Source organism: Biomphalaria glabrata, chromosome 4 (genome assembly GCF_947242115.1).
Source record: "Biomphalaria glabrata chromosome 4, xgBioGlab47.1, whole genome shotgun sequence".
Lineage (NCBI taxonomy): Eukaryota > Metazoa > Mollusca > Gastropoda > Planorbidae > Biomphalaria > Biomphalaria glabrata.
The window spans coordinates 46,580,238-46,640,134 of record NC_074714.1 but is presented as its reverse complement, the minus strand read 5'-3'; the positions used below and the strand labels follow the sequence as shown (position 1 = coordinate 46,640,134).

At 36.7% G+C, this 59,897-nt stretch overlaps 3 protein-coding genes across 12 annotated transcripts in view; 1 reads left to right on the top strand and 2 right to left on the bottom strand.

The window, feature by feature from the left end:
• The window catches only part of LOC129925865 (uncharacterized), a 78,474-nt gene extending 76,302 nt beyond the window's left edge, over window positions 1-2,172 (bottom strand). The window contains exon 1 of one of the 5 annotated variants that reach the window (XM_056027125.1): window positions 2,050-2,172. The gene's annotated coding sequence lies outside the window, so the exon portion shown is untranslated. Of the gene's footprint in view, window positions 1-1,849 lie in introns of all 5 variants that reach the window. The other 4 variants (XM_056027127.1, XM_056027123.1, XM_056027124.1 and 1 more) reach the window with 4 other exon arrangements.
• A 13,134-nt stretch (window positions 2,173-15,306) lies between these two features.
• Window positions 15,307-36,911, top strand: LOC106076251 (GLIPR1-like protein 1). Of its 6 annotated transcripts, none has more exons than XR_008777601.1 (7): window positions 15,307-15,473; window positions 16,645-16,806; window positions 17,792-17,936; window positions 22,300-22,427; window positions 23,258-23,861; window positions 26,622-30,185; window positions 31,818-31,961. XR_008777601.1 is itself a non-coding variant. In XM_056027122.1 (4 exons), exons 2-4 carry the CDS (start codon window positions 31,825-31,827, stop codon window positions 35,507-35,509), a joined length of 843 nt encoding a protein of 280 aa, XP_055883097.1. In that variant the 5' UTR covers window positions 29,365-30,185; window positions 31,821-31,824; the 3' UTR covers window positions 35,510-36,911. The 6 variants fall into 6 exon arrangements, 2 of the variants coding, with proteins under 2 accessions (XP_055883097.1, XP_055883095.1); XR_008777600.1 differs by having other exon boundaries at window positions 23,258-25,625; window positions 30,014-30,185; XR_008777602.1 differs by having other exon boundaries at window positions 23,258-30,185; window positions 31,821-31,961.
• Window positions 36,912-40,164: 3,253 nt separating this feature from the next.
• Window positions 40,165-49,198, bottom strand: LOC106055028 (cysteine-rich venom protein TEL1-like). The gene is made up of 4 exons (XM_013211148.2): window positions 49,091-49,198; window positions 44,653-44,816; window positions 43,615-43,826; window positions 40,165-41,599 (listed from the first exon to the last, which is right to left on the bottom strand). Exons 2-4 carry the CDS (start codon window positions 44,810-44,812, stop codon window positions 41,129-41,131), a joined length of 843 nt encoding a protein of 280 aa, XP_013066602.2. The 5' UTR covers window positions 44,813-44,816; window positions 49,091-49,198; the 3' UTR covers window positions 40,165-41,128.
• Between the last annotated feature and the right edge of the window lie 10,699 nt (window positions 49,199-59,897).

Below are 59,897 nucleotides of genomic sequence, written 5' to 3'. Positions count from 1 at the left end.
TGTTGAACAAGTCCAATATGGTATGCTAAGGTGACCTTAGCCTTGGGGAAAATGTAAGGGGGAAAAAGTATTACAATAGAATCTTATATGTAAAGAAAGAGAAAAAAAAAGAGAGGGTGATAGAGAGGAACAGAGGAGAAGCAAAAAGAACGAGAGGGAGAGAGAGAGAGGTAAGTAAAAAACAATATCGAACTTGTTGTATATTCCACCAAAACATTTACTATGTTCTTCATGCAGTGACTGATTTCCTCATTGTAACCTTTCACCTCTGCACCATACCAGACTGTCACACAGACCCCTATCATTTCCAGTGGGAAAAACATCCGCCCGATCTAATGAGACTATTAAGGACGCCAATGTACACTCCCCTCCCCACCCGATGGTCTCCTAGCTCACCCTCCCACTAGTCCTGTATGTCCAGTCTCCGTACTGGCACACAGCATCTTGATTTAGTGGATTAGATGTAGTGTTTAGCGCAAACACATAGCATCTTGACTTAGTGGCTTAGATGTAGTGTTTAGCGCTAACTTATAGCATCTTGATTTAGTGGCTTAGATCTAGTGTTTAGCGCTAACACATAGCATCTTGACTTAGTGGCTTAGATCTAGTGTTTAGCGCTAACACATAGCATCTTGACTTAGTGGCTTAGATCTAGTGTTTAGCGCTAACACATAGCATCTTGATTTAGTGGCTTAGATCTAGCTTTTAGCGTCTTTAAAAACTGAAAAACAAAGCGGAACAATGAAGAGATGAACAGAGAGAGAGAGAGAGAGAGAGAGAGAGAGAGAGAGAGAGAGAGAGGGCGCCTTCTCTAGAAACATCAAAGCGCTGCCATTTAAAAACTCTGCTATCGAGCCGACCCCCCCCCCACCCAAAGCCCCGCCCTAGGGGAACAAAGACTTAGGCCTACCTCACACTCGAGTGAGTACTATTGTATAGACGTCAGCCAGCACTACTAAACATTAGACCTAGCTGTGTGTCACACGTGCGAGAGACATCTATGTAGCAGAAACAGAAACAGCTCTCACACACATCCACGTCCGATCGGGGATTTTCATTCTTGACTCATAATAAATAGTAATCACTTTCTGGTGCATCCGGTGTATAGAAATATTTATAACCTAGGAAATATTAAGCTACCTATGTGTTTTTAAAGGTGAACTGTATGTGTGTGTTTGTGTGTGTGTGTGTGTTTGTGTACTTTTTTAAAGTCCTAAAAGGAGATTTCTAAGTTCGTTAGGTAGTACATCAAAATAATAGCATTTAGTTGACCACAGTGAACTTTTAGTTTAGCGTTCTTGAGATTGTTTGGAATCGAAAGTATATTGTGAACATTCCCAGATGAACCAACATTGAAACTTATATAATTTTCTTCAACTATTTTCAAACGAAAACACACACACACACACACACTTTAAAAAAAAATCTCTTTGCTTAAAAACAGACACATTAAAGGCAGATTCCTTGTTCCATATGCTAGGACAAATTTGTACAAACACCTCTTCTTCCCTGGTGCTATAAGCATGGAATGGATTACCTGAGTCAGCCAGGAAAACCAATGACTTGGCAGTGTTTAAGTCAATGATTAACAAGCGTGACTAGATGGACCTAGGGACACGCGTAGGACGTAATCATCATTCTTTTTTTAAGTAACTTCTTGTATTTTCTGAGATAAGATAAGAGAAAACCAAACAGACCGTTCACAATATAAATTAAATAAAAAAAGGAGAATGTTCTAGATCTAGATCTACAATGGAAGACTTCAACCAGCGCTCAATATAGATCAAGAATCGGTACATTGATACTGGTAAATGTGAAAAAGATTCTAACAGTATTAAAGCGACTATACCTTTTGCTTTCAAGTTCTAGATCAATCTAGATATATCAAATTAACAACAACAGCAAAAAGACATACATACGTCTGGCGTAAACAGCAACATCCAAAATGAATTCTCACCAACCGCAAGATTTTAATCTCACACAAAAAAAACGAATACGGGTTTGAACCAAAGAACAGCAGCGCGATAATAACAATGAAAACGTACTCACGAAGTCAGGCGGGATAACTCTAGTACCAAAAAAAAAACTGCAAGTGTGTAGCGGCAGTTCTCTCCCCCAGCACGCGTTAGAAACAGCGGCAAGATACGGTCTCGCGACAATGCGTGGATATTGTTTTTTTTTTTTTAATTCGTGCTCGCCCATTGGTTGGCTTAGCGCGCGACCCGACGTGAGGGGAGACGCATGCGCCGTGATGCACTGTTTATAAAATGCGTCAACGTCAACATTTCTACGCCGCCCTAACCCCCCACAACCCCGCCACCCGTTTAAAGGAAAACAAAACATTCATAAAAATAGTTCCCCCAGAATGAAAAGAAGCAGAATAGGTTTCCCACACTGATACAAAAATAGAAAGCTTAGATGCAGATATAGAAATTTTCCATCGTTTAGGGGCCGGGTGGGGGACTCTTTGGGGGCACTGCATTTTGCGTAATATTTAATTTTTAATGCGAAAAACTAATTTTACCCCCCCCCCCCCTTTCAAGTGGGGGCATGGGGGGGATTTTTAAATTCTCCCCACTCCACACCCACAATATCCGCGCCACTGATCTTACAGATTAAAGGCGTACCTTCAAAACTGTAGATAAACAAGTCCTAAGCATATTGACGTGTTAATCAAGTAGTGCTAGTTAATTAGAGACTTTTCTAAGCCACTGGTTTTCCTGTATGGTTCATGACACCCGCTTCATACTATAATGGCGTTAGGGAAGCAGCCATTGTACGTATTCGTCATTGCATATTGAATAAGAAATGTATTTTTACAAAGCCGGCCCAAACAATTGCGGGACCCTATGCGAAAAATATTGATTTAAACAGTCTATTATAAGGTTAAGATTATTGGCTATGAATCAGTTCCACGGACTCAACGAAAGAGTTTTACATGCTCAATGGCGTAGGGGAGATAACTTGCACGCCACTTTATTGTCTCTGTATATAATGTCATACCAAAGAGAAACTCAAAACTAAACGTCGTCCTAGCAAAAGTCATGGTAGAAAACAAAATTGTGACATATGTGGCCCATTAGTCATTCACTAGGCACTGTTAGCTGTGCTACAGTAACACACTGAAAGCTGGTGAATTGTGTACCTTTGAGTTATCATTCGTAAGGCTTTATTGGAGAGTCCCACGATAAACTAAGCAATGTCAAGGTCGCTCAAGTAGACTATAAACTATAATTTTAACAATTGAAAGTTGATCTTCGGCTTTAATCTTCTTTTTCCTCTAGTTGTATTTTTTTAAACAAGTAAAACAAACAACAAAAAATAAATAAAATTAAAAAAAAAGAGAAAAACAAGGTTTATACTATGTGTAATTGTATTTATTAGTTTGGATTAGCCATGTAATTAAATTTGTAATAGATCGAGACCAATTATAAATCAGGGATATTTTTACCCATTGTTTTTTTTTTGTTTGTTTTTGTTTAGTGTTACATCATACTTTTAGCGTTCTCACTACGCTGTGATCCTACTCTATTACCTATCTGGACCAGTTGGCAAAAAGGAGGGTGGGGAGGGGGATAAGCTTTCTAAAAAATACATTTTAAGTCCTAGAAAGAAAGTCTAATGCTTCCCACAGAAGGAAATTACTTTGTGCTATAAAAGGAAGTGCTGGTGACGGCCGTAGACTTGTAGCACTAAACTGCTGGTACCATTCCAGGTGTATTGTTCTTCACTTGAAATAACTTAAGAGCTTCTTGGTGAATACTAGACTACTAGATATAGCTTTTATTACAAAGCAGACAAAATCAACTTGAGAGGATTTGAACCCGGGACCATCGATAAATTCGAACTACAGTCCAACGCGCAAACCACACGACCAGAAAGTCATCTCATCTCTAAAGTAGGTCAGTATCATTGTATAAATGTAAATAAGGTCTATGTCAATGTACAAACGTATAGAAGATATCTATCATTGTAATCGCGGTTTTCAATGAAAACACAATAAAAATCTGCTTTTTTTTATTACTGATTTAATGTTTCACACTTGAATTTTTAAAATTCATTTCTGCTCTTTAAGCAACAAGGAAAGCAATATGAAGAAATGTGGTGACTGATCTAAAGAAAAACGTAAGAAAATGAAAAGAGGAAGACTTGGAAAAATGTAAAAATATATAAACGAAAAAAAACAACAGCAAGAACAACAAACCATTGTTAAGAAAACCATACCAAGAGATCTAATTTGGCAACTGGATTAAAAAAAATATATTTCTACTCAAAGTAAAAGCAAACTCAGTATATATTTACCATATACTCTGGCTCACTCATCGATCAAGTTCAAATTATACCAAACACATCTGTCAAGTAAGTTATTTACCAAAAGTTAATTAATCAATTGGTTAATTTTTAAATTGATTCTTGTGTTATCTGGTAAAAGAAATAATGGACTTCATTCACCAATTGTAAACAAACAACATTTAGCCACGTAATTCTTTATCTCTTCTATACAAATTACGATCAAATTTTTATGCACAATGGCTATCACGTGACAGTTTTTTTCCGTTGTTTTATCAATATTATCACGTGACTAACTGTTGTTTGTTAACGATTGGTGAATGAGGCCCATTGTGCAAAATTTCAGCTTAATTCGAGATTGGGCGCGTGAGAAATAACGTGTACAAACTTTTTACCAAACAGACAGACAGACACTCCGAGATTAGACGCTAGAGAAATAACGTGTACAAACTTTTTATTATACAGACAGACAGACAGAAAGACAGAGTGAGTTGACATATACTTTGCAAATATAATAAAGCAAGAGGGGGGGGGGGGGGTTCCGGCCACTATAAGGTCTGGGAAAAATATCAACGTTCATAGCCTGTGTGTACTGCTAGTAACCTTATAATTGTAACCCTAAAGTGTTTATGTGCTGCATGTGCTGTGTTATAGTCTTTCAGTACTTACATAAGTTTATATTTTGTAATTGTTCTCCATGTATGAAAAGCTCGAAAAGTAAAACACATTTTTTAAAAGAAGAAATGTAAATATATATTTCCTTCTTGATTTCGATACTTGTCAAGCTTTCTATTTATTTCAATAACTTTACCACAAATAATAATGGCATTAGACTTAGGAAATTTTTCCTGTTGGGGGGGGGGGGGGGGTTTGAGTGGAACATCAAAAACAATACTTGTGAAAATGCGCACCCTTGAACCAAGCTTCAGACTATTGGAATTTTTCTTATCATCGATGTGATTGTCGTAAAATCCTTACTGGACTTATTCTTGACACATAATAACGTACTAGTAATACTTCTTTCAATAATTCAAGAGACCCCAGAGATGACTTAACAACAAAAATATAGCTTTACTAAAAGTAATCAGGGTATCTGTAGCTAAAGACAACGCATCAAACGTTAACTAAATCAATATATACATAATAATAAAAACTGACTTCCATATTACTCTTATCGTACGACTAGGCTCCATAACTCAGGCCTCTAACAACAACAATAACAAAACTCAAGCGCCGTCACTCTGTCCCAACCAATGGACCAATGAAAAAATAGTAAAGATTATAAATAAACATAGAATTCCATGAATCTTATAACCCAGGTTGTATTAACTGCTGTTTACAATCCTATATACAAACATAATCACCACATAAGCTATTAACATAATTTATTAATAGCATTAAGAAAGGGTGCGAAAAAAATACACAGATCCACTCTGCCCTCCATAGTATTGAATTGGAAAGAGAAAAAAAAAGGTAGAATCACACAGAATTTACAAGTAAACATCTCTACATTTCCCAATGAACTCTCCTTGTTCACAATTTCAACCAATTTCTTTACAACATCAAGAATTAACTAGTATTGGAGAAAAGAAAATCACCAACTATACATCATCGGTTTAAACTAATCAAAAACTGGTCATCAAGTACTCATGTACAATACCAATAGGAGACTTGCTTCACTACATTGTGATTATGTTTAAAAGGAAATACATCTCAACTGATCAGCATTTATATTAGGTGTTTGGTAATGCGGGCCTTGGTCACTCATCTGGTCAACATTGTGATTGTAAGTTGAAAACTATCTGTCAAACTGTGCACATAGAATGGAGTCAAATGGGTTGTCGACATATAATAAGATAAGAATAGGAATAAGATAAAATGTCCTGAGGATTGGGGGGGGGGGGTAAACACTAGGTATGGAGCTATAATTAGTCATACATCCTAAGAATGTAGGCCGTAAAACGCCATGAATGGAGTCAATTGTTCTGAGGGTGTTTTGCTGGAAAGCTGCCCCACCAAAAGACTTGTACTGTCAGACGTCACCTTGTTTCACTATTCACTTGTTACACATAGTCTCATACGCCGAAGTTTCAAAACGTTCTTCCTACACCAAGAAGATTAAAGGTAGTGGTGTAAAGATATGTTGACAACGCTCTGCAGTTTGATCAAATGTGGTGGAGTCACATTGCTGGGGGTGGAGAGAGGAACTGCTCTGTTGCAGTGATTGCAGGGGGTGGAGAGAGGAACTGCTCTGTTGCAGTGATTACTGGAGGTGGAGAGGATCTGATCTGTTGCTGTTTTCAAACTTGGTGCACCGTATACTTTTGCGGCCATCTCATGGACGTAGCTTTGTTCTTATACTTTAGGACAAGAGTTTTAGTCCCTGAGTTAATGAATTTTCCAGCTCTTTATTTCATTATATTTCAATGAGTACCAGACAGTTGAAACTTGACTGTTCTGTTTTGGGTTTTTGATGTTTTTCATTCACACAGAATTTGTGGAACTTTGACTTAACTTTGCTATCCTCTCTAACTTGTTCTGTGTACAGAAACATGACTCAAATACAGCGGTCAGCGATAACTTGTTGATAACGTAGTGGGGGGGGGGGGGGGAGAGATGAACAAGCGTCCTCAAATACACCGTCGAAATAAACGCAGGGCGATGGCCGATTAAGTCCCATATGACCAACTGACCCTTGATCTGTCATCTGAGGTCGAGTATTGAGACTGAGTGTTCCTTAATTAGGACAAAAGTGATTAGCTTTTGTAAAATGTATGTAAATACTTCGAAGCCTCTCCCGTCTATTTTGAAACACACACTTACAAAATGTAAACTTCTCTTATAAAAACATCGCAGTTACATTACACTAAAGTCATGATCAAAAGTCGTTAACATAACGATGTTCGACAATTCGGAGAAATTCGACCATTTTGAGAAACTTTGCTCTTAAGTTAAAATAAATGCATAAAAGCTAGAATAAAATCACATTTCATAGAATAATTTAATAAAATAATGTTCAGAAAAATTGTGCACACCGTTTTACAAATCTAGATCTAAAGACCTATCATTGTAAATTTATAAAGTGTAGTAGAACTATAGTATACTATACTTTCAATTAACCAGGATTCTTTCTCGGAGATAAAAATAAAAGGGTGGGGATTGGAATGGGTCAGGGTAAAAAATGTTCCATTGTTTTTTAGTCTTTCTTTAGTTTTTAAGAGAAAAACAATCGCCCAATAAGTTGTAGGCCTATAATGGAGATGTCCTTTTTTTAAATGTGAAAATTTTTTTTTTCTTGTTTGTATTTCGCTTGTTAAATATCTGACCTATATTATTTAATCTCGAATAGAAATTCGAAGCTACTAGAAGACAATGTGTGAAAGATTGTGCCTTACGTAAGTATACAACAAATGAATAGATATTAACAAAATAAAAACAGTGACGAATGAACAACAATATTTCATAATGCCAAAAGTTTCTTGCATTCTTTGAAAAGTAAAGCACTACAAAGATGGGAGAAAACCACATAATTCTATTTTTTTTTCTTATGGTCCAACATCCGTTTCGGAGATTGCAGGTCGAGGTCTGGACAAGTCGTTAAAATGTAAAGCGCTGCTGCGCCTGAGTGTGAAGTGTCTGCTGGGTTAGTTTTATGTCAAAGTAAGTTGTTGGCGCTCAAAAACTAGACCTACAGCATGTCTAGCAGACGATATCTTTCTACTATCACCAAAGCTAGAACGGTTCTAATCTTGTTAGTGCTGAACGGCCTCCCCCTCCCAACCTTTCCTTCATTTTGTTTTCGTTTTTCCCCTTCAACAACAACAACGACAACAACACACAGACTCACACAAATATATGTAGAAAAACACATACACCCAATTTTATTTTATTTAGAAGAAGGGTGTGTTTTTGAATCGCAAATATTTTGCCGAGAAGGCGAACCCCAATTTAAGAACCGCTGATAAATAGCATCTACATGTAATTTTATTTTCATTTTCAAGAGGACTGCAATTTTTGAACGCTCACATTTGGCCGAGGATGCGAACTCAGGTTCAAGAAACCTTGAGAAATAGAATTGGACACAGGGCTTCTTATGTCAACCTTCATGAAATGGTGTGTGTGTGTGTGTGTGAGTATGTGACCTACATATTTTCCACAACTACTGCTGATAAAGCCGTGGTCCGCCAGAGAATCTAATTAAGTTTTTGTTTTGTCGTCCGAAGCTGTCTTCGGCAATGGTTTTCCTGTGGGCCTAAAATGAGTGTCCTTTGTCCTTTTTTAGAGGTCATCTTCTGCTAAGCTGCGTTTCTCAAAGACAGTTAGGTCACTGCGACTGTCTTTACAGATGAAGCAGAACGGAAGAATTCATTTCTTTTTATAACGTCCTCCTTTAAAATCGCCAAATAGAATGGCCATTGTCCTGCGGTCTTCACCCATACGGGTTGGGTGTCCGGACCAGTGCAGCTGTCGAATCATTAGTAGTGCTTTTATGGTATCTACACTGTCCACACCAGCTCTACAGTACAACATAGTCACTTGTAGACTAATAAAGACGAGCTTGTTTCAGTGATTCAGTCAGTTCATTGAATCTTTTAAGTATCAAGCTTCATGTTAAGTCTGCTACTGTGAATTTATTACTGAAAATTGTATTGTATTGTATGTTACTGCACGAAATACACTACGCGTTTCCTCGTTGTAATTACATTTTGTAAATTAAATTATTTTATTTTGTACAATGCTGCTCGACTAGTGTTCCTTACGAGTAGGCAGAAATTTCCTTTATGAATAATTTTGAGCAGCACCTAGGTAGCTTTAAAATAATAGTTTTAAGAAAACTTCACTTGTATTTGGAAAAAAAAAACACAATAGTTGTAAAATGTTGATCTAAGAGGCTCAGGTGATATTTTAAAAGTCTTTTTAATTTGGAATTCAATGCAAATACTCGAAAACGTATAAAGTAATAAAGGCAAAGCTACAAAAGTCTACAAAGTAAGATGCGCGAGGTGAGAGTACTTTCCCTTTCACATCTTAAATAACACTGAAGTATCTCTATGATGTACATGTTGGAAACTAATTAGTATTAAGATATTAACACCTAGCAAGCACATCTTTCAATGATCTGGATTAAGAGAAAAAAAAAAATCATAATATTTTCTAAAGCGGTAGATTCTTTAAGTATGGTGCTTATATTATAGGGCAGTGCTTCCCAAACTTTTTGAATTATACGTACCCTTTTAGAATTTTCGAAACCCTGAACACCCATCGATCCCCCCCCCCCCCCAATAAATAAATAAATAAAATATATTAATAAAATAATAAAATCCATTTTTTTTTGTAGGCCTACATACACAAATTCATTAATCTATCACAATTAAATTATTCAATTCATGAGTTTATTTTTTGAATGCTTCACATCAAATACACAGTTTTTACATAGAAAAAGTGGGCGTGTCGACGGAAGTTGTAACATCCAATCCATTGTCTGATCTTTGTAGAAATAAGTCTTAAAATGTAAATTCGCACGTATATGAGTTTGTAAAAACTTAAAATAACTGATAAAAAGGATTTAAAACGTATGGTATTTTATTCTAATTTAAAAACAATAAAAAAAAATCATCATAGCTAACTATGTACAACTCGTATCCTCTACAAACTCTTTCCGTACCCCTGGGGGTACGCGTAACCCACTTTGAGCAACACTGTTATAGGGTTATACATCTGGACCATTTGATAGGCCGAATTTGGAGGAAGTTACATAGTTATCAGTGGCGTAGCATCCATGGCGCGAAAGGATTCAATGAACCCGGCCCACGACCATTAGGGGCCCACAGCCGGAGGAGTAGCAACAAAGGAGTTCATTGCACTTGGGCCCATGACTCTTGACAAGTTGGGGCCCACTTGAGAACTTTCGGATCACACTAAATCCTGATAATCACGAATTAAAATTTCGACAGCTGCTAATTATTCAATTTTGTCAAAGCTTAATCAGTTTCTTCATTTTTCTGTATTTAAAATGTGTCAAATTAATTCTTTGTCGTGTGGAACAACAATATGGAAGGTTTCAATTAAGTATGAAATTTGACTTTACTTTATAGCTTTGTTAAATAAGAAACACAGTGTCTTAATAGTTGTGATTCTTTAACTTTTGTATCCTAGACTTGCCTAGACCAGGGGTCGGCAACCTTTTGAGTCGGAAGAGCCAAAAATTACAATTAACAAAATTTTAAAGTTTTTAAAGAGCCACAAATATTTTTTTCTTGCGAACAATAATCAGTACTTACATAATTATTTCAAAAAAAAAAAAGAATCTATGTATTCATAAGAAAAAATAGTAGCATAACTTGTTTTTAGTTTAGTAGTGAAACGCTAACCCAAACGACTCTAAATGTTCATGCATCACAATGTCCATCACATTACTTTTAATTGCTCACATGAACAAGTCGATTCGAAGATAGTCATCACTCCAAATGTTAACTTCTTCACCTCACTGTAGCAATCTGGAAGATTATTGCATGCGCCGAATCAGCTCGAGGCATTTCTTTTAAAGCTGTCCACTTTTGTTGCGTTACGTACTTACATTTCTGGACTTCCAACACTTCCAACTTGCTTTTCAACTCTGTAAATTTTCCACTTCACAAAGCCTTACTTTTTACATCGAATTGCATTTCTAGAGATCTAGTATCAGTTCCAAATGGATCAACGTGGATTTCGTTACTATTTGTGCTGAGAGGATTTACTAGCAATGCTAGAATGGTTTTGTTGGTTTTTGAATTGCTCAAATATGTTAACAAACTCATCTTTCATTTTTTGTTTATAAATTATAACCGTGCTGAAGTAATTCATGTCAAAGGTTGCACTGGTTTTAGTACGATACTGCTTTAGAAATTAAAAGGAAGTAACTTGCCGCTCTAAATGTCTTCTGCAAAAAAAAAAAATTATCTTCAAAACAAACCAAATCTTCTACCAAAACATCGGCTTGGTTTCACCTTCCTTGCAGTTTTAGATTCGGCTCATTTAGTTTGATTGTTTTATACACCAAAAACATTTTTGCAACCAATTGTCGTTCTTTCATTCATGGTGATTAACTCTTTCACTCCTAACTGACGCTACCAACGTTGATTTGACCCCATTAAATTTAATTAATTTTTGGTTTTATAAACTTTAATTTGTGTTATATAAAAAGAGCATGCATTCTTCTATAATTATATACCTTATACAACATTTCTTGATTACATTTAAAAAAGTTATTGAAGTTCAATCATAACAGGGTAGTGAAACACAAATGAGCAAAATGAATAATTCCATAGGAATGTGGAAAATAATTACGGAGAAAGAGTTAATGCCTTTTTCATTTAGGAATGTATTTCTTTCTTTCAAGAACAAGGCATAACGTTTCAACACCTTACCTTCGGTAAGCTATTGCACTTTAAAAGGTAGAAGGACTTCGGAATACTGAGTATCCATTTGCTTTAACAAATCTTTAAATTGACGATGGTAGAGTGCTTTTGACAAGATGCTGCTAACAATTTTGATTACCAAATTCATGACCTTAACTATTTCAGCCGGATATGTTTGGCCACAAAGCGCTTCTTGGTGTATTTTGCAGTGAAATGAAATAATTTCGCGGTTTATTTTGCTCCGAAAAATCGTTGTTGCATTTTTATGTTTTCAGTCATACGTCTGGCTCCATTAGTTGCTGTTGAAACGATTTTATTTTAGTCGATCTTAATGTATTCAAGGTATGTTTGCATGGCATACGCTCTACCTTCCCTTCTAGTTTGTCCAGAGAACGCTAGCAATCCTAGAAGTTCTTCCTTTGGACCTTGGGAAGACATATACCTGACAAAAAGAGCAACTTTTGCCGTGTCTTTATGTCACAAGACTTATCTATAGCAATTGATAAGACAGAAGAAAGTTGAATATCTTCCATCTGCAAATATGTTACATTTGAAGACATTTTAGCAAAAGCGAGTACAATCGGCTGAGAGACAGAATCAGTGCATAATCCTCGTTAAATGATTCAGAAGTATTTGAATTTTTTTTTCGATAAAATAAATTATATTTGCCTATGGAACTAAAGAGCCACAGCTTCACTTCCAAAGAGCCGCATGTGGCTCGCGAGCCGCAGGTTGCCGACCCAGGACCTAGACCAGTGGTTCCCAAACTTTTTTGTCTCGTAGACCCCTTGCCATGTTTTCTGGTTTACGTAGACCCCCTGCTTAACTTATACCGGTACTGCATTTTTGTAAAGTTTCTCTTTAAGACCCTGCGAAGACTAGCGCCTTACCACTCAGCCACCGCGCCTTTGCATTTTTTTTGTACTTTCCAAAATACTTTTACACGCTGAAGGGAAGCAACCGAATATTTTCATATGTATTACCGTAGCTACGTCCCTTTATTTTACATTTTAAAATTTGTAATTTTTTATTTTTACGATACATTTTTCTCCCTAAAAATGTAAAATTTTATTTTAGCAAGTGAAACTTAACGTTTTTATTTTCTTTTGTCCAAGTTTTTAAATAATTGAATTACATTTCCGCTTCGCGATAATAGAATCTGTGTTTTTTTTTTTAAATCTATTATATACAATATAAGGTGCGTCCCTAGATAACGACTATTAAGTCACACTTAACTCTTTCTCTCCGAAATTAATTTTCTAACGGAATATATCATTCCGCTCATTACCATTTCACTACACTGTTATAATTAAGCTTCAATAACTTCTTCGTTTGCAAACAGAAAATGTTTTAGTTGGTATAGAATAAAAGTGTAATGCAGGCTCTTTTTTTTTTGTAACACAAAGTCAAGTTTATAAAATTAAACATTAATTTATTTTCATATGGTCAAATCAACGAGGGCATCGTCTTTTAGGAGAAAAAGTGTTAAAGTGTGGACTACAATGGCGAATTGAAGGTATTGGAGGCAAACGTTCGTAGTTGGGGATGACGCCTTTCTATTGTAGGATGTCAAAAAAGTATACGATGTCATTATAATGCTGAATAATAATAATAATAGTAATAATACTAATAGTAATAATAATAATACTAATAATAATTATTATGATAAAGATTCAGCTCAAACTAACCAGAAATGGGTTATCATTATGCGCTTTTGGAATTCAAGGGCAGACGTTCCATTGGCAGATAGAATAACCAAAAAAAGTGTGCTGTTGTATAGAGGCGTTTCATTGAAAAAGTGTGTGCCTGTGTATGGCGTTATAACAGAGGCAGACCATAAGGCAACAATTGATGGGCCTAAGAAGGGTTTGTGAATACTCTTTATTAGGACGTTGCGGGCTGTTCAATCGAAGGATAAAAGAGACGCAACAGATAAAAAAGAGGGACTTATAGAATTTGAGGGCTAGAAAATTGTGTCGGGGTTGGGGAACCACATTCCTCGTCCCATATGCTAGGACAAATTTGTACAAATACTCCTTCTTCCCTAGTGCTATTAGGGCATGGAATGGATTGCCTGAGCTAGCCAGGAAAACCAGTGACTCTGCAGAATTTAAGTCATTGGTTAATATGCATGACTAAATGCATGACGCGTAGGACGTAATCATCTGCTTTTTTGAAGTAACGTCTGTATTATATAAGATAAGATAAGAAGAATGCGGGTTTTTTATTCATAGATAAAAAAGTGTTCATAAGAATACACATGCACCAACTATTTGAAACGTAACGTAGCGTAGCGTAGCATGGGCATCAGCTACTCTATTATTAGACTCTACTGTGGACTTCATGTCCATATCTCGACGGGTCAGCAACTTTACGTTTTATTTCTACATTGTTTGTTTTTCACATTCGTACCAACAATACTTTACAAGTACTCTTTTTCTTTTATAATATTGCATGCTTTTAGGTATTAATAGTTTTTCTATTAAAAATAAAATTAATACTTAATAATATTATACCTTTCGAAAAAGGGGCCTTCACAAAAATTCTGCTCGAGGCCTCCACATGCCTTAATCCGACCCTGCGTATAATTAACGGATGTGTATGTTTATATATGTATATTACATATATTATATATATATATATATATATAATATATATATTAATGTATGTGTTTGCAATTCATAGTGTGCGATGTGTTTCACCATACGTTGTTGTACGTTCTTAGCTCGCCCTTAACTTCCGGAACCTGACATTCATTCATCAACCTTTCATCACAGGCATCAACAGAAAGGTCACTTTAAATCTGCCACGCCTCCAAATTAAACAAAAAAAAATCTCGTCCATTCGTCACGGATAATCCTCTTGATCCGTTCGCATAGTACAACCTGTTTGTCTGGAGAGGTCAACCCTTCGTCACGGTCAACTTGTTGATCGTCCAAATAGCCCATTGACGCACATTTCGTCCTTTCGTCCCAGCCGAGCAATGACGCAAACATAGAATAGTTCCCGCCCGAATGACACAACAAGATAAAGATAGAAATAGCTTTAATTCCCTGGCAAAGTAAGTGTTTTTATACTATTTATGTTTCAGTACCCTGCCCTTAGTCTTGACCTCCCTCCTCGTTTCCCCAGCTGGTGCATGCATTTGTAGTCTGGTCTAGTTCTTGAGGAAAACAAAATGATTTACATTATAAAAATGTTATGATTGTTATAGTAAGTTGATACTTCGCTTAACTTGCTATTTGAACTCGGGTTAATCTATCTATCTATTTGTCTATCTATCTATCTATCTATCTATCTATCTATCTATCTATCTATCTATCTATCTATCTATAGAGAGAGAGAGAGAGAAATAAAGAGAGAGAGAGAGAGAGAGACAGAGAGAGAGAAAGCTTGACCTTTAATTACAATCAACGAATGATTGCATTCTGTATATAGGACATATTAGCTAGCGAAAAGTAAAAACTTATAATCTTTTTAAAATCCGACATAATTAGATGTCTAACTAGATACACAATTAGATACAATGGTAGACGATACTGAAAGTACCTGGCGGTTAATTTACCCTCATTATGTATGGTCACATCCTTAAAGCTCGACTGTAGGGACTTCTATGTCAAGTGCAGGTGAAGGGGATGGTAGTAACTTCCCCGCTCTGTATGTTAATTAAAGAATTTGAATGTTGTGCCAATGTGTCATCATCGAACAGTTTCAGACGTGTGCTAATCCATGGTCAGATCTTGACTTGTTCTACTTGACAGTGGATTAAACATTCAATGTGCCAATGTAAGTTTGGATATGAAAATGGCTCTACTTTAACTTAGATCGATATTTAAACTAAGACACTGAGAAGTCCATGAACTTCCTGTTCTTTTGTTGACATTAGTTACAATCACGTCCATTGCTGTATGAGTTTTTTTTTGTTTTTTTCTAGTTGAAATATATAATTATTCTTAGTTTAATTAATTGTAATTAATTGTCGTAATATTCAATTCTTGACAAACTCAGTTTTGATGGGCACATTTGAATAATTGGAAAAGTCTTTGCCTAATTAAGGGTGAGGTGTGTGCTATACAACTTTATTGATTACTACTTCGTAGAATGAAATGTACGTTATCCTATCATCTGTTTTTTTCCCTATCATCTAATGTTTTTTTTTAATTGCGTATACGGTGGTACCCCAGGAGTCTAATTTTTACTTACTCATAATATTAATTTTTGTAAATGATATAGATTCTAGTTTAATTATTCCATAATATATAAAAAAGAATTAAACAAAAACAAAAACATACATGATTTTATTTTAAAGTGAATTTTCACATTGTTTACAATTGTGAATATATTTTTAAAAATTATTATCATTATTGTTTTATTAAAAATCTTATCGTGTTAGAATTTAATAAAACGCCGTTCAGACAATTTAAAAGTTACCTACCCTTAATAGATTTCATTTTATAGTAAAACGGATCAATTATTTTGCTAGGACACCAGAAACATAAGAAAAAAAAACAACACACAATGATATAAGAAAACAAATCTTAATGTATTCATTTGAAACATTTAAATTCTTATAGTCAACACATTTTCCCCTACAAGAGCCAGTTTGGGCCCCTAATGGTAGTGGGCCCGGGCTCAAAGTGGTTGCTACGCTACTGTTCATAGAAACAAGTAGCCTAAAGAAAGGAATTTTTTTTTTTTTTGAGTTCTCGTTATCTACAATGCCGGGATACAAAAAATTATAGGATAATGTCTTATCTAAGAGATCTACAACAGCTTGGGGTTAGGGCGTGGAAACGAAAGGCCTAGGAGAGATTTGAATGGAGGAATGTGTTAAAGCAGGCAAGAGCCCTCCAAGAGCTATAGCGCCACTGGGAAAGAAAAAGAACTCCGCACTATGGCTATTATAACAAATATTACCTCATCACTTGAAGCTAACAATGTGTTGTCTCTATTGTAGGTTTTGTTACACAATAATTACAGACTTACTTGATGTGCTGATGGCTGCTATGGGAACTTAAGTTGGGTTTTGTAGCAGGACGATGGTGGAGCTATAACATGAAGTGGAGAGGAGCTCTCTTACGCCTAATCTGTTTCTTCGTGTTCTATGACCGTCATGTTGGTAAGTATCAAACACAATTCTGCATGCATTGTATGGCCATAAGTATTAGGAACAATTCACAATGCGGCATGAATTATTGTATATCCATAAGTATTAGGCCCAATACACTATGGGGCATAAACTGTCTGTAAGCGTTAGACAAATTACAATAACTTTTTTACAATATCTCTATTAAAGTCAGAACCTCATGGAGGAGGAAAACATGGTCGCTGATCTAAAAATCGGCTCCAACAATTTTTCTAGAAATTGAACAGTTGATGTATACAGCTGAGACAAGAATTACTAGCTCGTCGGCCACATTGGGGAAAACTCTAGTTCGATCGTTATCATTTTTCAAATTACAAAATGAAAGAAAATTAAGCTTTGGCTAGAGATCTAGACATAGATCTAGATCTAACATCGGTTTTTGAAAGGACTGCCGCGTTCTTGAAATGACTATCGCTTTCGGGAATTTCCGAATGCAAGGCTTTTTTGACTGAAGAGTGAAGACTTAAATAAATTAATGTTCAGGAAAATTGTGCGCATCGTCTTCTGTCTAGATCTAAATACTAATCATTGGAATATTATAAAGTGTACTCGTTTTATTCATTCACTTAACCAGGATCCTTTCTCAGGGGAGAAGGGGCTGGGTAAAAATTAGTTAGAGTCCTCCTTTGCAACTTCTCATGTAATAAAAGAGTTGAAGGACGAAGGGGATGGGAGCGGGCAGGGTTTGATAAATCCAAACGACAGTCCAGCGCCCAAACCACACGACCAGGCAGCCATCCGCAGTGACCGGGAAATACGTGTTCTCCCCCCTCCCCCTTCTTGTCTTTTCGTGGGGTGACTATCCGCAGAAATAAGAGAGTGATCTTTCCTTTACTTCTTCTTCTCGTCCAAACTCTTGAGCGACGAAGAGTATTATATATATAGATAATTAAACTCAATATAAGCTATGTTTAAAATTTTTTTTTTTATTTTTCTTGCTTTATGTATATCCACATAGCGGCGCAAGTCTGGTGTCCAGTTCCATTAAGTGTAAGTGTTGGAAACAAGACGTCCAGTGGAGGCCGTGAAGGAACACCGTACAGTGTTGAGTGTAGCAGAGGCTGCTGTCATGGTACCAGTGATGGCTGCTGTTATCGGACTACGTCAGTACTCTTACTTTGCACCAACAATACAATTAATTCTTAAAGCAGTGTTTTCAAAACTGTGTTCCGTGGAACCCTACTATTCCGCGAGGCCTGAATAGGTCTTTCACGAACTGCAGGAATAATAAACATTGGGCCTCCACGTGAATTAATCTCTCTAAAAATAAGAAAGTGTTCCATTGTATACCCAGAATGTGCGAAGTGTTCCTTGAAGTAAAAAGTTTTGGAAACACTTGCTTAAGGCATTCATAAACTGGTTACGTACAAAGAGGCTGCTTCAAGAACACTCAAACTGCGTATATATATATATTGCTTCAAGCAAAACAAACTGCTCATATACACTAGCTAAAGGAGACATAAACTGCTAACAATCACAGATATTGCTTCGAGGACACATACACATCTATTGCTTAGCTTACACGTGGGATGGCTTCAAACAAACATTGATTGATCACATATAGTCAGCATATTTTTACTGATATGTATTATCGTTGACTTCTCTGTATTAACTCTTTATAACATTTCTCCAGTTCCCATACATCTCATGCATTAAACCAGTGATGACCAAAATCCAGATCCGGCCTGCAACTTGCTTCCATCCGGCCCGCCGAAAAGTCGGCACAAAATATAGAAAATTCCCCCTCACCCCCCCCCCCCCAAAGCAAAATGTTCAAAATGTATCTTTACCTACGTTAGGACCCTCACTATTTTCTAATGGATTATTACCAAGGCATTTAACATTTGTGCATTCATGAAATAGGACTATAGAATCTACTAGGAAAAGTGAACGGATCTTTAGTTTTTGTAGAACGTGATACCATTGCTGGCCAACATGTTTGTTTTTAAAAAGAAAGTTTGGATGTTTTAAAAAAAAAAAACGAGAACAACGAAATATAAACAGAACTTGCGTCATTTTTTGAAGTGTAAGGAGTACATTCAACTCTCCCAATACTTAATGCAATGTACTAGATCCTCGGGTTTGAAATAATATAGGTTCAGGTCAATTTGATTAAGTTTTTGTATCTTTTCCATCATGTGGCCCGCGACACTAGTGTTGGAAATTTAAATGGCCCGCAGATTGAATTAGGTTGAGCATCACTGCTTTAAACTATTAAAAGACTCTTTACTTTTATTTGTTATGAAATTGGTTTAGAAATTGACATAATTATCTATAGTTATTTATAAGTCAAGGTGGCACGTTGGCTGAGTGGTTAAGCTAAGTGCTTGGCTTCCGAACCTGGGGTCCAGGGTTCGACTCTTGGTGAAGACTGGTATTTTGAATTTCGTTTTTTTTTTTTGGGCTCCCCTGAGACCACTCAACTGTAATTAGTATCAGGCTTTATTTGGGGAAAGTAAATGCGGTTGGTCGTTGTTCTGGCCACATGACACCCTGGTCGTTAACTGTTAGCCATAGAAACAGATGCCCTTAACATCATGTGCCCAATAGATATTAAGGACTGAAAGGGAAACTAACAATCTCTTTAACTCCGCTGTATAGTGCTTTTCTGTTATTATGTCCACTGCTTACCCTTCACTCTTAAAACGACTCTTAGGTCACTTTTATTTGTTATGAAATTAGTTTTAAAAATCACATAGATCTATTATCTAAATGAAGTTAAATAAAATGTGATGATTTATTGCTTTCTATGGCACTAATAAGCACTACAGGGACTGGGGAGGGGTGGATCCAAGTCCACACAAGTGATCTTAGTAAGCGTTGTCTAGCAAACAAACAATAGTCACGAGACACAGTCGTGCTTAGTGATGAAGGCACTGGCGGATCCAGGGGGGGGGGGGGCGGTAGGGGCGATCGCCCCCCCCCACTCGGCCGACCCCCCACCCCCGAAGGGGGGGGGGCGGACGAATTTTAGTATAGAACTCACACAATTTGTATACAAATTTATTACTTATGTTAATAATATATACTAATTATTTATATTTCAAACTATTTTTAGATTATTTCGCCCCCCCCTCTAGTATGTTGGCCGATTTGGTGGGGTCGGGAGGAGGCGATAGCATCAATCCGCCCCCCCCCCCCCAACCATAATATTTTGAGTGGGGGGGGCGGTCCAATTTATTTGTAGAAATCACAGCTTGCTAAAAGAATCAATTAAATATCTATATGATTAAAACTTGTCATTGATATTTTAACCGATCTCTATATTATGTCGTTCCCCTGTTGTCCGATTGGTGGGGGGAAGCGAAACCTCTACTGCCCTTCCCACCTAAACCCTTTGAGTGGGGGGGGGCGGTCCTACTTTTATGGAGAAATCATAGTTTGTGAGCAAGATTAGTTGAATTGATATATAAATTTGATATTATGTCGCTCCCCTTCTGGTATCGGTGGGGTAAGGGGGGGGGCGATTGCATGTACTGCCCTTCCCGCTCTAGCCATCTGAGTGGGGAGTGGTCCTATTTTTATGGAGGAATCATAGTTTGTGAACAAAAATAGTTGAATATCTATATAATTGATATGTGAAACCATTTGTATATTATGTCGCACCACACTCTAATCTCAAATTTTATGATTAGTAAATATAAAAGGAAAAAGGTGGGAGGGGCGATACATACCATCTCCTTTCCCTTATCGAACAAAGCAATAATTTTTCTTTTTGTATTATAGTTAAGAAATTACGAAATGTAAAAAAAAAATGAAAATGCAAGAAAACGCTTTTAGCGTCGGGGCTTCGCCCCCGAAAATCACTGATAAATAGTGAGCTGTAGTTGTCAGAAGCAGGCATTTCTGCAGTGAAAAATGCAAAAAAACGCTTTTGGCGTCGGGGCTTCGCCCCGAACTCCAATGATGGATACAGAGCTGTAGATGTCAGGAGAATGCGTTTCTGCAGTGAAGAATGCAAGAAAACGCTTTTGGCGTCGGGGCTACGCCCCGAACTCCACTGATTAATAATGAGCTGTAGATGTCAGGAGAATGCGTTTCTTCAGTGAAAAATGCATGAAAACGCTTTAAGCGTCGGGGCTTCGGCCCGAAACTCACTGATGAATAGTGAGCTGTAGATGTCAGGAGCAGGCGTTTCTGCAGTGAAAAATGCAACAAAACGCTTTTTGGCGTCGGGGCTTCGCCCCGAACTCCACTGATTAATAATGAGCTGTAGATGTCAGGAGAATGCGTTTCTTCAGTGAAAAATGCAGGAAAACGCTTTAATCGTCGCCTCGAAACTAACTGATGAATAGTGAGCTGTAGATGTCAGGAGCAGGCGTTTCTGCAGTGAAAAATGCAATAAAACGCTTTTGGGCGTCGGGGCTTCGCTCCGAACTCCACTGATGTATAAAGTGCTGTAGATGTCAGGAGAATGAGTTTCTGCAGTGAAGAATGCAAGAAAATACTGAGAAATACTGCTTATTATATATATATATATATATATATATATATATATATATATATATATATATATATATATATATATATATATATATATATATATATGCTGTACGTACTTTTATGTATAGGGTTAGGGTTTACTGGGCGTTAGGGTTAGGGTTTGGAAAAAAATCGCCCCCCCCACTCCAAAGTTCTGGATCCGCTAGTGGATGAAGGTCGGGTTTTGGAGGGCCATGCGGGAATACAAAACTCCTTTCTCGATGGTAATTATCAGCCGGATTTAGTAATTGGGGGCATTGAATACATTTTGGTGGAGGTTAACAATAGAATACATCTAAAAGCATGTCACATTTGCGAAGAAAGAAATACAGTATTAAATTAAATTCCATTTTTCTTTTTACAAAGCTTATACCAACTCACTCCGTCTGGCTGTCTGTCTGTCTTATACTAATTTTGTACACGTTATTTCCCCCACTTCCAATTCTCGAATCAAGTTGAAACCCTGCACAATTATTCATTGTCCTTACAAAACATGAATAAATAAAAAAAAATAGTTTCACATTGAAAAAGGGAAATAACTCTTCTAGTATTAAGGGACATGGCTGTAACTGTACAGTTCTTTTCCGTTTATAAGCTTTTTTATTATAAAGTATGCTTTGCTTGTTTCTTATAGTTTTTGCGAGCTCTGATGCTCTCAATATAGTTCTGTATAGACTTAATTTGCGTTTTTAGACATTGGTCAGACGGTCATCATGAGGTCCCATCGCCATTGTATTTCTGTACATTGGTCAGACGGTCTTCATGAGATCCCATCGCCATTGTATTTCTGTACATTGGTCAGACGGTCATCATGAGGTCCCATCGCCATTGTATTCCTGCTTCTTGTCTCCGCGTGTTAGTAATCAGGTGTCTGTATGTTATACCCAGAATCCTTTTGTGACATCTCAATTCCATGACTAGGTCTTTCATTTCTTCCATTTCCAGCTTGTATATTAATGTATTTATTGTTCTGATGTCCTGTAGGGAGGATGTCATCGTTTACACCGTCCCGGTGTGTGTCTGCCTAATCATCATCATTATCATCCTGATCTGTATCTTCAAAAGACTCAGAGACAAAAGAAGGCGTGAACAGCAGGAGGAAAATAAACATGGTAACTTGGTCGTTTCAAATTCTGCAATAGTTGGAACAGAATGAATAATGTAACTTGTTTCTAACCCTGTTTCAGCTAAGACCTATTGAACAAGGTTTATTGTTTTCAATTCCGTAACAGCTGAAGCAGATATAATAAACTAGGTAGCTTGTTTCAAATCCTGTAATTTATATTGACACCTTGTATGCTTGTGACCAGCAGACCATGGCCAGACACAGGCATAGGCAAACTAGGTAGTCGCCTTATGCCTCAAAATACTTTTTTTGGTGAAGGTTTAGCGAAACTTGGGCCCAGCGTTAGGGTTGGAATCGTTAGGTTTTAAACAAATTGCGTAATTTTATTTTTCGCTGTTTATTTTTAATTTTCTATTTCATTTGAGGCCACCAGATTCACTTTGTCTAGGGCCTCCACTTAACTAAGATCGGCCCTGCTATGACATTTCATTATGTCTTATTCTTATGTACGATACCGTTTTCTTTTCCTTACTGCGGATATCGTTTGAGTTTCATGGACCTTTAAGACTCCAGTGTTATCAACAATTGAGGTTGTTATTTGATGCTTCGTCATAGACTTAATGCACTTTAGATCTAACTAAGCTAGCCGTATGTCTCTTAACAAAACATATTTGAACAATTAGTTATAATGAGTTTTCTAGAACCTATGGATTGGGAAGCAAATTTTAAATATGAATTATTTCATTTCACTTTTAAACTTAATAATTAATACTTATTAAAAGAAATAAGGAGCTAAGTCTTTAAAGGATATTACATTTTTATAATTTTAAATTTCTTGTTTTTTAACATCATTCTTTTTTGTTTGTTTATTGCAAGGTCAAGATAACCCTCCTTCTTATTCTTCTTGCGTACATCCGGTTTCGAGTTCATCGACCTTAGCCTTGGCTGAATCAGAGCACATGGTGGAGGTAGTGATTCACCCTCCACCCGTTGAAGAAGAATGTGAAGGCGTCGCCCCTGTCCCCCCACCCCCAGTATATGACGACATTTTCAAGAGAGTGGAAGAGGACCAAATCGCCGTGATTAGCCCAAGTGGACATGTCAGCTTTGTGGACCATACCCTCATACCGGCCATTAAGTATAGCCTGAGTCAGAACGACCTCCGCAGTAAGCTGGGTGACGGGGTGCGCGCCACCAGAAGTAGCGTGTCCTTACCACAGTCTAACACGCAGGGCAACGAACTTGCTCCCTGCGAAAACAGCAGCAACCTTAATGACGCCGCTGACCCACAGAACAAAAGCAGTAATGGCGATGGTGAGGGTGCTGAAAATGGTGTCCAGAATTATGAAAGCAAGATCTTCTTCTCTCTGGAGTTCCCTGACGAGGAAACGCCCTTGGAGTGAGCTCAATAAACACCCCTAATGACACTCATTGTTAGTGAGTAATGCATAGAAACTAACACACTGGGACACCAGACGAAGTAAATATTAAACTTGAAATTTATCAATTTACATTCCTCTATTCAGGGTGCACATTCATAGACAAAACCTGGACAAAAAAGAGACTAGAGACGGATTCTCAAAAACGGCTCTAACGGTTTTCCCAGAAATTTGTCACTTGATATATATCTTTTGGAAAAAGGATTACTAACTAGTTGGCCACAGAGGGGAAATCTAGCTTGACAGTTATAATTTTTTATAGTAAAATAAAAAATTAATTTAAATTTAGCTAGAGTACTAGACAATCTTTATCTTGAACTGATTACGTCTTTGGGTATTTCCGCATGTTGCCCCTATTAGCGGCCCCCGAAAGGGGTAAAGACGCTATTAGTTATGTGTGAAATGTCTGTCCGTCTGTCCGTCCGTCCAGTTTAGATCTCGTAAACTAGAAAAGATAGTGAAAATCCGACATCATAATATTTTAGTCCATTCAAAGTTCTGATGCAATGGCTACGTTTTTCTTTTCTAAAAGCAAAAAATCTAATTTTTTAAATCACTTATGCAAGCATTTTGTTTCATAAAAATACACCACTTTAACAACTATTCACTATTAATAGTAACAAACACTGGAGGCTCTTTAGTAGGGGAGATCACCATTTGCCATATTTGTAACACACTTATGCAAACGTTTTTTGTTTTCCACACAAGATCTGTCAACCTTCTTTCTCCATTCTTCTCTCTCATTTGTCTTTGATCGAATTTAATCTTTCTGAAACTATTGATACCTGCCTTTTTTACCTGTCTTGGTGGACTACTTCGGGGGCCGATTTTGAGTTTGTGTTTCCACTGAAACTGTCTTTGTAACCTTGTTCATTAAAGAGTTTGATAAATTGATGTCTAAGAACACATTTTTCGCACCGCCTAAATCTCGATCTAAAGGCATATTATTTACTACATTCGCTTAACCAGGATTTTAAATTCTAACATTCATTAGTTATCAAAAACAAAATAATTATCTATAGTGCTGTATTGAAGAGAAACAGTCATTTTTAAAAAGTATATACTTCTATTTTTTTTGTTTTGAGTTAGTATGACAAAGACAACAAGGAAAATTAAGATTTCCAAAGATGGTCTAAACACAAATGAAACACTAGTGTGTAGCAAATGCAAGTAGTCTATGATATTTGTGTTTTTTTTTTTTTTTTTGCAGGTAATATAATCTGTAGTGATAACAAACAAAAATATTAATTGATATGATTCCAAAAGACTACCAAGTATTACCTCCTTTAGATGACTGATTGTATTTTATCTTATGCAAACTTTATAAAAATATATCTTGAACATTTCATCGTTGACGGGTAGGCAAGTATTGGCTTCGTAATGTTCCGTAGATCCTGCATTCAAAATATTAATATGAGTTACGTACCCTAGTTTCGTGTTTCGCTCTAGACTACGTGAAAACGTACTTATTGATGACTACATCTTATCTTATCTTATATAATACAGACGTTACTTCAAAAAAGAAGATGATTACGTCATACGCGTCATGCATTTAGTCATGCATATTAACCAATGACTTAAATTCTGACAAGTCACTGGTTTTCCTGGCGGAGCTTTAACATTGACCTTGGTTTCTTTTTTCTCATAGGTATGTAGATTAATTCAAGAAAGGGAGTGCACGCTTTTAGAAGACCATTATAAGCCCATGTGGTACTAGTGTTCGGTATTAAGTACACTTCAAACAATTTGAATTCTTCTGAAAATTGTGTAATTTTTTTTTTCGAAACCGGTACAGTTATCAGAGTGTACGTTGCTTTTTATTTTATACAGTAATTCTCTAATTCATAATAGGTGTTAATAAGTACAATATTCCTTCCACTTTAAGCATTTATTCACACTTTCTTTAGTGCGCAACTTTCTTTCGTTACATTTTTTAAATTACTTTTTTATTTTTATTTTTAAATCGAATTCGTAGCCGATTAATTTACCAAAACAATTTTTTAAATTAACTATTTCAACCCAATATGTTTTTTAAAGTCGGCATTTAAATGTCTAAAGTACAAAACTGTGATTTCTTCCACTTAAAGCACTTGGCATTTTATTTTGGTGCGTAACTTTCTTTCGTTCCATTCCTTGTTTAAATTTGTTTATTTTTAAACAATATCTATTAGAGCTAGATAATTGTCAGAGTGAATGTGAAGGGTTATAATTAGGTCACTGTGATTATCAAATGTGTTTTTACAAAGAACGTGTATTAAAGCGTGTGTAAGGAGACAAGTACTACAGTTTGAAAATGTTTAGACTGTAGACAGTGATGTGTAGCAGAGACGTTTCATTTCAAAGTGATGTGTCCATTGCGTGTGTGTTTTGTGATGGGCGCGTTATAATGCAGGCGGTCGAGAAGGCTACAACTGATAGGCCTTAGAAGCGTTGGTGTATACTTTATATTACGGGGGTTTGAACCCTTGCCTAGTACTGGTTTCTAATCGTTATACGTAACAGCAAAAAAAAATAAAAAAAAATGGACACTTACATCACGCGTTAATCTGTGATTTTCCTTCATTGAATCTATGCTCTAGCCTGTGTAGTTGTTTATTTAATAAATCATTTTGTTTGGTGTCCATTGATGACTTATGTTTACCGCAATACATTTCATTTGGAACGATGTATATAATTACTATTATTATTATTATTATTATCAGTCATGTTTCATATTCACTGGTGCTGCCAGGATTAAGATTCTTTTAAAATAAATTCATATTTCATTATAGTGCTTGAAGAATTATCTTATGATATTGCAGGTCTAAGGCAGTACCGTTCTGTGGCAAGTATAAATTAAAAATATTCACAGGAACATTCAGGGTAACGAAGATGTCTACATGGTTATTTGTTACTAATTAGTTACTACCCATTCGGCTGATACCTCAATTAGGAATATTGTAATTGTAATTAACTTCCACAGCCGATTAACCTCCAAGCAGTTTTCATATTTTGTTCTTTTGTTGTAAATGTATTTTTTTACGTTTTAGGATAGTGGCGCTGGGATGTTGATGACGAAATCTGATTTTTCATGTTTATCAATAATAATAATAAAAAAAAGAACAACCAAAGTTCATTGAGGGGGAAGAACTCAGCATTAAAAACTATATTTCTCAGTAATGTAGAAGTTATTTCCATTCGATATCCATCAAAGTAATTAATTATCAAGATCTTTTCCTTGACTTTCGTCTATAAGGTGTTTCTTGGGTCTGACTGCCTCTTCAAACTCAATGTGTCCTAAGGAAAGCTTCCATCTGGCATGCGGTTGATATGTCCTAGCCAACGTAGTCTTTGCGTCAAAATAGAATAGATACTGCGCGTACTGGCCAAATTCAAAACTTACTGATAAAGATAACTCAAGTTACTATATTTGGAAAGTAAAATTACATTGATCAAATGTGTATTATCTATAAAACTTAAAATCACATTTCTATTTAAAATCAGATCGTTTAACTGGACCAGCGTCTTATTCGGACCAAATTCTAAATTACCGAAACGAATCCTGTTTACAGTCCGATCCGTTTAATTGGACCAGCCGCTTATTAGGACCAAAACGATCTCGTCCCGATGTGGTCCAATTATAGTAGTCCACTGTAGATCAGTCAACACATCTCTTTTCATGTTGGTATAAAGAGAGCACAAGTTAAGCCTAGAAAGGTTGTTATTACATAACTCTTGTTTTATTGTTTTGTGTGACCGCATTGCAATGTGACGAAGTGGCAGTATTAAGACTAATTGTCCACTGCCACTCTACACTGCCCTATATCTTATAATTGATATTCTGCATAAGTGTTCTTAACCAAGCAACTTCAAACTGGCACGCTTCGTTACTTCAATGACCCTGCATGGCAACTATTTGGAAGTTGGGCCACATGCGTCCCTTTCAGTTCATGGATGCGGCCCGCGTGGAGGAGGATGTCATATTTTCATCCGTGAACAGCTAATTATGAAACATTTTTATTTTTCAGACATTAAAATTTGCTTTCTTTCATAGATATTTTCCCTAAAAGAATGAAAAGATTAAAAGATTTAATACGAAGGTAGAAAAAAAAAGTGTTAGCCGAACTTAATATTGAGTGTTTGGCCTCTAGATGTAGAAAAAGCTGCTCGACTCTTCTTCTTATTTTTTTTTTTTATAGATGTTAACTGTTAGATATGTAGATGTAGAAAAACCTGGTAAGTTTCGAAACACGTTAACTGTCATTTAATGTATTTCTAAACTTTGTACATTTCTTTTTAGCTTGCTAGACTTGAAGATTGAATAATTAAAATATTACTGGATTTCTACTTTCATTTAGTTAATGCCATTTTCTTGTCAGATATAAGCTTTTTTTTTATAAAAAGAGATTGTTTATGAAATCTAAAATTTCTTGTCCATCTTGCTTTTGTCAAGACTTTTTAAGCTTCTTTAGCGCTGTTCATAGACACTAAAATAGTTGAATTTATATTTAAATCTATATTCTATTTAATCATTAACATCAGAAGTTACTAATTAAACGATCCATTAAGAAGGTTACAAGTCAAGATCAATAAAATATTTTAAAAAAAATGAAATTTGCTGCAAGAATAATGCATTTTTTTTTAATTGGTCATTCAAACTTATGATTTAAACATCATTATTATTGTCATGTGACAGTTATATTTTGTAAACTTTAGAACAAAGTAATTTCTACCAAGCTAACTCTGTCTGTTAAAATAATTGTTAACGCTATTTCTCCCTCACGCATTCTTCCATCTAGTTGATACTTTAAACAATTATTTATTGTACCTAACAAAACATGAAAAAATACTCCATCAATTAATTAATTATTGGTATTATTATTTTGTTTGATATCAAAAAAGGGAATTAACTTTTATATTTTGGAAGATATAGTTTTAAGGTCGAAATTCTTCCCCTTTAGATAAGTTAAATTATTTATTTTGCTTGTTTCATCTTGTCATTCAAATGTTTTTCTAGAATTCTTTGTAAGCCGTGAAGACCTTATAATATGACCATATAGTTTAAGTTTGCGTTTTTTTTTTTACAGTAGTTAGTTGGTTATCGTGGGGTCCAATCGCTGTTTCTTGTTTCAAATCTCTTCGTTTGTGATGCGGCCTTGTATGAAATACCTAGGATCTTTTTGTAGCATCTCAATTCCATTGCTAGGATCCTCCTATCAAGTTCTGTAGTCAGCGTCCGAGATTCGCAAGCATATAAGAATGTGGCCTGGGAACGTTTCAGTCTGATTTTAGTGTTGAGGGATACGCCTTTGTCTTTAAAAATTGTTTTGAATTTTTCAAGTGCTGCTGTAGAATTATACAGAAGAACAGCACACAATAGTATATAAAAGTATGGGGTTTAATTATATCTTCTTTTTTCTCATTATTTTATTTCTCTTTAGCGTTTTCTACAATATATTTTCTTAAAGATACACACAAATTGTAGGCTGAAAGCCTATTGAAAATATTTTTTTTAATAAAAAAAAATTGTGCATACATTGTGTAAAATTAATGCAATTTTAAACTCTATTTAAGATTTTCTGGTTGAGGCTATCAGGACATCTTAAATGTGACGCATTCGACCTTAGCTCGCTCCTAATCGTAAATGCCTGCCCTAATCAATATTAAGAAAAAAAAATACAAATCTAGGAAAGGCTGTATAAAATTCGTTGCGATTTATCGCAAAGAGGCAAAATAATTACGTCATCGAGGACGAATTATGTGGGCGTTCCCTCGCAGCTGAGATGGCTAAATGGTGACGGCTAATTCCGTGTCAGTGGTGCTCAACCTACGACCCCCGGGCCAAACGTGAAGCGGTGCTATCGAGTCTCTCCAAAGTTCATACTAAAGACACACCTTCCATTAGATTCGACGAATTTATTATTATATTCTTTCGGCTATAATGCGAAATGACTCTTTTGGATTTTTTAAAATATATTTAAGCCTGCAGGGCAAGCAGCTTTGGGTACCACTGCTCTGTGTCATTCTGACTTAAGATTGTCCATTGCTGAATATATTATCGACACTGTTATTAAGTTGACTCTGGTTGCTCGGTAAATAGACCTCTTTCCTTTGCTTGTCAAGAGTTAAACGACCAGACATACAACGTGATATAATTACATACTCATTGATCACCATTAGTGTCATTGGCTAACAATTTCCTCAAATCAAGCAGTTCACTCATTGGTGGTCATTAAGTACATTAGCATATTACGTGAAGACCTGGGTTAGCTATAAGTACCAGACGTTAACAGTAGAACACCAAGAAGCGGCCTCAAGGAGACTTCTGTACACATCAGCAGGCACTGTCTTAGGTTACCTTTATATCTACCACTACTTAAAACTTGGTAAGTAGCAATATGTTAAATGCATTTTGTTTGGTCTATTTAAATCGTAAATGAAGATAATTATTTTCATAGCAGATGAACGTATATTTTGTTACTGTACAATAGTATTTTATTGAATGTATATATTACATTTGGGTCACAATCTTTGTTCATATCTTCATAGACAATGTGTCCTTTAAATTTCCAATTTTTGCATTCCTTTAAAAAAAATGATGATTAAAATCTTGAATCAAGGTAGACTCACTGAAACCGTATTGAATAGTGTGGGTTATGTTAACAAACAAAATGATATATTGTAACATTTAATAGAAAGATGCTTGGTGGCTGGGTGGTAAAGTGTTGGCTTCCGGGTCCCGGGTTTGAATCCTGGTGAAGAATGGGATTTTTAATTTCGGTATTTTTAGGGCACCCATGAGTCCAGCCAGCTTTAATGGGTACCTGAGTTAGAAAAAAGTAAAGGCAGTTGGTCGCATTAATGCGGGCCTCAGAAACAGTTGACCTTTACATCATTGGCTCTATTGTTTGCAAGGGAAATCTTTACGCAACAAACTTCAAGATAAACATTTTGGTTATACTATTTGGCAACCAATACGTCCTGAGTGTTTCTCTATTTATTGAGAAGTTCTAGCATTCCTTGTTAAGTTTTACTCAATGGACTGTTTCTCTGATTTCCATTTATCTGCCATAACATGCCTTTACCTACCAGAGTACACAGGCTATACTAAAATTGTCTATAGCCGACTGATTGTCCTTAGTTTAGACGATAACCTTATTAGAATGCTTAGTCAGCAGCGGTTCTCAACCTTTTAAGCTCGGCGACACCTTTTTACAATTCCTCACTTTGCCGCGGACCCCCCACCCCCCACCCTCACACACACAGCAATAGAAGAATAGACCTAAAACAATCCATAGTTTTGATGGTCTTAGGCGACCCCTGGCAAATCGTCAATCGACCCCCAAAGGGGTTGCGAACCACAGGTTGAGAAATCCTGGCTTGGTGTATAGTAGAATTCGTGTTAACGTTTGTGGGATATTAAAAAAACAACAACAAACAAACAAACAAAACAAATGAACCAGTTCAATTGTAAGTAAAAAATGTAAGGTAAAAGTTGTACATTTTTACATAGAAGATTCCCAAACAATATTCGTGCTTGCATCATCTCCTCTGTTATACATCTGTATCTGCTAACTGTTGCTAATTAAAACAACGGGCAGAGTTAAGAGAGTTACTATATATTTTTTTGGAGCCGCGGTGGCTGAGTGGTAAAGCGCTAGGCTTCCAAACCGGGGTCCCGGGTTCGAATCCTGGTGAAGACTGATATTTTAACTTTCTGGATCTTTAGACTGCCTCTGAGTCCATCCAGCTCTAGTTGGGGAAGGTCAAGGCGTTGGTCGTTGTACTGGCCCCATGACACCCTCGTTAACCGAGATCACAGGCACAGATGACCTTTAAATCATCTGCTCTATAGATCCTCAAATAAGGTCATAAGGTCTTTGATAACTTTACTTTACTTTTATATATATTTCTACACTTGTATTTAATATGATGGTGCTTTGGACGTAACATATAGATGTCATTGATAGGCCTATAGTGAACATCAGGATTGTCTAAGTTGTTCTTTCTGTCCTTAGAAGCACCATGATCTTCCTCCTCCAAACACTATGTGTGTTGTCCGCGTGGGAGATGACCGCACTGGCCACCTCCAACTGGAACCAAGAGGCCAGAGATTACATCCTGGAGATTCACAACGACAAGAGGCGGGGAGAAGGTGGATGCCTGATGAACAAACTGACGTATGGTAAGTAATTGGGCTAGTGTTATAAGTGTTTCAGAATGACATGGACTTGAAACAGATGGCACGTTGAATAAATAGTCACTAAATTTTCATCATTGCTTTCCTACCTAAGTCACAATCTCGAGACTACAAAGTATTTATTTGGCTAAACGAGCAAACAATTTTAATGTATTTTATTTTTCTTTGTTCTTAATGGTTTTCCTATCGAGGGTGAAGGGGGGAGGCAAGGGACTTACAAAAAAAAAGTTGAGTGAGAGTGACGTAGTGTGTTAAAAGGCAAGCTTATGATAGATGCTTGTTAGACCTCTGCTGACGATGAAAAACATTTTAATTCCACATGGAATATTGTATAGTTATCTACTGTTTCTTTAGTCTCGTCCTATTTTTCATTGTGTTTACTAAGACTAATACTACGATCTACAAATGGGGCTAATTCAGCTTATACCACCACTTCAATCTAGTGCGATTTCTTTCCTTTGTTCGAAATACCAAACAAATAATTAATTACCAATAGTTAATTAAATAATTGGTATTTTTTTTATTTATTCATGTGATGTTCGGTAAAAGAAATAATCGTGCTAAATTGATCCGAGATAAAGTGTTGGAGAAATAACGTGTACAAACATTTGACCAGACAGACAGACAGACAGAGTGAGTTGATATAAGCTAAAAAGGAAAAATCGTGATCTATCTATTCTCATCACGAAAACATATTCTTGAACTTACGGGCTGCTAGTACATATTAATACTTTACTCTTTTATTCGTTTTATTTGTTCACAGACATGGAGCTGGAGAGACAAGCCAAACAGTGGGCTGAAGGCTGTGTTTTTAAACATGAGATGAAAGAAGGCCGAGGAGAAAACCTGGCCTGGGACTCGAACCAGAAGCCAGAAAAAGAATTGATCCTGGGATCTTCCGGACGTTGGTTTGACGAGAAGAAAATGTACAGCTATGGTCAGTACAGCTGTGGGTCATCTTGTCATTACACACAAGTGAGTATATGCGATACTATTAAAAGGAGTGTACTTTTATTACAATAAGGCCTCAGTACTAATGTCTATAATCTGTGGCATTTTACATCTGAAGAGGCTTTTTCCCATTGCAACTTCTTGTCTGACTAAAGAGGCCAATCCTTGGTACACAGCTGAGGTCACAGGTTGGGCTTATGTAATCCCCAGGCGCCGTTGCATTTTCACCCTTCTTTGTACTACGGTTGTGTATGAAATCTGCATTCCGGGACCCTTCGTTTATGCTCTCTCTCCATGCTAAAATACTAACCAAGTAAAATAAAATTATTAATATTTTCAAAATAGAAATATTTTAAGTCAGACGTTAACCCATCTTTCAAGTAGGACCTTATCGAATGTAGACCTTTTTTTTTTGGGGGGGGGGCATTTGCAACAATATGGACTCAAAACATTTTAAAGAAGGCATGTCAGAATGTCTCTGCTAAAGTGATTCAACTCCACTTTCTTGTGTCGAAAAAATGGACTTTCTCCAGACTGTTATACATCGTTATGTTAAAGAATGTCGCTTACTTAAAAGAAAGATGATCTAGCGACGATATCTTCTATTACAGTATGTACACTGAGTTACCTCGAATGTTCTCCGCATCATAGTAATGTTCAGTCCAGCCTCCCTCTTTATTAGACTTACAATGATATACGTTTGGGCCTTTCTCAGCCCCCACTACTCGGGGCTACAAATAAATGCATTCAAGAAATGACGGAGAGCCTAGACTGAGAGGCACCCAAAATTGGCCTCCGCATAAACTTGGATAAGACTAAAATTATGCGAGTGGGATATAAGGCAAAGGGTGTCCCCGTCAGACTTGGCGAGTCAAAGCTTGAAGAGCTGGACAAGTTCACGTACCTTGGCAGCATCATAACAAATGATGGAGATGCTTACCACGATGTAGCGTGCCGAATAGGAAAGGCAGGGAGCATTTTCCAAAGACTGCAGCCTATTTGGACTAGCCAAACCATTGGACTCGAGACAAAAATACACCTTCTCAACACAATCGTCATTCCAACTGCTACATATGCATGTGAGACATGGAAGTCATCTGTCAAAATTGAGAAAAGACTAAATGTGGCTCAACAGAGATGGCTGAGACGGATTTTGGGAGTCAGTTACACAGATCGGGTCTCAAACAAGGAAATCCTATGCCAAACTGGGAGTCGAACACTTAGTGAGGTTGTGACTGAGCGGCGCATGAGGTTTGCGGGGCATGTTCTACGTCAAAATGAATTACTCACACCAAGAGTTGCGATAACATGGAAGCCAAAACAAGGAAAGCGCAAACAGGGACGTCCTCGTATTACTTGGCGACACACCTTCATGGAGGACCTCAGAACAGTGGACACCAGGTGGGAGGAGGCTTCAGACATTGCCTGTGACAGATCTTTATGGAGTCAGCTTGCCGCCCAATGCGCCGAACGGCTCGGGAGGACCTAAGTCTAAGTAAGTCTAAGTCAGCCCCCTTTACTATAAACCATTTCGATTTGCGCTCCTTTTACAGTGAAAAAAAAATACGTTGTAGACGCCTGGAGATTAAATCAATTTAAGAAGCTCAGAATATTAGAAAAAGCTAATCGACATGGGCCTTCTCTCGTACCCCCAGGACCCCACATTTGGAGCCTACAGGATTCTGACAGATCCCAGCGGGCTTAAGGGAGGGGTGCGCGAACGAAATTTTTGTTTGTTTTGTGAGACACCACTTGGAAACGTTTGAGAAGCACTGGCATTAATTACGTGCCTATTACGCGCCTATTGGGCTATGACCGATTCTAAATAAAACAGCTGTCCAGATTTTGATGACTATTATAGATTAGAACATTAATGTTTGTGTGCATAATTATTTACAGTCCCTGAAACCCGACTAAGACGAGAGTGTTCTTTAATTGTGGAATTGTATAAATACTTTTTGGCTTGTTTTCCGTTTTAAAAATTATCAGAGGATTCTGTTCTGAGCTTCGAAAAGTCAGGTCTTGCTTCCTCCTCGTTAGATCTACGTTGAAAAATACCATTAAATATGTAATCATTTCCATTCTCAGATGGTATGGGGAAGCACATCTAAAGTGGGCTGCTACAGCTACAGATGTCCTAACCTTGTCAACGCCTACAGAAACGCCTGGTATCTGGTCTGCTTCTACACTCCCAAAGGAAACTGGAACGGAGAGAAGCCTTACGACAAGACCTGCAAGAGCAAGTGCAGAGAAGGACAAACCGAGGAGAAAGGACTCTGTGTAGGTGAGGGCAAAGGCGTCACCGTCAACCAAGGCGGGGACGACGGAGGCTGCGACGATGACCAGGGAAGGTGCGCTGAATGGGCAAAGAGTGGACAGTGCCAGTCTAACCCCAACTACATGCTCAAGTATTGCAGAAAGTCCTGCAAGGTCTGTGTGAGCAAAACCAGCTGCGAAGACTCCAACCATGACTGCGCCGACTGGGCTAAGAGAGGCGAATGCAAATATAACCCAAGCTACATGGAGAAAAACTGCAAGAAATCGTGCCACATGTGTTAGATGTAATCAGGATGGTATCAGCCAAGATTAAATCAGAAAGTACCAACAGAGAACGAGAAAATATGAATACATACTGCATGCAAAGTACAATGAAGAAAATATATTGCTCTTATCAACTCATATTAGTTATATTTTTGTAATAAGAACTTATTGAATACACTATTATTTTATACATCAAAAACATAATATATGTGTATATTAGTATATATGTATAGCGATGAGCTTGTGTTGAGCTCATTAAGTATATCACAGGATGTTGAGGGTGTCTAATGTGAGACAGGTTGTTCTTGATGAGGTGTCAATGTGTCACAAGATGTTCCTGTGTTGCCGGTGATTCTTATGTAGATATTGATATTAGATCTAAATATCTTTTAGAGATTCAAAATAATTGAATTCGAAAACTAGGAACCATATATACAACTCAAAATATATGCGACTTGTCCTGTAAGTTCCATCTGACAACTAACGCGTTTTCTCCGCTAAAACGAAATTCCACAATTCTCAGGCGAACCAACTCTCAAATCAAGTTATTAGATGACGTCAGAGCTCTTCGTCCTCGAATAATCTAGAAAAAAAAAGGTGGAGCTAATTACTAAGGTTACTTCCGGGGAAAAGTTAAATTTAGATGCAGCAAGACTGCTACGTGACAAAGTATCACTTTTACAAGTTCTCTGTCGTCTGCGTCACTCCATCTCTACGTGTCTCTTCCATTCATGCTATTTATAGCAACCACCCTGCTTTAATTGTGGAATTCGAACTGTACATGTACATAGACTGGTTTTATTCATCCTCAGTGTGTCAGAGGGAATGTAGGAATGCTAATAGAATCTATTATTTTAATTTTGATATCGGCTGATTGCTACGGATGAATCAATAAATATAAATATAATTATATCTTTCAGCTCAATAAGTTTGAAAAAAATAAGTTAAAACTTTTTTTTAAACATCCATGATAAACAATGAATGTATTTTTTTTTAAAACAAAGCTTATATCAACTCACTCTGTCTGTCTGGGGAAATGTTTGTACACGTTATTTCTCTCACTTAACATTCTCGGATCGAGTTAAAAATGTACACAAGTATTCACTGTTCAATAAAATATAAAAAGAAGCATGAATCACTAAAATAATTAAACAAATTAATTTATTTATTTATTAGTGCTAATCACTAATTTTGTTTGATATTGAAAAAGGAAAATAAATGCTACATTATTTAGATATATGGCAACAAATGTGAAGTTTCTATTTAACGATAAGTTTTTTTGTTTTTTTTTTTAAATTTTAGCAACATAATGCTTGTTATTGCTTTTATTAAATAGACTTAATGTATCACAATGAACTGTCGACATGTATAAAAGCTCGTGAATTTTGTCACTGTGATTAAACCATATTTTATTTCATAACTATTTAGACTGACACATTTTTTTGTTTGTCTCGTGATTATAGAATACGACATTGCATTTTATGGTGAAATAAAAAAAAATAAACCACATAAAAAATGTATTATAAAATATGTGCTGTGAAAAAAAAGAACTGGGGGTGTATCCACAAGAGTGGATCTCATTTGAGAAGATTGTGATTTTAATTTCGATTTCACATCACTGAAAGAAACAAATATCTCATACAAATATAAATTATCTATAACTTAGAGGTAATCCTTTACATTTGAATACAATTATTCCAATAAAAAACGATTGTAAATTTTGATACCTCATTTAAATAGCTTTGTTTAGTCTACAGGTAACTCATATTTATATTTATATTTAGCATGACCGAATCTAAATACGAAACAGTAGTGTTAAGTTTTTTTTGTTTTTCCTTTTATTTGGCTTTTTACTTATTAAACTTATAAAGCCAAATGTGCCTTTTATGTAACAAAGTTTATGAAATGATACTGAAACCACCTAAGCCGGAGAATCATTTGAGACTATGCCACCCTGATTTGAAATACTTTTAAACAGTTAATGATAAAATTGAGAAAAGGCTAACAGTAGACAAGATAATGGTTTGCAAGTGTCTTAAAATATCTTTGACTTATTGAAAAATATCAAATAATAAGCGAAAAAAAAAAGAATGATTTTTCCAGCAGATGAAGTTTTAAAACTATTTTCTACAGAAATCTGCATTTGATATTATTAAAGAATTCATCTAAGCAACAAAACAGTTCAAAGGCCTAACATGAAATGAGTTGAAAGCTTCTTATGTTATTATTTGCAAACGACTTATTTCTTTATGTAAGTGGACGAATCAACAGTAATGAAGCATTTTTTATTGACATAATGGCATATTCTCGTTTTATTATGAATCAAGAAATCCAAGATGAACTTCTTTTTGTGAAAACTGATAAATGACAATAAAGGCGTATCAATATTTAAAGATTGAAGGACTACTTGAAAGAGAAAGTAATCAAATATAATATCAATAGCAACGAATGGAGCACATTTCATGGTTGAGTCCTACTGTACCTAGAGTGTTAGTAATACTATGAGTAATCCATCGACAGCTACAAATCTGAGTGGTGGATTGCATGAATATCTTCAACTTGTTAGCCCCGCAGTTAACCCAAGCAACCTTTAACACGTTACACGATTTCTTGCTCAAATGTGTTGAGAAAATGACGATAACTCCAATTACAACATACTCCACACAAAAGTTCGATGGTTGTCAAAAAGTTTATGTCTGATAAGATATTTTTTCTTTTTAACACTGTATCGAAGTTCTTGGATGCCAAAGATCTCATTTTAAAACGAAATTTAATCGAGTGGAAATCAGACATTGCCTATTGAACAGACTTGTTCCATACAGTCAATGACATATGAGATCAACAGTGAACTCACATGGTGAAATATTTATGACTGCTTCAGTCTTCACATTACTAGGCTAGAAATCAGTAAAAAAAACATTTGAAGTTTATGAATCAGTGAATTAAGCTAAGCAGGGGTCTACTAAATATCGGAAAACACTGCAAGAATTCTATGAGCAAAAAAAAAAAAAGTGGGAACCACTGCTTTAACCGATTTAGGCTTATTATTTCTCTTGAGTCTTCTAATTACCGACAATCATTGATTTATAAACAGCAAAGAATAAGTTGTAAATTTATTTATTAAAACTATAACTAGTTATTTATTTTAATCTGAATATTTTCTAGTTATTATACTTGAATGAGATTGACACGGGAATGGTAGAAGCTGGAACAGTTAGGTTTCTACTAAAAGTCAAGCACTAAAATTCTGCCAAATCACTGGTTTTCTTGGCTGGTTCGAGAAACCCATTCCATGCTCTAATAGCACTATGCGGAGAAGGAGTATTTGTACAAATTTGTCCTAGCAAATGGGACGAGGAATGTGCCTTTATCTTTGTGTCTTTCAGAGTATTAGATTTTGTTTTTGTATTTGAAGAATATGGTTCAGTGTTTTATTGACTCATTACAACTGGATTAGACTTCGGCGAGAAATCTGCTATCAGTGGGAGTGGCGACCTTGGAATCAGTGAGTTCGTTTTTTGTTGTTGATTTCAATCCATATCTTTACAAAATATAGCCTTGTCATTTCTATGCGCTTACAATAATGGTGAGAGTGAATCAAACAACTAGGAATGTGATTGGTGATTAGGAAGCCATACTCTAAACCTCCAGCAGGGGAGGTCAACTGGAAGGGTTATAAATTGAAGCGTTTTTTAAAATGTCTCTCAAGTAATAGCGTTTGAGAAAACAGAATGTAGTTTGCAACGCTTGAATACAATAAATCAAAGAGAATCAACCACACAGCCTCTGATCTTATAAACTGCTTCTTTATTGGTATACAGTTGTATCTTATTGTTTGAGAAAAACATACATAAAAAAAGCTAAACAGACTCAAGAAATAAAAAATCCCCCTTTGGGTCAGGATTTTGTGATTTTACCAGCATAAAAGAGATACAAGACACCGATAGCAAAGACAAACTGACACTAACACTCTTTGGTTCCCCTGGCAATAAAATCATTAAATAGAAACAATTTGATATAAACTTTTCAAATGTAAATTATGAGTGAATCTGCTGTGAATGTACATTTTGTTTTTTTCTAGTTACAAGGTTTTGTTTGGTGTAATGCACAAATTGTAAGACAAATTTCCATACAGACAATAAAGATTATTATTATTATTATTATGTTAGAAATGAACGAGTAGTCATTCTCTGGCACTGCCAGGGTCGAGTTTCGCTAAAGAGAAACAAAATTCATCGTAGTCCCTTTAACAGTTTCCACTGAGGAATTTTCTGGTGATGTGGCAGGTCTGCAGCAGTACCGCCCTCTGACAGGCAACGAAGATGTTCCTAGTATATAACAATGGGGTATATTGTTATTTTGGACAATTTCCATAGACGCTTAATCTCCAAGCCTAGGTTCCCATATTTTCTTTGTTTTTCTCAGTTTTTCTTAAATTATGAGACAGTGGTACGGCGATATCGATAATGGTAGCGTTTTTTTCTTTTTTATCGATGAACAGCATTGAACAATTTTATTATTATTATTATTATTATTATTATTATTATTATATTATTGTGTGTATTAATTGATAAGTGGAATCTAAAATTCTAAAAATCCCTCCATATTTATTTAATTTGATTTAAACCATGACGATTTCAACTAATAAAACAAAGCAAAATAACTTCACAAAATAAGATTTAAAAGATTTTAATTGATACTTCAGAAAGCATGTTTCAAACATTTCTACGAGTTACATACTGAGTAAACTGTATTCATGACATGCACTAGCAATTATTTACGCTAAACATTTCAATCTGTATCTTTTAAATGCATTGAAGTAATAGTCTACCAGTAGAAATCTTAACATATCTATGGAAATATGGCTTGTCTATATACTACTACTCGTTAATTATCTCATTGTAACTTTCCTTCTACTATATTGTTATTTGCAGTATTTTGCGAAACACCGAGATTCCCTGGTTATAAAATACATTTAAAAAATTCTTTGACTAGTATTGACATTAAATTCTCTAAATAATTGATTCATACTTGAAAATATTCTCACTAAAAATACAATAAAATAGATATTCCGTTTCAATGAGTAATAGTCTGAGTGTTTGCAATAATAGAACCATAGACATAAATAAATATAGACTGGAAGTAGGAAGTTATTTTTATTTGGGGGGAGTCAATATGTTTTATGTACTATATCTATGTGAAAAAAAAATGGCGGCGATTGAGCTATAAATTCTAGGACTAACATTTCAGCCAATATATACCTTTGATCTTTAGTTTTGAAAAGTGCAAAACTGCCATATTCCCAATATTTTGTCTTTGTTTTATAATCATAGACATAGGCAAATATATATAGGTTTGTGATGTGGATCTACAAACTTATCTTTTCCCAAATATTTCCGATAATAATTTGTTCTTTATCGTCCAGTCTAAATATATTCTTCTTTTGGGAAGAGTTGAAGAGTTTTGGTAATAAAAATATAATTGCACGTATGTAAATTTTTTTATAATGTGAAAATTTGGGTAAATAAACATTTATTTAATACAAAAATAAATTTAGCATTTAATTATAAAAATAGTTTCATTTTGCTTATGTTCAGACACTTTCTTGATTATCTACAGATACCATCCTGATTACATCTAACACATGTGGCACGATTTCTTGCAGTTTTTCTCCATGTAGCTTGGGTTATATTTGCATTCGCCTCTCTTAGCCCAGTCAGCGCAGCCAGGGTTGGAGTCTTCGCAGCTGGTTTTGCTCACACAGACCTTGCAGGACTTTCTGCAATACTTGAGCATGTAGTTGGGGTTAGACTGGCACTGACCGTTGCTGGCCCATGCGGCGCACCCACCCTGGTCATCGTCGCAGCCTCCGTCCTCACCGCCTTGGTTGACGCTTCCGGTTTTGCCCTCACCTACACAGAGTCCTTTCTCTTCGGTTTGTCCTTCTCTGCACTTGCTCTTGCAGGTCTTGTCGTAAGGCTTCTCTCCGTTCCAGTTTCCTTTGGGGGTGTAGAAGCAGACCAGATACCAGGCGTTTCTGTAGGCGTTGACAAGGTTAGGACATCTGTAGCTGTAGCAGCCCACTTTAGATGTGCTTCCCCATACCATCTGAGAATGGAAAACATATTGAATATATTCAACGAAGGTAAGACAGTTATAGACTCTGATTATAGTCGGCTTTTCGAAGCTCAAATTTGATTCCATTTTTATATATAAGGGTAGAAGGAGCACTTGTATGAATTTGTCCTATCTTGTAGAATAATTTTATTTTTTAGTTTATTATCTTTTAGATTGTATTTTTTACTTGTTACTGAGTCTTATTAATATCCCTTGTTCAAATGTTACCCCCATGCAAAAATAAGATTCTGGTTTTCTAAACTATTTAAACATATAGTGGAATTGTTTAAAATATTTCTTTTTCTGTCTATAGTAAACTACATACTTGCTGATACAAACGTTTTGCATAGTATGGAATAGTATCAAGATTATTATTAAACTAAATGATAGCGATGGGAAATGTTTAATTTAACAATTTAACTTTTAACAATTTATACTTCTAGCATGCCCAGAAATTGGTCTCAGTGAGGAACCCTAACCTTACAATCTTAGTCCCAAACTTTGGGCATGAGACAAAGTCAATACAATGTAGGGTTTATAACATAAAACGTACACAGTTGCCTGCTTTATACGACAATTTATTTTCTTTTTATTTAGTTACAATATCATTAATTCATAGCGAAAAACACCAGAAAGCTATGCAAAGGAGATTGGTAGACTGAAGCAAAGGAGATTGGTAGACTGAAGCAAATGAGATTGGTAGACTGAAGCAAAGGAGATTGGTAGACTGAAGCAAATGAGATTGGTAGACTGAAGCAAAGGAGATTGGTAGACTGAAGCAAAGGAGATTGGTAGACTGAAGCAAATGAGATTGGTAGACTGAAGCAAAGGAGATTGGTAGACTGAAGCAAAGGAGATTGGTAGATTGAAGCAAAGGAGATTGGTAGACTGAAGCAAAGGAGATTGGTAGACTGAAGCAAATGAGATTGGTAGACTGAAGCAAAGGAGATTGGTAGACTGAAGCAAAGGAGATTGGTAGACTGAAGCAAATGAGATTGGTAGACTGAAGCAAAGGAGATTGGTAGATTGAAGCAAAGGAGATTGGTAGACTGAAGCAAAAGAGATTGGTAGACTGAAGCAAAGGAGATTGGTAGATTGAATCAAAGGAGATTGGTAGACTGAAGCAAAGGAGATTGGTAGACTGAAGCAAATGAGATTGGTAGATTGAATCAAAGGAGATTGGTAGACTGAAGCAAAGGAGATTGGTAGACTGAAGCAAAGGAGATTGGTAGATTGAAGCAAATGAGATTGGTAGATTGAATCAAAGGAGATTGGTAGACTGAAACAAAGGAGATTGGTAGATTGAATCAAAGGAGATTGGTAGACTGAAGCAAAGGAGTTTGGTAGACTGAAGCAAATGAGATTGGTAGACTGAAGCAAAGGAGATTGGTAGACTGAAGCAAAGGAGATTGGTAGATTGAATCAAAGCAAAGGAGATTGGTAGACTGAAACAAAGGAGATTGGTAGATTGAATCAAAGGAGATTGGTAGACTGAAGCAAAGGAGTTTGGTAGACTGAAGCAAATGAGATTGGTAGACTGAAGCAAAGGAGATTGGTAGACTGAAGCAAAGGAGATTGGTAGACTGAAGCAAAGGAGATTGGTAGATTGAATCAAAGGAGTTTGGTAGACTGAAGCAAAAGAGATTGGTATGTATAAAATTCTCTACGTCGCCCAACAATGCGGGACTAGACGCATGCACGCAGACTCTCTAACCGTCAATGACAAAGTCATGGAAAGATAACTTTTTATTTCTGCAAATCGGTTTAGAGTTACCCCACGTAACTTTCGTGGCGACAGATAGCTTGGTTCAGAAAAAAAGAGGGGGCGGGGAAGAACAAATAATCTTCTTTGCATATATAATTCTCTACATTGCCAAACCACCCACCTCATTTTGACAACTGTGTCTTTAGGAAGTGTTCACCAGTCACAAAATAGCGGCGTATGCTACGCCGCGGGTCGGCTCGTATATATAAATTGAACTATTGAAGCTATCGTGTATACTCACCTGAGTGTAATGACAAGATGACCCACAGCTGTATTGACCATAGCTGTACATTTTCTTCTCGTCAAACCAACGTCCGGAAGATCCCAGGATCAATTCTTTTTCTGGCTTCTGGTTCGAGTCCCAGGCCAGGTTCTCTCCTCGGCCTTCTTTCATCTCATGTTTAAAAACACAGCCTTCAGCCCACTGTTTGGCTTGTCTCTCCAGCTCCATATCTATAGACACAAATGTGTGCACGGCATTTAGTGGGGTAACTAATAAACATAACTTGGACACGAATATAAAATCATGCAAAGCCCAAAAAAAATGCCGTCAATCTATTTCTTTATCTATTCTCAGCACTGTGAAAAAAAGGGTGACTGTAAAATGTTTTAGCCTATGCCGAAACAGCTAAAAAACTAGATATTAAGCAATAACATTAGAATTATATGTATATCGTTTGATGACTTGCTCGGCATTGTCACAAATGATATGCTTACATCTTTTGGCCATGCAAGAAGATCCAAAAGATGAAAAGATGAAAATGTTAAGAATCAGCAATGGTACCTCACTATCGTTCATCCATTAAGTCATGAAGGAAGGGATACAAAAAACTACAAAACAAAAAAAAAAACGTCCGAACATTTAAAATCGTGACTGAAGAAAACAAATAACATTATCTTCTCTTATATAATACAGACGTTACTTCAAAAAAGAAGTTGATTACGTCCTACGCATCATGCGTCTAGTTATGCATGTAAACCAAAGACTTAAGTTCTGCCAAGTCACTGGTCACTGGTTTTCCTGGCTAGCTCAGGCAACCCATTCCATGCTCTAATAGCACTAGGGAAGAAGGAGCATTTGTACACATTTGTCCTAGCATATTGCATTAATAATTGTTCAGGCTAATTTTCCTTAGCTGCCCTGACAAATGATGGTGCTACATTGTTCATTCTGTCCAGATCTATGTAAGTGTATGGTGCTATACAATATTGATGCTACTCTACGTTTTCTGACAATCTTTATTCGCAGCCTAAACCAAAAGAAAAAGTTGGCACTAACCGTAAGTCAGTTTATTCATCAAGCATCCACCTTCACCCCTCCTCTTTTCGTTGTGAATCTCCAGGATGTAGTCTCTGGTCTCTTGGTTCCAGTTGGAAGTGGCCAGTGTGGTCATGAACAGCACGGCCAGCGCAGATAATGTCAGTAGGATCGTATTCATGGTTCTGAATGAGAGAGAAAAACGATAAATTGCATTGAAAGTTTCTTAATGCAACATTTTGGTGCCAGAAATTTCAATATTAATAAGAAATTGATATAAACAGTAGTATTTGTTAAGCTGTTCAGCGCTTTTAGATTTATACGCATCATTGTATTAAAACATATGTAAACGTTGTTTTAGATTTTTTTGCGTTCCGAAACGATGATTATTGCGTCCTAATCAAAAACTTCCTGCCGCAGGGGAAGGCAGCGGTATCATAGTGACAACATGCCATACGACCAAGTAAACTTTGTGTAAGAGGAAGGAGATGTTACAATAGATAGTTGGGAGAGGTCACAATAATATTTTCTTTTTACAAAGTTTATGTCAAGTCAACCTGTCTGTCTGTGTGATAAAAAATGTGTACTCTGTATTTCTCGAACACTCAATCTAGGATTCAGATGAAATTATGCAAAAATATTTCTTTTACCTGATAACACAAAGATAAAAAAAACAACAACAGTTAGTTAATTTACAATTGGTAATTAATAATTATTTTGTTTTGTATCTTGAACAATAGAAAGACAGATGTGGAGGTATAAGTTGGATTTGTCCCCGTGAGGACATTTGAGTCCTGAGTGAAAAATTATTTTTATGCATTTAAAAAATGATCATGTAAACATTCATCTTCCCTCCCCCTTTCACAACTTGAGGGACACGTGATAGGATCATAGCGCATAAAGAAAAGTAAAAAGCTAAACAAAAATATTTGGTATAAATATTTCTAATCCTGTAGATTTATTATGTCTAAGTGACTTCTACAGATAATTGCATGATTGATCCAAACTAATTGATACAATTACAATTAATATAAACTTTATATTTTATTTACATGTAAAAAACACACATTTGGGGGCCCTCTCAAGTGGGGGCCCGGGGGGATTTTCAAATTCTCCCCCCTCCTCCCCCACCCTATCTACGCCACTGGATGTTCCTTGTAATTTAACAGATAACTAAATCCTACCCCAAACCGCCCGCGGGGCGCGGTGGCTTAAAGGTCCTGGGTTCGGAGAAGACTGGGATTTTTATTTTCGGGAATTTTAGAGGCGCCGCTGTTTCCACAAAAACTCTAATGGGTACCTGACTTTAGTTGGGGGAAGTAAAGGCTGTTGGTCGTTGTGCTGGCCACATGACACTCTGCTCATTAACCGTTGGCCTAAGAAACCGATGTCCTTAACATTATCTGCCCCATAGACCGCAAGGTCTGAAAGGGAAACCTTACTTTGACTTCAAACCACCCGCAAGACGCTGACAGGGTTTGAACCCGTGACCATCGATATTCGACCATCGTACGACAGTCTGTGACGAAATACGTCCTCTCAATACAGAACTGACCAGTGCGGAACTACCCCCCCCCCTTTTTCACCATTAGCATTGTATAGCCCCCTCTCAACACTAAACTGACCAGTGTAGAACACAAACATCCTATTACACAAAGGTTAGATCCAACCACCAAATTATAGGCCATAAACATACATCCCAAGTTACGCCCCAAACGTCGAAACAAACGTACGCAGCCATTGAGTCCAGGAACATTAAAATTGAAAGTTACGCCCCAAACGTCGAAAAAAACGTACGCAGCCATTGAGTCCAGGAACATTAAAATTGAAAGTTACGCCCCAAACGTCGAAACAAACGTACGCAGCCATTGAGTCCAGGAACATTAAAATTGAAAGTTACGCCCCAAACGTCGAAACAAACGTACGCAGCCATTGAGTCCAGGAACATTAAAATTGAAAGTTACGCCCCAAACGTCGAAATAAACGTACGCAGCCATTGAGTCCAGGAACATTAAAATTGAAAGTTACGCCCCAAACGTCGAAACAAACGTACGCAGCCATTGAGTCCAGGAACATTAAAATTGAAAGTTACGCCCCAAACGTCGAAATAAACGTACGCAGCCATTGAGTCCAGGAACATTAAAATTGAAAGTTACGCCCCAAACGTCGAAACAAACGTACGCAGCCATTGAGTCCAGGAACATTAAAATTGAAAGTTACGCCTCAAATACCCAGACCAACGCACGCAGTCGTAAAGTGCAGGGACATTAAAATTTGGTGTCCACGTACATCACTTTGAGTCGGTACTCCTAACGCCCATGGCTATTCAAATCGCTCCCGTCCGCTGTGCCATCGAGCGATGGTCCAGCCTGATAATTGTTGCATGGTTCCGCTTTCATCCTCCATCGCCACCCCCCGCGGGATAAAGAAGTCAGGTGAGTTAGCCCCGAAATGAAACAATTGGTCCAATTTAACAATTCTAAATTCGAAAGACTCGATGGCCATTGGATCGTCACTTATGTAACATACCGCTAGGGAACCTATAAAAGCCGGAGTCGAAAGTTTCAGGTTAATGCCATTCTAGATCAGAATCACTGAGAAGTTAGAAGACTCTCAATTCAACGATTCGTTTGGGAACTTGTGTGTGAGACAAAGCGGGTGAGTTGAAAAAACTTTATCATTATTATTTAGGGTGTCTTCGCCTGTAACATTTATGTTCATGTATCATTACCATGTTAACACTTGTTTGCTTCCAAATATTACATTTGTAAATCTCTATGAATATGTGTTCCTCATTTACTCGTCAATGTTGACCGTACTCCCAACGGTGGACATCCACCCTACAATTTAGGTAATCCTATTGTCTATTTAGATATTTGTTATTTATTCATATTCATGTTCATCTGGACCTACTCACGTCTAGATTATTTCCTTACCTGTGAATACGTACCTGTATATGTGCACATATATATACATATAATTATGCTCCTTTTTGCTATGCACATACTGTGCTGTTACCATGCATCATTAAGCCTGAGAATCAGTCTCGCGTGTCTACCCCACTATTTCCTGTCTGTCGGCCTGCATTGGTTATACGCCCCTTTCTACCGCCCCCCCCCCCATTTTCTTGTCACGATTCTCTGGTCACAAGCGACCGTGGACTTGTTTACCTGTTGACCAATAAGGTCACAGGGTCTACAACCCTGTAATATGGTCCCCCTGTTTCCCTCCTAATTTATGCCCCTGCCTTGTACATTTATAAATGTATTTGTATTATTATTACTATATTATTTTTAGAACAATTATTATTAGACCTAGTAAAATGCTGATTAGCATGTATCTTAGTCTGAGGGAGACGCTCCTATTAAGGAAGCGCCCCTCGCCAACCAGCCTGTATGGTTTAATAATTCAGGCTCCTCTCACGTCTCATCTCATAGCCTCCTACACTAGGGCTGGCGTGTTTTGGTTGCCTGAAGGCAGACCTCAGCAGCTCTCCACACATTACCGTTGAGGGTGAGTCACTCATCACCCTCGACCAGAACTGAAGGCATTCCAGGCTGAAGTCCCAGGACCGGTCTGCACCTACTACGGGAGTAAGCCCACCGCGTGGCATCCTCATATTCATCACACTAGTGAGTGAATAGTGCCTGCCTACCCGCAGGGCACCAGCAACTGGCTACCAGCACAGCGGAACCTCAACTCACCCCACCCCGAAGGAGAACCTGGAATACAGATTAGTGAGAGACGGCCGAGTAAACAAACCATACACGAGTTTTGTGAGCAACATCCCAGTGATGATATTATCTTAAAAGTTATCATAAAATCCTAAATCATTCTGTACATCCCTTACTCGCCGATTGTATTTCTTCTTAATTATTATTTATTAAATATATTTTTCTTCCACAAAATCCTTAAGCTTTGGTTCTTGCTTGCACACGTCAACGTGCCTATATAATACTAACAAAATATTTACCACGTTGTGGCTCTAAGACTTTACCCCTAGGAGTCGCAGGCCAACGTCCCCATCGGGAAATGCAAACGGACCGATCGGCGGACTTATTCCACCACACAGTCCAGAGCGTTTACAACACAACCTGGTTGTGGCAAAAGCATTATTTGATCTGCGTCTTCTGAGCATCATATAGAAATCGTGTAAAAGTCTTACGGTTCAATCATCTCATAAATAGATTTATCTGTAACCAAAAATAAATTTCTAATAATAATAATAGGGCTTATCCTCGAGTCCGATTATTAATGAGGAGTGCAATAGAAGGTTGATAATAGGCCCTTAAAAAAGGTAATATAATTTTATTTTTCCAAACTAATGGAAATTTGTTTTGACTTAAATAACCCACCTCAGCCTCAGCATAACTATTTTAAAAAATATTTTTCCTACTACCCTTTTTTTTGCTTTAAAAAAAAAACCCATAGAAATTTAGAAAATACAAATCTAAATTACCTGGTCAGCAAGAATGTAACAGAAAGTCAGTGGATCGAAACACTGTCAGCTAGTAGATATAGGGCGAAGTCTCCAGAAGACAGACTCTGAAGTTTCACTTGTCACGCCTGCTACTTATAGGTAGAACAGTCCTCATGTAATATGTTAATGCATTTAATGACAGCTAATGAATGTAAGAATTAATTAGGACAATTGGTGTTGCGAAATGTCAATAATAATAATAATCTGTGATCGACAGAAGTTTGCGGGGGTTCTCAAATAGAAGAAAGTGAGTCGCTTGACTATGCAATTAGATCAAACAAATCGATCTTTAGAATAAAGTTTTGTAGTTTTTTCTAAGAAATAAGTAATTGACTCTATTGAGAACATCTTTAAAAAGAAGCAGATAAAGATATTTGACATGTCAATCATTCTGTCATGGAATTTTTTTTTTTTTTTTTTTTATAATTTCGCCTTTCTCAGTGACTAAAGCATTAAGAAGATTTTTTAAAATGACGTCATAGATTTTTGTGATTTTTTTTCCCCACTGCGTAGCAGACCGAAACAATGACGTCATACAATTTGTTGTGTGGTCTTACCGTGGGTCTTACATTTCTTTACCACAACTGCTTTAGAAATTTCATTCAATTAAACATCTGAAACAAACCATTTCACTGCAGATATTTACAATCAAAGATGAGACAATGGCGTCATATTCTATACTCTTAAGCGAGCAATTCTTGTAGTCATACATTTTATTTCGAAAACGGCTATAACGATTTTCTTTAAAATTTCAAGGTATGTGTATATTAATAAGAAAAAATTCTCAACTCATTAGCCACATCTGGAAAATGTCTCATTATCAAAAAATTAATTTTGGCTAGAATGTTTTATGAATGGGATTTTTTTCCATGACGTCAAAGGGAAAAAAACTTGACACCGCTTACGTTACTAAGCTCACAGCAGTACACTAAGTCATTTCTTCGCAAACATAAACAAGTTTTAATGAATCAATTGGCCTAATTTAACATTTGCGCACCATCTCATTGTAGACTGATATGTTATTATGAAACTATGGAAGAAAAATACTGAAATTAAATGTTTCCTGGTATGATTAGTTATTGTGTTTTCAAGGTTTTATAAATTGTTTACATTTTAATTACGTAGACCCGTAGGTAGCTTTTAATTTGTTGTTATTCTGCTGGAGAATTATTGCAATGTGTTCAAGCTTCGAAGCCTATTGTCCCGTACCAAAACATAGGAGGTGGTCATAACACAACTTCTCTAGGCCTTACTTGCACACTGAACGTGATACACAGGGCCGCAGGTAACATTTGCGGGGCCCTATTTGAAATGCAGTCAGGGCTGGGATAAAGACTATAAGTAAAAATTAAGATTTTGTATTAGAAAATAAATTCGTCTTTCCATTAGATTTTATTAAATGACAGCTGACAATGCCGTTTTTTTTTTTAATTTAATAATTTACACCTAGAATTAGCACGGTGCTTATAGAGGTTCTGAGCCCACTGTGGCCGCATAGGTTACAGTGGCCTAAGGCCGGCCCTTATGATATCCAGCTCGCGGTCAACGAATTTTCATTATGATGCCGCCTCTTTTGGTTTAACTATAGACTCTCTGTAAAACGGAAGTCATGTTCCAGAAGTCATCCAATAAAATCTACTCAGCCCCAAAGATCACTGCGAATATGCATCCCTTAAATTGATAGACAACTTCACATATCTGGGAAGCATAGTATCAAATGACGCATTGGTCTAAAGGGAGGTTGATATGTGATCAGGGATAGTCGTGCTTTTGGACGCCTCCAACCAAATAATAAGCAGTGGTTTTCTCAACCCCTCTTTAAGGCTCTGAGACATGAGTACTTTATAGAAAGCAGCTAAGATTTCTTGAACGCCTTCACCAAAGATTTTTGCACACCATCATGGACATACGGTAGTAAGCCGAACTACAAACAGCGATATTCTTTGCGAAATGATATAAACTTATAATCTGACAGTTACCCTGGACAGGGCACTAATTCCCTATGGGGCAATCTTTTTTTTTTAGTAAGCTGAAAGGTGGTCGGCGTAACAGAGACGCCCCACAATAAGAATACTAACGCGATGTTTTTAACTCTCGCAGGAAAAAATGCGTTATTTTACTTTATTACAAAGTATACGTTTTACCCTATAACGTAGAGATTTTGTAACACTTGATGCTTCGTACTAAAGCCATAATGAATATACTAATTGCAATATAAAATGTCTGAACGTAATGATTCTAGAAGTTGCACTTCAATGACTTTCTTCCAAACCAATAATATTCCAATAGTTTTACACCAAAGATGCAACGTAAAATGACACGACATGAGCTGTGACTCTTCAACACTGTTGGGGGAATTGAAGAGATAATCCATTCTAATCGCCATATACAATTACATTGAGAACTAACATAACGAAAAAAACAAACAACTCTTCAGATTGATAGTCTTTACCCGACCGTTCATTTTCATACTTTCAAAAATATTCCCAAAATGACTTAGGGTATATAGATCTAAATGTCCTTTCTTAATAAATTATTCTACCGGGCGAGGCTTGGCCACCTGGTACTCAGTTTTAAAGGGGTGTTGAAGCGTATCCATATCGCATATCGACATTTGCTAGCAGTTTGCAACTAATGCCATCTTATTTATGGTGTGTATAATGTGGACTTACGAAAAAACTGGGGGGGGGGGTGCTAAAGGCTCTTCACCCTATTCGGAACCTGGGTAGTATCGTTTGGATTAGCTTGGCAGCTACCACTACACTTCTTAATAAGGTCAGTGGCAGGATGGTTTAGAATAGGACCTCACATGTTTCTTATGATAGCGATATATCAGATAGAGTCGCAGAATATGAAATTAGTAAATACCAGAGGGTATGTTTTTTTTTACTATGAGCTAGAAGTATTTGTCTTTATTCATAAAATAAGTTAAATAAAGTCTCTAGGGATACACCTTTACTTTCACCTGTTTCTTAGTCTGTTTGACCATTGGGGCACCACACATGATTTGTGGACTGTATTCCTCCTTTCTCTTTGTCTTCCCTGCATAGAATCTCTTTTAATGGCAGGCCCGCCCATTCTATTATGTTGTCTTATGTCTGCCTAATCTTCTTTTTCCCGGTTCAGTTTCCTGAACAAAGGTCTTTGAGGATCAAGTTATGTGGCCATAGAGTCTTAGTTTCCGCTTTTAAACAGTAGTCAACAGGTCATCATTGTGCCTAATTACCGTTGAACATGTGATCCAGACAGCACGGAAGACTCCCGCATCCCTGAAATGATTCTTTTATGGTTAATAAAAAAAAAAGGAAAGCGCTCTCAAGCTGGAAATCGATAAGGCCCCAGGTAGGCCATGAAAGCTTCAGTATTGACCCTGCCATCTGGGAGACGGAAGTACATGACTCGTCTGGTCCTATACAAGTGGATGTGGCCTGTCTCTGATAACTTTATGACTCGTCTGGTCCTATACAAGTGGATGTGGCCTGTCTCTGATAACTTTATGACTCGTCTAGTGCTATACAAGTGATGTGGTCTGTCTCTGATAACTTTATGACTCGTCTGGTCCTATACAAGTGGATGTGGCCTGTCTCTGATAACTTTATGACTCGTCTGGTCCTATACAAGTGATGTGGTCTGTCTCTGATAACTTTATGACTCGTCTAGTGCTATACAAGTGGATGTGGCCTGTCTCTGATAACTTTATGACTCGTCTAGTCCTATACAAGTGGAAGTGGTCTGTCTCTGATAACTTTATGACTCGTCTGGTCCTATACAAGTGATGTGGTCTGTCTCTGATAACTTTATGACTCGTCTAGTGCTATACAAGTGGATGTGGCCTGTCTCTGATAACTTTATGACTCGTCTAGTCCTATACAAGTGGAAGTGGTCTGTCTCTGATAACTTTATGACTCGTCTAGTCCTATACAAGTGATGTGGTCTGTCTCTGATAACTTTATGACTCGTCTAGTGCTATACAAGTGGATGTGGCCTGTCTCTGATAACTTTATGACTCGTCTAGTCCTATACAAGTGGAAGTGGTCTTTCTCTGATAACTTTATGACTCGTCTAGTCCTATACAAGTGGATGTGGCCTGTCTCTGATAACTTTATGACTCGTCTAGTGCTATACAAGTGGATGTGGCCTGTCTCTGATAACTTTATGACTCGTCTAGTCCTATACAAGTGGAAGTGGTCTTTCTCTGATAACTTTATGACTCGTCTAGTCCTATACAAGTGGAAGTGGTCTGTCTCTGATAACTTTATGACTCGTCTAGTCCTATACAAGTGGATGTGGCCTGTCTCTAATTACTTTATGACTCGTCTAGTCCTATACAAGTGGATGTGGTCTGTCTCTGATAACTTTAAAGGTGTTATATGCACATCACGACAAACATGCTATTTTTGTATATTTTATTCGTCTATTAAATCTGCGTCTAACAACAGGACAATGTCAAGAATCCCAGTTGCAATATGGACTTGAGGCTCTTCGTTAAGATTCAACGTTTTTCCTCAACCGCTAAAATAAGAGTCCTTTGAAGTTGGCCGCAATTTTTCTAAAGTGTTTACTAGCACTTTTCCTAAACGCCACCTAGCGGTTCGGCGGGCTGTGATGGGAGATAATCTCTGTAACAATACGTTAACAAGCTGGAGTTAGAGCGGTAGCTTGAATACATTAACAGACATAAGTACCTAACTCGGTGCTTGCAATCTGCTAAATGTTTTCAGATACACCAGGAGAAACGTTAACTCATGCATCCTTATGCTACCGTTGGTTAAATATGCGGTTACGTGATAACCATGACTATTTTATTTTTATTTTCTATAAATATCAAAATCACCAAATATTATTGTGCTATGTACAGTACATAAACAGTGAACATTTTGTTGTTTAATCATTATAGATTTGTACAATTATAGCCCCCTGTATGCATAGCATGTCTGTTGACCGATCTCTCCAGTGGACTTGTGGGATTGTGAAGAAGGTGTTGGTGATAATAACAATAATAATTATAGCTTTTAAATAACGCTACCTTCATGCTTATAGCAAGCTCAGAGCGCTCTGGTCCAATCTCATTTGCGGACAATACAGGGGGGTGGGGGTATCTGGGATAAGGCTTTCCGTGCCGTCTTTAGGCGCTCAGCAAACACAACTCTTCTCATCCCAAAATGCCAGTGATGATAATTAGAAATTGGATTCCCTATGACACTACTTATTAAATGGTCCGTGCCTCTACGTACTGGTGTAGCTCTTCCTCTGCACCGGTGTTTACGGTGCGCACACGAACAGCATTTAACTCTTTCTATCCTAATTGACGATGCCAACGTTGATTCGACCCCCGTTAAGCTAAATTGTTTTTTTTTTTATTTATAAACTTTAATTCGTGTTGTGCAAAATGAGCATGCGTTTCCCTATAATTCGATACCAAATATAACATTTTCTAATAACAAACAACAAAAGTTATTGAAGTTTAATCATAACAGGATATTGAAATACAAATGAACAAAAAGAATAATACTATCGAAACGAAGAAAATAATTACGGAGAGAAAGAGTTAAAATCAGGTCAATACGTTATTGTTGTGAAAGAGAATCAGAAGCCTGGGTCCAGGTGAAAAGGATTTCAGTTGAACTAAAAAATCACCAACAGACAATCCTCCTCCTGCTGGATGTTACGCTCCTAGCTAGGGGCATGGTCGCTAAGTGGTAAGGCGCTTGGCTTCCAAACTGAGAAATCTCGGCTTCAAATCCGGGTGACGACTAAGATTTTGACTTCTGGGATTTTTGAGACACCTCTGAGACAACTCAACTCTAATGACTACCTGTTAGAGAAATGGAGAAAAGCGAAGGCGATTTGGCGTTGTGCTGTCCACAGGACACACCTTGTAAAACGTGGGCCACAGAAACTGATGACTCAGAGATCGTAAGTTTTTTTCTTTTTTTTTTTAAGCTTCTTCTTCTTCTTCTTGAAACTGTCAGGTAGAGTTGAGCCTTCGGCTCTTGGAACTCTAAGCCTCTAACTTGTCATTGTCAATCTAGAGCAACATTTGGAAGTTGTATATGCTGCTGAAATGGCGGGGATGCCTGAGATTGGACTTAAACGGCGGAGTTGTGTGTTCATCTCACTCAGTGTGTAGTTAAACGTCATCATTGTTGACTCCAGTTGCTGAGTTGTCTCCTTTAAATTCACAACAATTCATTCGTTTTCTCTCCATTGTCTTTTTTACAATACATCTGTTCAAGTCACTACATCATGGAACTTGGACGCTGATCTCTAAAACGGCTCTAACGATTTTCCTAGAAATTTAACAGTAGATGTATATCAGCGAGAAAATAATCACTAGCTCGTTAGACACACCGGGAAAACTCATGTTTGATCTCTAAAATTTTTTCAAAATATATAAATGTAATTTTGGCTGGAGACTACATCTAGGTCTAGAGAAAATTTAATTATTAAAATTAAGTGACGTTGTTTCATTTTTAAGTAGGACCTTTCATGCTGTTAGCGAGAGAGATAAGTATGCAACTAGAATTTTTTTACTAGATCGACTAAAAAGGCTCTTTAACAGAAGACTTCGTAATAATTCTTTGTCAATGATTTTTCTAGTATATATATGCCGAAAGCATACTTAGATTATTTAAATTATTATGTTCATAAATATTAATAATATTCCTGTTTAGATCAATTCTTTTTCTCCTGCCTCTGGTTTCAAAATGACTTTTAAAAAATTTTTTCGCATTAACATGCATGCATGTAGTATCCTACCAATCTCAAGACTTTTCATTAGACCGTTAATAAAAAAAAAAAATTTTACTACTTATGTTCCAAGATATGGTTCTCCTTCCTCTGGTTATAAAGTGACTTTATATCCCATTGACATTCATGCATGTAAAACCAATCACAAGATTTTTCATAGGCCCCTTAATTAATTTGGATATAACTTACAAGATACTACGGCACAAGTAAGATCAACCTATTTTAATTATAAATACATTTATCCTTTTATTAACATTCTATATTTAGTAAATTGCTTTATGTCATTTAGCTTAGCGTAGGCAAAGGGACATAATTTATGCAACTCCTGACACTACCCCGACTCCGCGCAAAGTAGGTTATTTCTAAATGGTATGCTAATGGATATTACCTAAGCCCACGGTAATTATCCAATAATCTTATGCATCGCCAAAAGTTATATGTCAAGGAAAGCTCGCAATAGGATCGCAAGCGTGAGACTGTGCTTGAAGTGAAGGTTTTAAATAGTGGCCTCCAATGGATCGACTTACATCAAGCACAAGCCAGGGTCGTGTGACATCGTGTGACATCTACACTGCCATTTTGATGGTCCCAGGTTCTACCCTTGTCCGCTACTACCTCCGCTGTCCAGCTTTAATGTTTCCCTTACAGACCTTGTGGTCTATAAGGCAGATGATGTAGTGGTCATCTGTTTCGGTGACTTACGATTAAAGAGGGTGTCATTTGGCCAGTACAACGACCAACCTTTACTTTTCCTCTACTAATGTCAGGTACCCAGGTGGGTGGACTCATTCGCACCCAAAGATACCGAAATGAAAAATCTCAGTCTGCTTTCTTGAGGGATGCCAAACAGAGGATGCAAACTAACTATTGGTTTAGTTAAATAGCATTTTAGTTTTATGTTCTTTTTTCATTTGTAAAAATTTCTGTTAATAAACCACAATGCTTTGCTTGACTTTTCAAATAATTTCATCAATATGGGAATTCCTTGATAACTTTTCATCATTATTTACATCGAGATATTTAGTTTTTAGTCCTGTATGACTGGTTTACAATGAATAAAGTAAGTAGTTTTTATTTATTTTAGTTTTTGGTTACTCTTAATAACTGGTATTTTTATTGGTGGAAATACATATTTACATCTGCATTATTTTAAGTTTTAAAATCACTGCCTGGTATGGCAATCTGAGCATTAAAAATAAAAATAAACCTCACAGAATCCCAAATGCTGCTGGTAAAAGCATTGGCAAAAAAACAAAACCCATTTGGGCAGCTATTTGAGACAAACATCCATAAAAAGCTAAAAAGATTCTAGAAAAAAAGAATCACCCTTTGGGTCAGGATTTAGTGATTTTTACCATCACAAAAGAGATACAAGACACCGATAGCAACGACAAACAGACACAAACACTCTTTTGTTCCCCTGGCAATCAAATCATTAAATAAGAACAATCTGATATAAACTTTTCACATGTAAATTATTAGCGAGTGTGTTGTGAATTTACATTTTTTAAAAAGTTATATTGTTTTGTTTGGTGTACTGCACAAATTGTTAGAGAAATTTCCTTACGGACAATAAAGATTATTATTATTATATTCCAATTTGATTCATATTTCTGTAATTCTTTTAATTTCAGTATCTTGTGTTGTTTTTAATGTTCTATATATTATGCACTCGTCTGCAAATAATATGACTGAAGTTGCTGAACTAATGCAATTTGGTAGATCATTTATATAAATTAGAAACATTAGCATGCCTTAGGCCAGGGGTTCTCAACCTGTGGATCGCGACCCCCTCGGGCGTCAAATGACAAATTGCCAGCGGTCGCCCAAGACCCCCGGAAATTTTGACCCTTTTTGTCTATTCATCATTAAAAGTTTTTTTGTGTCTATTCTAACGTGCTGCAAACAGATTTGAACGCTACTTGGTATTCAAAATATTTCCTATTCTGTTCTGTTTGACATTGTGCTGCGCCTTCTTCTTCCATTTTCCAAGAGCAAATCTTTACAAAATAAGGAAGGTTTTACAGCTTTTAGTTATTAAGTGCAAATTCAGAAGCAGACTTAATGCAGAAGGTGACATTCATTGTACTACCAGATACCTGATCTGGTGGAACAGAAACAAACTCAACTTCTGCATTAACATAAGCGTGTTTGTAAATACTGTCGAAACACTATTTCTGTAACAATTGTAGTCTGCTGTATCAAAGATTGTTATCCATACTTCGCCATATTTGCCAAACTGTCACTTAAATATGTAGGCCTATATAGTGAATACGCAATAGAAAAGTAAATAAATGTAAGTCTGAATAATAATTCTTTTTAGCGGCCCCCGAAAGGGAAAAAGACGCTATTAGTTTTGTGTGAAATGTCTGTCCGTCTGTCCCGTTTGGATCTCGTAAACTAGAAAAGATAGTTAAAATCCGACATCAAAATATTTTAGACCATTCAAAGTTCTGATGCAGCGGCGACTTTTTTCTTTTCTGAAAGCGAAAAATCTAATTTTTTAAATGCCTTATGCAAGCAGTTTTTTCATAAAAATACACCACTTTTACAACTATTAACTATTAAACACTAAAACACTTGAGGCTCTTTATAGGGGAGAATACCTCATTTCATATTTTTAACACATTTATGCAAACGGTTGTAGATTTTTTGTCAAAAAATTTTGCTTTTATATTTGTATAGTTAAGTTAACTTAGACATAATTGAAAACGAATAGTAATCTTACAAATTACATTCTCTTATCATTTCATTATTTATGGTGAATCACATCTCGTTTTTACGGAAATTCTTTTTACTTGAGGATTCGAATAAGAGATTGAACCTTTTCAAAACAATTAGATCAATTATAAGACATCAGTTAGGCCAGGAGAGGCGTGCTGGCTGAGCGGTAAAGCGCTTGGCTTCCAAACCGGGGGTCCCGGGATTAAATCCTGGTGAAGACTGGGATTTTCAATCTTTGAGCGCCTCTGAGTCCACCCAGCTTTAATGGTACCTGACATTAGTTGGGGAAAAGTAAACGCGATTGGTCGTTGTGCTGGATACATGACACCCTCGTTAACGTAGGCCACAAAAACAGATAAACTTTACATCATCTGCTCTATAGACCACAAGGTCTGAAAGGGGAACTAGTTAGGCCAGGTTCACATCTAACTTTAAATTCACTTTCACCTATCCTTTGATCTGCTGAATCGTTGGGGCACTACACAAAATCTGTCAATCTTCTTTCTCCATTCTTATCTGTTATTTTGTCTTTGATATAATTTCATTCGGATGTTCTTTCTGAAAATATTAAAGTCTGTCTGGGTGGACCACTTCGGGGGCCGATTTTGAGTTTGTTTCCACACAAACTGTCTTTGTAACCTTGTTTTTAAATTTAATTATGAACACATAAGTTTACGGTTGGGGGTCGCGGCCTAGTTGGAAATTATATTAGGGGATCGCGGAACAAAAAAAAAAGGTTGAGAACCGCTGCCTTAGACTGTTCATTGAAGTACACTTGAATTTATTATTATTGGCGTTGATTTAGAGCTATTTGTTACTACAGTTTGCACCCTTCAATGTACCAAATCCTGACTCCATTGATGTAATGAGCCATTAATATCACTTTGTTGGTCGACGATCCACACAACAAGTGTATGGTCACTATGTAACAATGACAGAATTCCCCTTTCCTGTTGCTCTTTTCTCTTTAATTATTATTATCACATTTAATATATTTTTTATACACACATTTTTAGATACTTTAGTTTTTACATACACTAGTTAATTTGATTATTGCCCTTTAACCACCCTTACATTGCATCCGACTATCGTTTCTGATTGATTTACCTTGCTTATGTTTATTATGTGTAGTTTCATTATTGGATCCTTGATCCTTGAGGGTCACGGTAAAATTTTTTGTATAGATTGAATTAAGAATCCGAAAGAAAGTCATAGAGTATAAAACTAATTTTTATTGGCGGGTTGGTGTTCGGGCCAGTTGGAGGGGGTGGGTGGGTAGCGGATAAGTAGAAGTGATACTGGAATGAAGCAC

Bases quoted from the DNA above. Each gene is read 5' to 3' on its own strand.
- LOC106076251 (XM_056027122.1), top strand. From the start codon at position 31,825: ATGATCTTCCTCCTCCAAACACTATGTGTGTTGTCCGCGTGGGAGATG. The intron at 31,985-32,762 runs GTAAGTAATTGG...ATTTGTTCACAG, and splicing joins GATGAACAAACTGACGTATG to ACATGGAGCTGGAGAGACAA. The intron at 32,975-35,038 runs GTGAGTATATGC...TTCCATTCTCAG, and splicing joins CATCTTGTCATTACACACAA to ATGGTATGGGGAAGCACATC.
- LOC106055028 (XM_013211148.2), bottom strand. From the start codon at position 44,812: ATGAATACGATCCTACTGACATTATCTGCGCTGGCCGTGCTGTTCATG. The intron at 43,827-44,652 runs GTTAGTGCCAAC...TTGTGTCTATAG, and splicing joins GATGAATAAACTGACTTACG to ATATGGAGCTGGAGAGACAA. The intron at 41,600-43,614 runs GTGAGTATACAC...TTCCATTCTCAG, and splicing joins CATCTTGTCATTACACTCAG to ATGGTATGGGGAAGCACATC.